At 41.7% G+C, this 54244-nt stretch overlaps 2 protein-coding genes across 9 annotated transcripts; both read right to left on the reverse strand.

Annotated features, from left to right (window-relative positions):
* Positions 1-618: 618 nt before the first annotated feature.
* im:7147486 (uncharacterized) lies at positions 619-12940 on the reverse strand. 2 transcript variants are annotated; one of them, XM_064300133.1, is made up of 2 exons: positions 12810-12940; positions 619-6366 (listed from the first exon to the last, which is right to left on the reverse strand). In XM_064300133.1, the coding sequence occupies exon 2, from the start codon at positions 6246-6248 to the stop codon at positions 3087-3089; it is 3162 nt and encodes a 1053-aa protein (XP_064156203.1). In that variant the 5' UTR covers positions 6249-6366; positions 12810-12940; the 3' UTR covers positions 619-3086. The 2 variants fall into 2 exon arrangements, with proteins under 2 accessions (XP_064156203.1, XP_064156195.1); XM_064300125.1 differs by lacking the exon at positions 12810-12940 and adding an exon at positions 12502-12768.
* Positions 12941-15268: 2328 nt separating this feature from the next.
* Positions 15269-51199, reverse strand: znf1035 (zinc finger protein 1035). 7 transcript variants are annotated; one of them, XR_010324236.1, is made up of 6 exons: positions 50514-51199; positions 39487-39550; positions 36519-36638; positions 17799-20808; positions 16802-17647; positions 15269-16469 (listed from the first exon to the last, which is right to left on the reverse strand). XR_010324236.1 is itself a non-coding variant. In XM_064299999.1 (4 exons), exons 3-4 carry the CDS (start codon positions 36585-36587, stop codon positions 28398-28400), a joined length of 7767 nt encoding a protein of 2588 aa, XP_064156069.1. In that variant the 5' UTR covers positions 36588-36638; positions 39487-39550; positions 50514-50829; the 3' UTR covers positions 27441-28397. The 7 variants fall into 7 exon arrangements, 4 of the variants coding, with proteins under 4 accessions (XP_064156069.1, XP_064156078.1, XP_064156048.1 ...); XR_010324237.1 differs by having other exon boundaries at positions 15269-17647; positions 17799-17877; positions 20755-20808; positions 50514-50902; XR_010324235.1 differs by having other exon boundaries at positions 15269-17647; positions 50514-51196.
* Positions 51200-54244: the final 3045 nt, after the last annotated feature.

The raw sequence follows: 54244 nt of genomic DNA on the forward strand, positions 1-54244 counted from the left end.
ATTTATTAACTCTACTGTGTGCACTGCTAAGTTTAATGTAAGATCACTGAACATTATAGGATTCATTTTAATATTAAGGGTGAAATATGAATCAAGTGTTTATCTAATCTGCAGTATGTACTAGTTTTAACCTTCGAACAAGGCTTTATGGAAGTGGTCTTCAGACTATTCCAACAAAAAGCCATCCATTAACCGTTAGGTGTGTTCTGAAATTTATCCTTGCAGGCTTTGAATGCACAGAAGAATGGAAGTTAACAAGCCTTTACTAGTGCCCATTAAGCATTTACACTCCTCAAATATGCAAGAGTATACATTCCCAGATTGTGTTTTTGCACACTTGGAAACATGACATTGAAGCATACTTTGTCCTCACTCAATTCCTAGCCTTCTCCGCTTACATAAATCAGGAAGTAACTGCACTTAGTGTACTTACAGTTTTTGGAAAGGTGTTTAAATTTATCTACCTGTTCTATGCTACTTTGCCACACTGTGGCACAGTCACCAGTATTGGCACAGTCCCACAGTCACTCAGGTACACAAACTAACCAAATTAATACTAGAGCTTAGTGAAGTGACCCCAAATCAAATCCCAGGAGACACCAATGATGACACCGGAAGTTTGTACAAACAACAATGTTTATTGACCAATATGCACACAGGGAGAACAACCTGAAGGCAGTCAATGAGAACTCTGCAGTATCCATTCCAATACATCCAACATATATAGACCCACATGGGAACCACCCGTAACCATGGCAGAAACCAGAAATTCTTATCCACCATTTGCATTCCTGGACAAAACCTACACCACCCTCCACCCACCCCCCCCCCCCACCCTCCCATCCTAACAAGGGGACAAACCGCAACCAGGTCCCAACCTTCATGGCAAGCTGACTGTAGAGTCCTGAGAGTCCTGGCACAGTCGTTACAGCATCACTCACTCTTGCAATTGCTAAACAAAGCTATATAAGACTGATATGAGAGACCAGGAGACTGAATACATTCTCAGGAACGTTCCGTCCTGACCCTGTCTGGCATCCCTGTCTCAGCCAGTGTGTGAACCCAGAATACAAGAGTTTCATGTGAAATGAAATACATGACTATTTACAATGTGGAATACATAATGTGTAAGAACGCTGGAATGCATAATGTGTATGAGAAAGATGAAATGTCACGTGTGCTGCTAGATGCACTGCGTTGAGCAGGCGATGCATGCCTAATGTGTTTAAATACATTAGTGATGGTACAAGGGAGTGAACAGATGGGCAAATGAAAGGAATTAACCAGACCACTTTACTGTTCATGCATGACTTTTCATGTTCCCGAGAACATGGCATAATCTGTTCATAAAATGTACCGTTTTTTTTTTTTTTTTTAAGCCATCGTGTGCACCTAAGTGAGGAAAATGGGAATTTCTGTACACAGCAAGGGTATATAATGTGCCTACAGCTTAAAAATGATGAATGTCTGGTTTTGAATGGAATAACTCCTTAAAAAATAAACTTTCAGATGACAATATCTATGTTTGAACATTGTCTAGTGTTACATCTGTAGACATACACATTTCAGAAAAGATCTGAAAAAGTACTGCACTATAGGAAAGTACGTTTTTAAAAGGCCTTTTTACATGCACCCATTTAAGGCATACAACAAATCAAAAAATCGATGTAGTAATTCCACAAGTCCCTTATAGTTATCCTGTGTATTTATTTACGAATGTTGCATGATGAATACAGTCATGTTTAACACACTTTACTTACATGTTTACAAGTGTAAAAAAAAAATGCAGAACATATACACTATAGATGACATTTTCTAAAAATGTCCTAGTTCATTGACAAAGGACATATTAAACCTTTAAATTGTAGAACAGCCATGTTCATTATTCAAAAATGAGTACTTCTGCTTCATCTTCCATGCAATGCGTTTGCTCTTGCATCCCCTCAGGTATGTTATCTAAGTTTCTAAATAGCCTACTTCAATACCATTATTTAACTGACTAGGCTATATACTACACATATTGAACTGTTGTAGAAAGCACACACTTCTGAAATTATGGTTAAATTGCAGACAGGGGTTATCACTAGTCTTCATTTGTAGTTCACATTCCCTTCTCATGGAAACAACGTATACGATATTCTGTTATTAAATTGTGCATCTGCAGCAAATTTCACTCAGTTTCAACAGTTTATTGAGATCAAGACAATGTCTGATTCAACTAATTTTACAAAGCTTTATCAAACTGAGGTTTGGGTGAAACTACCCATTTCTAATGGACAGATAAAACCACCACTTTTTGACTTAAAAAAACACATTTCAAACATTAATGTGAATATAAATGCACATCTTGCATTTATTTATCAGGCCCATCAATATAGTTATGAACTCAAACCATATACTTTATATATGATAAAAAATGTGGGAAAGTTTGTGCTCAAGGCGCGAGCTTAAAAATGATGCTTGCAGATAAGCTGAAAGGTGTGACATTTGCACATAAAATATGTTTATTTTATCATAATAAATATGATGCTTTGGCCATCCTGGCCATCATCGTGTAACTTAAAACATCACATTTTTAATAATAAACATGTTCTTACTAGTGCTTTGTATGTTTCACTTTACTAACAAGAACATGAAATACAGATCTAAAATGGAATTCAGTTTAACGTCAGCCTACATTAGTTCAAGTAAATTATTGAAGTCTTTTTAATAACTGTAATACAGGAATACACATCACACTGTTCAGTTCGAAACAATGACCATGGAAAAATGGTGTGGGGGGGGGGGGCTGGGGGAAATCACAAATCAAAACTAGACTGCCAAGTGAAAAAAATTCATTGTCCACTGATGATTTGAACATAGAAATGTCTGAATTGCTGGAATGAACCAGACATTCTCATTTTTTGTTAATGTGTTTGGTAAAGTAGTCCAAAACACTTTCTGCCTAGGATATTCCCTTTTAGTTTTTTTTTTTAACTTTCCAGGTTTTATGGAAGACAGGGATATTCTCCTTTGTGTGTGTGTGTGTGTGTGTGGGGATGGGGGAACAAATCTCATCATTAAATGTCTTTTAGCAAAAAAAGTGCTCATAATACTGGCACCCCTCCCACACTCTCCTGACCTGAACTCTTCTCCTTCACCGTGCGGTGAACCTTCCTTCGGTGGTCTTTCAGTGACGTGAGGCTGGGATAGCTGCGCTGGCACAGCTGACAGTGAAAGGCATTTGGGTGAGTGTGGACCATCAGGTGCTTCTGGAGCCCCTCTACCCCACCAAATGCACGCATGCACACGGGGCATCGAAGGACCTTGTGGGGAGGTTTACAGGCCGGGCTCTGCATGTGAAGCTTGAGGCCGAGTGCGTTGGGCAGCTCCAGCTTGCAGCGCGGACAGCAGTGCTTCTTCTCCGCCGCGGCGTTGCTCCTGCACCTGTTCTTCTTCAGGTGCCTTTGCAGTGACTTGCGATGACTGAAAGTCTGGTTGCACTTTTGGCACGCAGCACGCTGATGTTTGCGAAGGTGGGCCTCGAAGACTGGCCAGGACGTCATGTTCTCACCACAGTCTGGACAGATGTAGGACTCCTGGGCGTGCAACTGCAGGTGCTCAAACAGAAGCCGTGGGCAGGTGAACCCTTCACCACACTCACAAGTTACCTTTCTTGGCAGGACAGACGGCAATGACATAATGCCCCAATCTCCACCAGTGGCTGGTTTTTTGCTGCCTTTTGGTTTTGGAGCTGGTGGCAACACAAACAGCTTCCCCTGGCTGGCTAAATGGTCCTGTTGCAGTGGCATACTGCTCCTCTTTTTTGGGCCAGAGGGGTCTCCGTGCCCATCACCTCTGCCGTTCCTTAGCTGGCAGTTTCTCTGATGCAGAACCAGTGTGTCCCTGTAGCTGAAGCTCTTCCCACACTGGAGACAATCAAAGCTCTGCTTGCCCGGCCAGGCTTTACTGGCTTTCAGTGTCTTCCTCACATTTTGCTGCATCGCCGGCCTTACTCCTAAGGGGCATTTCTTTTGGTGCTGGTGCATGGTGAAGCGCCGAGTATAGCTTTTTCCACAGTGACAGCAGGTGAAACATTTACCGACTCCTTGAAAAGCCTGATTCTGAGAGCTGTTCTGATTTTGTGTAGAATCAATGGATTTCTCAATAATGGATTCCATCACTTCCTCCTCATTATCGTCATCATCATCAGCGCCCTCTGCCTCTATGAGTTGATCAATTTCTGAATCATCTATCGGCACTGTCCACTGTCCCTTTCCCTTCCCTCTCTCTGCACCGCCACTAGCCATTTCGCCTTCTCTCTTGTCCTCTTCCAAATTACCTTGGAGTACAGGTGGAAAAGCTTGCGCAGGAAAATCACAGCTTCCCTCCGTCTGTGATGGCGGAGTTTTTGACAGTGTATGTTCGGCTGAATTGTGAGGAAAGGGCATGAACATCTTGGGTGAGCCTGGGTTGACTCCCAAATGAGGACGTTCAGCCTCCAGGCATTGAGGGGACATCACTCCTGTCACAGACCCCACTTCGAAAGCCTCCAATTTGATACCAAGCGGACCTGCAGGTCCCACCCCAACGCTTTTGTGCGTCAGTGACAAATCATCTCCCGCCACTTCATTCTGCTTCTCAGCTGTTTTCAGCTCGCCATCCACTCTCATCCCCATTGCTGGGGACTGGACCCCATCTTTCTTGTGGGATGCAGCAGCCTTGAGGATGGTAGTCATCCCAAGACACTTGTGCTTTTTTAGACCGTATAAGCGAGTATAGCTCTGATTGCAGAGGAAACAGTGATAATTCTTCTTTGTACTGGGGAGGGGGGTGGTCATCTGCAAGGTATTAGCCACCACACTGCCCGGTTGGCTGGAGTGCGCATGAGTGCCCGAGCGAGAGGAGAGCAGAATTCCCACTGAGAAAATATCTTGGGGAGATAAGCTGGAGGTCTGGGGACACAAGTGGTTTTCTGGAATGGCTAATTTACCAATAAGTAGATGACCACAGCGACGGCAGCCATTAACCCTTTCCTTCCTGTGCACAGCATGATGTAGAATCAGGCTGTCCATGTCCTGAAAAATCTTCCGGCAGCGGCCACATTGGTGTCGCCCCTCCATCCCATCCTTGCCACTGCCCAACAGCTTCTGCCGTGTCACAAGCGCAACCACAGGGAGAAAAGTCCTATTCAAATTGACAATGTCATTAGCCATTTTGGTGTGGGGTTTACTTGAAGTGATAAGATTCAAAATGGCAGACGCTTGAGATAAAGCTTTTTTCTTTGCAGCAGATTTGGCCAGCAGTTTTCGGAGCTGACGTACTGAAGTTCCCGAAGGTGATGCAGGCGATGCTTCCACACCTGCCACAGTGCTCACTGCATTTTTGGAGAAAGCATTCCCCTTGGTATGATTCCAAGACATCCGAGCTGGTGGTAAGCGCTTCACCAGTTCTGAAAACAACATCTTTTTCAAAGTTTTCTTGGGTTGCTGGAGGTCTTGCGGTTGGTGTAGCGGGAGAATGCTGCTGGAGGTGGAAACATTTGATGACAGAAAGGGTCCCATTGCCTTGCCTCCAAAGAGCAAGGGTTGATCCTGTGGTGATGTGAAAGCTGGCAATGCACTGAATAACACAGGCTGGGAGACAGGGGTAGTCATGAGCTGCCCTGGGACCAGGGGGGATTTGGTAAAATGAGACAGACGTGTGGTTGGCACTGAAAAATCCTCCCTTCTTTCATTCTCAGGGGCAGTCGCCATGCCAGTCAGAAGCGGGATGAGCTGGAGTTCAGTAGTGCCTGAATTTGAACCACAAACAGGGCTGAAACCCTGACTAGAGGATGGGTTTGTTTGGTCCAGTGGGCTAGAGACAGTCCCCTTTGTTTCGCATTTGTTTTCCTCTTCTACAGAACAGTCCTGAACCTGGAGATCAGAGCTATGGTGTTGTAAACGTTTATGGTCCAACAGAGCGCCATGGCGTTGGAACTGTTCTCCGCACTCACATATGAAACTGGATGAAGAGGTAGGGAGGGCTCCACAACGATGCTGATTCATGAGCTCCTTATTGGCAAACACGATGCTGCAGTGGGTGCAGGAGATCCCTGGCGGGCTTAAGGGTGGCTGAAGCTTGTCCAGTGGGTTTCCATCATTGGCATGTGAGGCCTGGTGGACCAGTAAAGAGGACAGCCCTGAGAATGTGGCCGCACAAGCCACACAGCGATAGGTCCTGGTCGGCAGGTCGCCGCCAGTTCTGGTGTTCTGAAGTCCCAACATGGTTACAGATCTAAAACAGAGACTGGGATCTTTGATGTCAAAATGTTTCTTCTGTTATCCTGAAGCAAGTGTGATCAGATAAGCTGAATGGCCAAGGAAGGAGGGTGTCCAGTAAACACTGTATAGACAGGGAAAGAAAACAAAGATGTTAAGGTTGATCTTAGCTAGAGTTGCCAACATTGTCTAAGCCCATCACAAAACCAGAGAAACTTAACTTCTGAGGAAAATTAAAAAACATCTATTCAAGTCTCCTACACAAACACCTACAAGTGTCATCTCATTTCATCTTCAATCTCTACACCTCATCCAGATCTCTCCACTCCACAACCTTGGGGTGGCTGTCCCTCCTCACAGTCACACTGCTCATCTGCACTGCCGACCAAAAAAACTTCCCGTGATGGTCAGGACAATTACTGTCCATCTTCAGACTGCATCTCGGTTCCCTTCTCACACCCATTCTCACACACTTGTAACTTTTGTACTAGTTGAGGTTATGGTATTTATTTTAAATGGCTTCAGGTATTTATTTATTTTTGATAAGTTTCTAAATATTATCAAATGGCAACATACTAATACACAACAACCAATTCAAAACCCTGGTGCAGGGGCAAAACAACTGGTGGTGCAGAATGTGCAGCTGCAATAGGGCACCCCCTAACACCAGCCATTGCCTTTGTCGAGTGCTACTGCTGAGTTAAACTACTAAAACCCAATCTTATTACAGAACTGTAAAAACCACAAAACGTAAAGACAGATAATGTTCACATTGGTTTTTCAACAGTTCACAGGAAGCAGGTGGCACACTGACAGACAAAAGGCAGAAAATCAAATCTGTCGGCCTGTATACTAACATCAGCCAGCTCTCCATCAAGGTGAATCAGCACAGATTATCCGGAGTTATTAGTTGAAAATTTGATTTATATCCTTAAGAGATCATAGCGTATACACAGCTAGGTATGAACACAGTTTGCAGACAAGTTCTGCTGAAAGCGTGATACAAGATATGTTATCCCAAATAGGAGAAACAGGTATGTTGGAAATATCACATGCTTTATAAAAGTTATAAATCTTTTAGTCTACTGTCAATACACTGTACAGAGCACCTAACCCTACAGTATGAATAGTCTCTTTGAGAAAATGTTTGAATCTTAAGCAGTGCGCCCAGTGGTGAGTACATGTTATCTGACTAATACTGGGCTGTGTCTGTCGTCACAGCTATGTGCTAATACGCCTTAATGGCTGATGTTAGGGCCGATCAATTGAATTTCCTTTTATGGTTTTTGGGTCACTCCAGCAAAATTCAATCAGGATTTCTGTATTTTATAGGCCTGTTTCCAGCTTTCCTCATACTTCCTTCAGGCAATCTTGGTACATTAAAATAAATAAAACATTTTTTTTAAGGCATGGTATTATGCATATGGGGCATGCCCCACCAAGCCATAACTTGGCAGATAAGTATTGAGATGGCAGGAATGCTAACAGATACAGGGGTCTAAAGATGCTTCAAAATGTCAGCCAGTTTGGAGAGTTTTTGCTTGTTTGTTTTATTTAGAGCCATGTCGGCATCTAAGGCCATTTCAATATATAGAAAGTAGAAATCAATCAATAGAAAACCAGAAAATTAAATAAAACCTATAAAAGGTGTTTCAAATGTACATGTGATAAAAGCTCTAAAATTCTTTCAGGGGACACCTTGTTAAAAACATCTTTCATGGAACTTTCTGAATAAAGCTGTTGTCTTGTGGCATTAAAGGCAGGGCAGTTCAGTAAAATGTGCTTGATAGTCAAGGGAATGCTGCAGGAGTCACATGATGGTGGTTCTTCACCCTTTAATAAAAAGGCATGGGTAAGTCTTGAGTGACCTATCCGACACCTTGTAACAACAATTTGGTCCCATCAGCTTACTGACTTTTTGTTATGTGTCAAATCCAAGTTAATGTTGGGTTTTCTTAGATCCCAGGGGGGAATGGAACAAAAATACATCTGGGTCAAGATGTCCGGATTAATGTCCAAATGTTCTAAATGGGGTTTGATGTGCAGCCCAAAAGGGCGAATATACTTGGGTCTGGCCTTGTACAAGGGTGAATACTGGGGGTGGAAAACTGGAGAGTAAGCTGGGTTGCATTTGTTGGTCTTCAGCTTGACTGCGTACTGAAGAGCGAGTTTCAAGCGCCTGTTGTTGAGTGAAGGTTCATTGGAGTTCGGAGAGTTAACATTGTGATTGTACATAAGGATGTGAATGAAATAAAAATCTGAGTTAACTTACTGTAACTATGCATAGCCAGAAGAACACAAAATTAGTAAAATTTTGTCCAAAATATGAATGTAGCACATATAAACATATAAAATTAGATCAAAAATTTTTCAGAAAGAAAAGTCACACGTGGGCATTATCGTACACTCATGGCACATTCATAAATAAAGCATAGTGATATAATGCTGTTATGTGTGCCAGGTCATCATCCTTATGGATTTCCTTCATGGTTCATCTATTTATTCTTAATCCTGATTACGGTCCATATCTTGATGCAATACACTCTTTGGATGCAGGCAAGAGAGCGACATTTCACAATCTAAAAATGGTGCCTCGGTAAAAGGTGGCCATTTTGGATGACCGTTGATAATTTATTTTGCAATAATTATTTTGTATCTGGAGCTCTAGCTTCAGTTTTAGCCTTTACAGATATGTAAGGAATAAGCAGATTACAAATTAAGGGATTCTGAAGAACAGGCATGACAGCCAAGTCAATTTACAGTGAAATGAATCTTTTGGCAAATACAAACTTTTCACTTAAAACATATTTTGTTATTAATATACCATTTAGGCCTGCGTGATGAAAGAGGAGCGTGTGTGTCATGTGATGGGATGTGATGGGATGGGGGGGGATGGGATGGGGTGGGCCCCCCAAAAAATATTATGCACAAGGGCCCATGACAAATTTGTTACGCCACTGCCTTGGTGCTAGCTCTTCAGGTAGCTATACATCAGTTATGAAAACAGCAACAATAAAAAGCAAAAATATAGCTGCAAGCGACGATTCTGGGGTTCAAGCCAACATGGACCGTTAGAAGGTGAAAGCTGCGAAGTGCAATAAGAACTAGTCAGAGTAATAGTCAAGTCTATTTATACATACAAGGAATTTGACTTGACAAATATGTTCATTCTCAATGAATGAATGAAAAGGTTTAATTGTACAACAAACTAACAGTAGCATAGGACCATCATCCTGATGTCATACAAGAACTATAAGGAAAATAGTCATCATATCATACAAGAACTAAATAAATAAATGACGGTTTGATTGTGTCTGCATGAAAACTATTTAATGATAAATATTGGGTTTGGGAAAAGGGAGCCTTCAACAGACTTATAATTAATGGCTATATTTCTGTTTGTAATTGTTATTTATTTTACTGGTACACTTGAGGTGCCACATACCAATATAGCCTATACTCAAGCTAAATCCAGTTATAATTTACATTCTTGAATGGTCATTTTTAGATTTGAAGCACCGTTTTGACCGGCAATGTCACTAGCTCACTCAGTCAATAACTGAGTCAGTAATTCAGTCAGTTAATTAATGGTTCTTGAGGCAAATTTGTAGAGTGAGGATGTCTGTAGCAAGTTTTGTGTAAATCAGACTCACGGCATAAGAGTTATGACTTTCAACCTTTGCTCGTAGACTGGTGGCGCCCCCTATTGGGAGATTTCAAAATAGTTTTACACACGTGGTTGAATAGTGTTATGAAACATATCCTGTGAGTTTTGTAATGATTGGACAAACAATTTTTGATTTATAGTCTGATTTGTGTTATGCCACGCATATTTTTTGCATTTGTAGCACCCCCTAGTGGTCAATTTGAATGAAACTTTCAGGGTATGTTTCAGGTACTTATGTGGACATATCCTGCAAGTTTTGTGATGATTGGCCCAACGATTCTTGACTTTGGTCTATTTATGTGCTGAGCCACACCCTTTTGAAGTTCATTGGTCAGTATCTTCAAAACGCAGTAAGATATCAACAAGTATGTGGCGACATAGCTCAGGAGGTTAGAGCGATTGTCTGGCAGTCGGAGGTTTGCCGGTTCGATCCCCCGCCCTGGGTGTGCTGAAGTGTCCCTGAGCAAGACACCTAACCCCTAAATGCTCTGGTGAATGAGAGGCATCAATTGTAAAGCACTTTGGATAAAAGCGTTATATAAATGCAGTCCATTTTACCATTTACCATTTAGATAACTTTTGATAAGCTTGGTCCAGTAATGATCCACAGAAAATTTGGTAGCAATCGGACCTACGGTTTAGGAGATGTCAAAAATGTGTTTTTCAAAAAATTAAAAATGGCGGAAAATCTAGTAGACGGACTTTTGTGGTTCTTGAGAGTGAGGATAGATGGATGTCTGTAGAAAGTTTCGTGTAAATCGGACTCACGGCGTGAGTTCAAAATTTTGACCTTTAATTATAGCACCCCCGTCTGGCCGATTGGGGTCATATTTCTTGTGCAACACTTACACACCACTTCCAATTAATGGGCAGAATTTCATGTCTCTATCATTTACCATCTCACGGGAATTTGTGCAAACATTTCTGAAGAAGATTAATAATAAACCAGCACAAAAGCAAAAACAATAGGGCAGTGGTGTCAAACTCGTTGCCATGGAGGGCCGTGTGTATGCAGGTTTTCATTCCAGCCTCAGATCTTGATTATATAATTAGTTAAATTATTTGCTGAATTAGGGATGCAGGTTTGTGCACTATGGTGACCCGCATTGTCTAAATAAAAATTTTCTTATATTCTGTGCTTCAATGCAGTTAAACGCATATGGCTGAATGAGTAATTGGACTCAATTAAGGCAGCATTAATTGGTTGGAATGAAAACCTGCATACACACGGCCCTCCATGGCAACGAGTTTGACACCACTGCAATAGGGTTTCAGACCTTCGGGCTGGAACCCCTAATAAACCAGCACACCAGCACACCCCTAAACATATGGGCTGTGATTGGCCTATATTTCTACTTCAGCCAACGAGAAATGAGTGCTAAATTAAGTTCAGTCAAAAACACTGCTCTCTGGAACATGCCAGCTAGCTGTCAGCACAACTACTACGCTGCAACAGGAACTAGGCTAGAATATTGAGCTTCAATTAAACCAAACGCATGCCCGTTCCCAGTTAAGGGTGGCTAATCATTTGATTGATCAACTTGGTTAGCAAGCCAACGTGCAGTCGTTTGTTTTGAACGGGAGGTATTTAAGCCAAAGGCCACCTAAACATACGGATTTAAACAAACTTCATAGGTACTTAGCTGCTCTAGAGTGAGAGCATCTATTATCGACAATCCGAGGGAGGTCTGTATTAATATAACAATGTTAATATAACATTTAGTTATAGTCGGCTAATACAGCCTTATTTACTATACCAACTTTAAGACAAGCAACACGCTCGGAATTCATCGCGACCCATTAAATGAAATGGCGCAGACATTGCTTCATAATTTCAAACTGCTTTCCTAACTGCTATTTTGCGTCCTGCGACTTCGGTTAAAACAGTGAATATTTACGGATTCCTAGACGTTCTGATAGCGACCGCCCTTTTTAATATTAACCTCAAATAAGCAAGACAGGACATTTACTCAGTATGCTAGCAAATGTATGTCAAGTTCCGTTCATTTATATGGAGTGGTCGACACACGTCCCCTTAGCAACCAAAAGCTAGCGCCGGACCAGCTCTGACTTATTTGCCGGCACAGAAAAAAATCGCGAAAGTACTGACAAAATAACCACTGGAGGAGAACAAAGACATCTTTTCCTACATAACTGGGCACAGGTTGTTACCGATATTTCGCCTATTTCATATATAGGTGCAAATAAGTTTACGTTTTCCTGTCTGTCGAATGAAGGTGGTCGATAATAGGTGCTCTCACTCTAACAATAACCAAACAGAGCTAGGAAACCAGCATGCTAGCTAATGGAAAGGTAGCCAGATGTTAGTAGGATGTGATTTTTTTTAAAAAAAAGGAATGCAAACTTTGTCTTTAAATTCGCAAAAGCTGTTAGTGCTCCCAGCTGGAGTCTGTAGATCTAATGTAGCCTACCAAGGTTTGCTAGCATGTAACATTAACTTGCTACATCTCGTAAGCGTTTACTTATGACTGCCTAAGCGTTTCCCCCGCGATATATCGAGGTAACTATCGACCAATTGAACAAATGTATTTTTCTAGATTATTTTGCAGTGAAAACAAAATCAGTACATACCAAATGTGTCTTGTTGGCAAGCTAACTAGCCAGCTACCTATTTTAGTGTTTTTGTTCCGCTTGTATCTTCTGTTCTGTTGCGATGCATGCCAGTTTTGTTTGAACTGGGTGCCAGATAGAAGAAAAACTGATATCTGGTGTGTCCCAGAATTGTCTAACTAGCGAGTTAGCTAGCTATTATTCTCAAACCATGCTTTGTAAAGATCAGAGAGCGGTTCTGTGGTGACGATTCGGAATAACCAGCGGGCGAATGAACTGCATTTCCGCGCCCAGTTTTTCTTTGCAATACATGATAATAATATACCTACCGCCTAGCGTTCGGAGGACGAGCCTTGCGTCTGAATTTCTGAAATGAATTTCAATTGCCCTCCTGTGGATGGTGTGGGCTGCGGAGCTATCACACAGCCTATCTCGCTTTCACGTCGCAACAGGCACATGCGCATATAGTTGAACATTAATGTTGAGGGGTCTTTGATAATATTCTCAAAAACCATGTCTATGACGATGTGAAAGGTACCAGATATAGATTTTAACAGCCAGCCAATGTTACGGACATCGACGAACACGTACCAAAGCGGAGTAAATATGTTCCATAAAGAGGTAATGCACATGAAAGTCCTTCGTCATCTATCACAAAGGGGGAGCCAAAGAATTGGCAAGTAGCCTAAACTAGATGGACGATGACCTACACAAATCATGTCCAAAAACAGTTAACACCATTAAGCACAGTAAGACCAGTAATTTTGTTTCAGACATCTTGAACAGTTGAAAATGCCGAACAACCAATGAACCCACAAAAGAAAAGACACAAGACACACTGAATTCCCCTGGGGCCGAACACTCCTTTTTATCCTATCTTGTTAGCTCCTCCTGCTGTGGAGCTTAACCTTGGTACTTCCCACATGCTTACATCATTTTACTTGACTCTTTCCAATACACCATTGTTTCTCATTTTCTACCCAGATTTTACACCATTATTTCCAAGCCCTCTTCCTTTCTTATATAAAAATAAATGTTCACCTCTCCTTTCTTACATGAGACAGGTATTCACCTCATCCAGCCCCTGCCGGTTCTATCACTCATAACATGGTCTGTTCGAAAGGCCAAGTTTACATTATAGGAGACTGTGCTTACATTATGTGAAGGTTTCTGCTGGTTGTTTATACTTTGACTATGGGCTGACCACTCTTAACTCTACAAGTAATAAGTAATGTTAATCATATGATCCATCATAGTGGTGATGGCTGTAAGCTTACGTGCACTTCCTTTCCACACTAGCTTGCATTAATTTAGAAATCTGGCATTTACAAGGTAGCTACAGAAGCCTAGTTAAAATAGTTAACAGTAGAAATGTTACAGCTGTCAATTTTACCATTCTCAATTTAAGAAAATCGATAAACCAGTCATGTAAAAATCCATAGCCTTTGGCTTCCCCTTCCTGACTTTTCCAAAACATATGTATTGAACGTGATTTAATTTGAATATCAATATTCTTACACTTACTTAAATGGCCACCGATGGTGAAATTGACCGTCATTTATTTAGCCTGTATGCTTTTGATGATTTAGATTGCTGCGTGTATAACATTGTTGCCGCAGCCCCACAGAACAAGCACCTGGCTGGGCGAATCCTGCAATCGTAGGTTTTAGGGCCTAACTTCTAGTCAAGTAGCTGTCTGAGTCACGAATAGGGTTTTGTACCTAAACCTGGCAGCAGACCCTGGTTCCCATATGACCAGTACGGTTACCCCTCAGAACAAATCACAATGCAGATTTCAGTACCATCTGTATTGACATTACACTCTGTACTGTGTTGACTCATTAATGTTAAACTCTAAAATTCTAAATGCAAAACTGTCTAAAGTGTGGCTGTATTTTTCCCAGTAGGATTCAAACAAAGGGATGTGCCTTTGCCATAAGATATACATTCTTTAATGTCACTGTTTGCTTGTTCTTTTAAAGAAGATAGACTACCAGTTCAGATTTGAAAAGTAGGCTATTATTTTAGCAGGGGTATTGTCAAATTAAATGTGAATGGAACCCATCCCAAGTCATGCAACAATATTATGTGGGGTTTGCATGTGAAATTATAGAGTGTGACTAATTATGCATACAGTTCTACAGGATCATATATTTAAAGATAAGAAAAAAATCCATAAAAGAGTCCTTAAAAATAAATGGTACATGTGAAATCAATCCAGTTGGCAATGACCATTCTGAGAGGATAAATAATTGCATATTCCTCTTGGAAAAAAGGAAAAGTAAGTAAGAAAGATCTTGAAAAACAAATAGAGAAATTAGAAGCTGAACTTAAATTAACAATTAACTTTTAAATAACTAGACTTAAGGAGAAGCACTGGAGTTAGATAAATTGCTAACATAAGAGATTGCGAAATCAATGATAATTACAAAACAAAGATATTATGAGGGTGGACCAAGGGCTTGAGACAGGCTTAAGAAAATTAAGAAATCTTATATAATTAAATTAAAAGATCAAACTTCTACAATACTAATGGACAGATATGATAGGAGATATTATGACGATGGATAATATGACCTAGGGGTTGCATATACAAAGAGAACAATACTGGTCCAAGACTTGTGCCCTGAGGTACACCACATGTGATCACTGAAGTTAATGAAAAAAAGTCACCAATTGACACAGTGTTGCCTGTTTGACAATTAAGCCGCTTTTCCACCGCAGGAACTTTACCCCGGAACTAGGAACCTTTTGAGGAACTCAGTGCGGTCTAAATTTAGTTCCGGGGGGTAGTACTTTCCAAAAGTACCGGAACCTTTGGGGTGGGGCGCAAGCGCTGAAAATTTCTGATTGGTCGACTACTTGCAGTGTTATTTGCTTTATTTCAACCGCCATGTTTAAAAATCTGCAGCCGCAAACCGATTTATTTTCATAATAACTTCAAATAAGACTTGTATGTTATGCGGCACAGTAGCCTAGTTTTGGTTATAGCCTGCCAACGTCTTGGAATTATAACGTGTGCTCTTCTGTTCTTTTCTTGCTTTAGTATTCGTTTTATAAAATGCTAAGCATTCGTGCTGGGACAGCATATTACGTACCAAAACATTCAAACGGATTAATTCGGTTGCTGAATATTTTCTTCCGGATTTTCTTTGTTAGCCCGTTGTAATTGACTCAAAACGTTTGATACAGTTATGTGAGGTATGCGGTAGTTCTGCGTAATTAACATTGGTGATACAGTAAAAGCAAACTGGAAATCACCTTCCGCACTTTTTGTCAGGGTAAAATAACAGGTTAATTCTAGTAATTGTCCCTTTAGCTTTTTCAGACTGCCGTAATTTTACTCTGCCATTCTTCGATTCCACAAAAAGACCAGGAAGACTATGGACTAATTTATGGTGCATGGTTCGCATCTGGAGGGCACACTTTGCTGCTCGGCTAGCAGTAACTTCGAAGGAAAGTAAACGGTGGCTGTACCACTGCTAAATTAAATTATCACGCAAGTCCGTGTTTTCGTTCTATTCTTGTCATTTTGCGATTAGCCTATATGGAATTGACGATGAGAAAGTAATCAAACAGCAAATTGTTTACAACGTGTGCATGTTTTCTGCTGTTGTTGCCAGTTATATTGGAAATGCGAATGCATTCTGTCGCTTCGGATGTCAAGACATGAAAGTGAATGTTCGCATAAAAACATAATGAATGTGTTTGAGAGGATATATAAAACAGTTACAATCTGACTATTGGCCTGTTATATCCTATTTGTTGCATAACAACGGTCCAAGTTCAACTACCAACGACAGTTTTGCTTGACAACGGTAAAATATGCCCAAACGGCTGCAGAAGAATATTTTAATTCCAGGTGATTAAATCGATAAAAATCAATAAATACAAAAGTAACCATATATAGTCATTGTTGGTAACCCGTTGTATATAAGTGGAATAAACCCCTCCGGGCTGTCCCGCTTATTAGAAAATAATGTAGGCTACTTCGGTGGTAGTATGGGGTTACAGAAGAAATCATAGGACAGATGGACCGACGACAACGTCGCTTTTTCATACGTCAGTGGGCTAATTTGCCTAATCTTCGCGGGACTTTAGACCGCGGTGGAAACGCAGACAACAATGGGCTGAAGGAACCTTTTAGTTCCTTGAAAAGTAGTTACTGGGACTAAAAGTTCTGGGTACTTTTGGTGGAAACGCGGCTTTAGGAAGAGAACCAGTTTAGCGCAGTCCCAGAGATACCAACCCACTGTCTTAGTCCCTTGATTTGAATAGCATGATCAGTGGTGTCAAAGGTCACACTAAGGTCAAGCAGCACCAGAACGGAAATATCTCCTGCATCAGCAGCTATCAATAAATTGTTAGTAACCCTAAAATGGACCGCTTCAGTGCTGTACATCTGGTGAAAACTAGACTGAATCTTTTTGAAGATATTGTTGCTATTTAGTACCTCTAAATGTTAGTACCTCTAAAACAACCTTTTCTGAATTTTATAATTAAAAGATAACTTAGAAATAGGTCTAACATTTCCTAAAACAGACAGACGAAGGCCAACTCTTTTCGACAGATGCCATTTTCAAATAATCTGGGACACATCCAGAAGAGGGCGGCATGGTGGTGCAGTAGTTAGCACTGCCTCCTCACAGCAAGAAGGTCTTGGATTCAAATCTGGCCTGGGCCTTTCTGTGTGGAGTGCGCATGTTCTCCCCATGTCCACGTGGGTTTCCTCCAGGTACGGTTTTCTCCCACAGTCCAAAGACATGCAAGTAGGCTAATTGGATCATTAATTTTTGTACCAATGCTTACTTACTAATAAGTAACCTAAGTCTTGCAGCTTGATTATTCATTAGTATTTGTACCAACTAATGTCTCAATTGGTTTGACATATTTACTTGTAAGACAAAATGGCTATTTATTGAAGTAACATTAAAATGATAATGGTAGTATTACAACCCGGTCCTGACAGATCGCAGCATAAAGCTCAAAAAACCAAATGTTTGTAAAGGTGATTAATTTATGAAGGAAAATAAATAGTTATATTAAACAAAAAGGACACAAAACAGAGACATGGGCAGCGTGGAACCTAGGTGGTTGCCACAGAGCGAACTCCCACTTAGGCATCACAGGGCTTCCTATAAAGGGTTTCCGTCAGTTGCTGCCGATCCTACAGTTAAAGAAAAGAACACATACAGAAAAGCGAAACATCAACCACATGCTGCTAGGGACACCAGTAAGAGAGCTGGGGATGTAACACCCCCACCCTAAAATGGTGACATTGTCACCAAACAATGACAAAAACATGAACAGGGACTAACCTGAAAATCCTGGACTGGACTCATTAACCCACAACTCCCTCCACTGTCTCCAAAAATCCTGGTGCCTAGGGAATTGAAGCTGGAGGGACATAAGATGAGGCAGAGAGACACCAGCAGGCTAACAGCCACTGCCGTTAGGCAACAGGAGGCACCGCAACCTAACATAAACACATTGGCAACTAAATGAGTGCTAATAAAATCACATAAAAATGCATATGGCAACAAGAGGGGACTGCTTATGCACAGTGAAAGTAGTATATGTCCTTCAAGACAGCCTCAATGAGCAACAGCAAGACCAGCGCCAGGGTCAGACGTACGCAGACTCCGGAAGAGTTGCCTGCAAAGGTTCCAGGGGAGTCATCCGGAAATGCTCCAGGGGAGTGGCCCACAAAGGTTCCTGGGGAGTTGCCTGCAAAGGCTCCTGGGTAGGGGCTGTAGACGGGAATCAAACTGGGACCCAGAAAAGGCTGGCATTTGAACGAGCCTGGGGGCTGGGACTCATCCTGTACTTCAAAGGACCCGAGAGCCTTGTGATAAAACAATAGGTTACTCGGACTTCCTCTGGATGAGCAGGCCATTGGCTCTCTGGAATGTTATCCTCTGGACAAGACTGAGATAAGGGGAACAGGACTAATTGTCTATGGTTGTGTGAGCAGGCCGTTGGCTCTCTGGAATGTTGCCATCTGGACAAGACTAAGATAAGGGGAGCTAGTCTCTTTGTCTATGGTTGTGGGTGTGTGTGTGTTGGGGCCATTATGGGTGAAAAGATCATCACGCCTCTGGCAAAATGGTGGGCCAACTGCTCTTGACAGTACCACAGTGCCCTTATGTGGGACCCTCTGTCATTACACTTTTTATTTCTTTTCTGGATCTGGACTCTAAACCATCTGTTTATCATATTCACAAACCCCGTAAAACCTTACAAACCATGCACATGTTTTCATTATATTACTGTATTATGCCTTATGTAGTAATAACATGGATTGCATGTAAAATGGTTCAACAAAAGGGTATTTTCATGACAACTGCACCATAATATTACATCCCCTTGACATGTTTGGTATGGACGTATTCAGGTAAATTCAAGAAATTGAATGAAATATGTTTCATTCCAAATAGAATTTGATAAAACATAGTTTCAGAAACTCAGGAAAAAACTATCCCAATGGAATGTCCTCTCTGGTAATCATCTCCTTTTTCCAATTTCCCCACTAATTGTTTTGACAACAGCCTCCAAACGGTGGGGGCCTAAATTCCAGATTTTATCATTCGTCCAGGTTAATTTATGGCAATGCCGCCTAGATCAAACGCGGGATTTGGCTTAAAAGGAAGGGAGACAAAGCAATCTGGGAAGATCGTAATCGACTTCCCACACTGCACATACTCTGTGTTCTGTGCGTAGCTGAACAGGGAAGATTGTAATCGACTTCCCACACTGCGCATACTCTGTGTTTCGTGTGTAGCTGAACAGGCTGGGTAAGAACTTTTTACTCTGTATTTATGTTTTAAACCCTTCCGTATTTTAAAATTGACTGTGAATTTTAAGCTAATGACCTACCTGCCTGTTAATAAATTCTTCTTATTTTTAACTTCCGTGGTCTTCATGACTCTAATCCATTTTATATTCTTTTCAGCCGAAATTCCGATTAAATACTCAGGGGGACAATTCTGACTAGGACCTACTGATCAGGGGTCTAGTATAGCGAAAGTCTTTAGTGAGGTCCTCAAGTTAGATAGGCAACCACGATCTGCCCGCTAACGGGATTGGTGTTGTATTGGTTCTGGAGTTTTAGCTTAAGAGGACCCATGGGCGTTATACTCCGGTTCTTGTCAAATTCGCCTTAAGGAGCCCGATAAATGCACACTGTCCTGGGCTCATAACTGTCTATGCAAAAAGGAAAGCATGTATTATGGTGGTCAGCCTTCTACCCTCTGTAGGCTTCACCGAACTGAGATTTAGCAATAGTGCTAATCCCAGGAGCATATATTGAGGAATGATGGCACAAGATAGAGTCGAGTGTAACCACTCCAAGCTCCACGTATAGTTAAAACCAAATTTTAAATTATAATTTCATTTGGAGTCAGATCAGTACAAGAGTAAACCATAGTAACTGTTACGCTTACTTGCTGTGGTCATGGATATATTTGATGTGTTGTTCTGCTCATTTGTGAGTATTCTGATGCTCCCATTGGAATATTGACAGTCCGGCGACAGATCAGATATATCTCTCATATCCCTGTTTGCGAACGGAGAGTAACAAGAATGTTACTGGTCCGTTTCAGGCCCGTCTTAAGCGGGATATGAAGCAGCGCATTCATATCTGACCCGTGGCGACGGAACCAGTGCATTCTTAAGTATAATTGTGCCCTGTTCTTACGAACAGAGGAAAAATAAATAACATCTCCGGTTTTGAATCACACCAGCCAATGGAAAAACACGCGGTGCCTTCCCCTCCAGCTACAAACCCTCATTGGTCTAGCTGTGAGGTGTTTACAGGGCACACAAAGGTTCCATGGGAATTGCCTATAAAGACTCCAGGGGAGTCACTCACAAAGGCTCCTGGGGAGTCACCTGCAGAGGCTCCTGGGGAGTCACCTGCAAAGGCTTCTGGGTCGGGGCACATAAAGGCTCCGGGGGAGTCACTCAGAAAGGCTCCTAGGTAGGGGCACACAAAGTCTCTGAAGGAGTTGCCCAGAAAGGGTCCGGGGGAGTGACTTGCAAAGGCTCCAGGGGAGTTGCCCACAAAGTCTCCAGGGGAGTTGCCCGCAAAAGTTTTGGGGGGAGTCTTACAAAAAAGGCTCCTGGAGTTTGGGCTGGAATACAGAGCCTGACGGCACACATTTCATTCTCATGTTCAGGTACACAGGTGTGTGCAAAGAATGTCTCTGGACTGCCAGATAGGAGGCAGGGAGTTGATCAGGTAAAAACAAAGCCAACTGATCCTAAATTACATACCTGCACATCAGCAATGTCACAGCTAAATGGGTGAGGATTGCTCCGATGTGGCATCTGTGCAAATTGGTTAAAACAGACATTGAGCTATATTACAACAATGACAGTCAATGAGTCAAGTCCCTCTATGTCAGCTATTGGAATGAAGTAAGTTTTAATAAATTTAATGACTTGCATACCCATTACATTTGATGACAGTATCGGACCTGCGACTCACGGACATCACTAGGTTCACGATGTGATCCTTTAACATGCTCTGCCATGCTTTGACCGCTGCCTCTTTCGGTTGCTGTGTGTTTACTGGGGTTTCAGTATCCTTTTGAGAGTAAAAAGTATGTTAAATACGGTTTAAATCTGGTTACTGACTGGGCCACCTCAAACACTTTCCCATTTTTCCCCCAAAAGCTCCTTTGTGTGCTGTATGTTTTCGTTGTCTTGCTTCATGATGAACTTCTGTCCAATGAGTTTGGTGGCATTTCTCTGTACGTATCAGCTGCCATTCTTCTGCCGCCATCACAGGTTACATCATCAATGAAGACCACTGAACCAGTTCCAGGTGCAGCCATACATGCTCAAGCCATCACACTGCCTCTATTGTGCTTGACAGATGAAGTAGTATGCTGAGGGTCCAGAGCAGTCTCTCTCATTCTCCATGCTTTCTCCTTTCAGTCACTCTGGTAAAGGGCAAACTTTGTCTCCTCTGTCCTGAAGACTTGTTTTTCAAAATCATTTGTATTGTTTTTGCAAATTCCAATCTTGCCTTCATGTTCTTGGTGCTGGTGAGAGGTTTACATCTGGAAGTGTAGTCCCTGTAATTTGCCCCTCTCAGTCTTCTGCACACAGTGTCTGTGATACTTTCACCCTAGTGTATGGGGATCATTACCCATTGCTGACAATTAAGAATTTTTTTCACAGCTCTTATAATCATCCTACCATCACATTCTGATGTCTTTCGCAGATGGCCTGATTGCTTGTGTTTCCTAAGTCCTCCAATAGTTAGTTCCTTCTTTAGGACCTTCCATACTGTTAGTTTTGGAAAATGCCAACATTCTGCAATAGCTCTAATTGAAAGTCTCTTTTTCATCTCAAGAACACAGCAAGCTTGCATCTAATTTTTCCCTGCCCTGACTGCAAGAAACTTGTCCATGCTCATATTTCCTCCAAAATTGATTACTACAATGAAATACTTGGTGGGCTTCGTGCAAAGTCGACCCAGAGGTTGCAGGTTGTCCAGAACAGCACAGCCAGAGTTATCACCACAACATCTCTCCTCTTCCCTAAACCCCCTCCCATAACTATTAAAAAAAAAAAAAAAAAAAAAATTTTTGGTTCACACTATCTTGTTTCTCCTTAATGTATGCTATCATAGTAAAGGCTTTTTATCTGCATTTTGTTCAATGGACTTAAGTGGACTTGATCCTGAGTTTGGTTACACTGTTGTAAGTCGCTCTGGATAAGAGCGTCAGCTAAATGCCTATAATGTAATGTAATGTAACCAGGAAGTCTGATCCCATCACTTCTGCTCTGACTGCACACCAATGGCTACCAGTCAGTTTCAGGATTGAGCTAGAGATACTGTTGCTGGTTTTTAAAACATTGCATGATAAAGGCACCTCCTACCTCTCTGACCTTCTGACTCCCCTGGAATCCCCCCATTCACTGTGGTCCAATAGCCATAGCCTCTTGGCAATGAACTCAGCTCTATACTGTGGGTGATCAAGGTTTCTTCTCCATTGTACTGCACCTGTGGAGCAGTCCACCCAATCTCCTATGTCTGGTTCAGTCAGTCTTGGCTTTCAAAACCAGGCTGAAAACCTATTTCCATCAGTGTGACTACCAACCGTAATTATATGGATTACTGTTGTCCCATAACTTTTATTTTAACACTATTTTGTACTGTTTAATTGTCACCTTTTGTAATGCACTTTGAGATCACCTCTGTATGATGAAAAGCACCTCTGTATGATGAAAAGCACTATCTAAATAAAATTTATTATTGAGCATGTATGGCTGCCACTGAAACTGGCTCACTTGTCTATTGATAATGTGAATGTTGATGGCAGCAGCAGTATGAATTGTGAAGTGTACAGAATAATCTTATCTGGTCAGATCCAATCAAATGTCTCAGGGAATGAAAAACTCAGTTGCTTAGAGGAATGTTCTGGACTGGTTAAGTCAATCACCCAACCTGATATCTGGTCAGATCCACTCAAATGTCCCAGGGCATGAAAAACTCAGTTGCTTAGAGGAATGTTCTAGACTGGTCAATCACCCAACCTGAATCAAAATGAACATGCTTTTCACTTGCTGAAGACAATGCAGAAGGCAAAAAGTCCCCAAAACAAACAGGCACTGAAGATGGCTGCAGCACAAGCCTGCAGAACATCACCAGGGAAGGTGGCCAGTCTCTGGTGACATCCATGGGTTGCAGAAATCAGGTCATCATCGAATGCATTTGCAACCAAGTACTACATATAACTATTTAAAACCCTCACACAGGGCACCAATTATGTTGGGGAAATAACTATAGCCTTGCACAGGGCACCACTTATGTAGGGTATATGCCTCTATATTCTCACACTGGGCACCACTTATGTAGGGATAGCAGTATAACCACACATTTTCAAATCAGTTTAATAAAAAATAACTAATCTAAAATATCTGACCATAAATTTGGAACTTCAATTCATAATTAATATTACAAATATTAATGATCAAATATAATTTAAAGATTTAATCTCTCTTGGAAAGAACATTTTGACTCAGGGTCTCATGTTTATGTAACATCAAAAAGACAGGGGTTTAATAAAATAATTAATAAAATAATTTATTAAACAAACATACAAAACACAAAGCAGGCAGACTAATCTAACGGGGGTGAACTATGCTAACTATGGGAAGGGAGGGTTTCTGTGTGCTCATGTGCGCACGTATCCCTTTGTCTATTGACAAAATGGGCAAATGGCGTGTTGGTCGCATTTGTGTAGTGTATATAAGTATAGTGGAAACAGCACAGCTGAATAACATATTTTAGTTAAGGTAAGCTTAGCTTCAGCTAATAAGCAATACATGCAAGTAAGCTGGTTATATATGCTATGAGTGTGGAATCATTTGTTACAAAGTTAGTCAGGAGAAAAGTGATTACTGATTTGAATGATCAGTAATAAAGGACCAATAGATATGCAGATTCACAATAATCAGAGTAAAGACTAAAGCCACGTTTCCACCGCAGGAACTTTACCCCGGAACTAGGAACCTTTTGAGGAACTCAAAGGAACTAGGGTCTAAATTTAGTTCCTGGGGCTTTATTTTACCCCCCAAAAAGTTCCTGCTCGGGGGGTAGTACTTTCCGAAAGTACAGGAACCTTTTGGGTGGAGCTTGCAGCGCTGAACATTTCTGATTGGTCGAGTACTCGCAGCATTTTTTTGTATTTATTTTCTGCCATTAACCGCCATGTTTGAAAATATGCAGCCGCAAACCAATTTATTTTCATAATAACTTCAAATCAAACTTGTATGTTATGCGGCGCAGTAGCCTACTTTTGGTTATAGCCTGCCAACGTCTTGGAATTATAACATGTGTGCTCTTCTGTTCTTTTCTTGCTTTAGTATTCGTTTTATAAAATGCTAAGCATTCGTGCTGGGACAGCATATTACGTACCAAAACATTCAAACGGATTAATTTGGTTGCTGAATATTTTCTTCCGGATTTTCTTTGTTAGCCCGTTGTAATTGACTCAAAACGTTTGATACAGTTATGTGAGGTATGCGGTAGTTCTGCGTAATTAACATTGGTGATACAGTAAAAGCAAACTGGAAATCACCTTCCACACTTTTTGTCAGGGTAAAATAACAGGTTAATTCTAGTAATCGTCCCTTTAGCTTTTTCAGACTGCCGTAATTTTACTCTGCCATTCTTCAATTCCACGAAAAGACCAGGAAGACTATGGACTAATTTATGGTGCATGGTTCGCATCTGGAGGGCACACTTCGCTGCTCAGCTAGCAGTAACTTCGAAGGAAAGCAAACGGTGGCTGTACCACTACTAATTTAAATGTTCACGCAAGTCCGAGTTTTCGTTCTATTCTTGTCATTTTGCGATTAGCCTATATGGAATTGACGATGAGAAAGTAATCAAACAGCAAATTGTTTACAACGTGTGCATGTTTTCTGCTGTTGTTGCCAGTTATATTGGAAATGTGAATGCATTCTGTCGCTTCGGATGTCAAGACATGAAAGCGAATGTTCGCATAAAAACATAATGAATGTGTTTGTAACTGTTTTATATATCCTCTCAATCTGACTATTGGCCTGTTATATATTATTTGTTGCATAACAACGGTCCAAGTTCAACTACCAACGACATTTTTGCTTGACAATGGTAAAATATGCCCAAACGGCTGCAGAAGAATATTTCAATTCCAGGTGATTAAATCGATAAAAATCAATAAATACAAAAGTAACCATATACAGTCATTGTTGGTAACCCTTTGTATATAAGTGGAATAAACCCCTCCTGGCTGTCTAGGTTATTAGAAAATAATGTAGGCTACTTCGGTGGTAGTATGGGGTTACAGAATAAATCATAGGACAGATGGACGGACGACAACGTCGCTTTTTCATACGTCAGTGGGCTTTGCTTAATCTTCGCGGTGGAAACGCAGACAACCATGGGCTGAAGGAACCTTTTAGTTCCTTGAAAAGTAGTTCCTGGGACTAAAAGTTCTGGGTAATTTTGGTGGAAACGCGGCTTAAGCTAAACTTCCAGGGATGTTTAGTCAGTCTTACTGAGATCCTTCCACACGCATGATTGTCTACAGTGGTCGAGGTTGGGTCCTCTAGAGAAGACACTCGGCAGGTATACGTGCAAGCTGTGGTCAATTTACCCATATGCAGCAGTGATGTTGTCCCATCCAGCCAGTCCTCAACAAGGTTCTTTTTGCTGCAACTTCTTGCGTGTCAGCTAATGCAACACTGGGCAAACGCTAGTGTCCACTTGGGATGACTTAGACCCAGTTAATGCAGGTGAGCTAGGTCGGCTGCATCTAGATACTGTGTAGAGTGACTTCATCTGTACATTTAGACAAGTTGGTGATCGATCAATGGAGACATCTTAGGGGTCCTGCGTTTCTGAATTCAGGAGAGCTTGACAGAGTCGTGGGGACTCTGGGCACAGGGAAACACCACAGCATGAGGGAACTCTGGGGACAATGTCTGAGTGTCTAGGGTGAGAGGCACAAAGACAGGAAGACAAAGGAGCAAAGGGAGAAGGAGCGACTGTTGCCGCGTACTTTTATTCACCTGGTGGGGGAACGGAACCTTCACACCTGTGCTGTGTGACAAGGATTAAGAATGCGGGCACACACAGATGATGTTATCAGATGTGCTTCATGTTCATAAAGAGACCGTCAGTTTGTATAAAGATTGGAAGCTGGCTGTTGGTCCCTACAGTATGAACAGACACAAAAAAGACACAAAAAACAAGTTACAAATATTTTTTAGGTTGTCTTTGTTTTTTTTTTTAGCTTCACCTCTACACTAGACTAACCAATGCTGTGGTGTAGATGTGATTAGTCATCATTTACCAGCTCTTCATAATTACAAAAAAAGATTTCTACAAACTATGCCTACAATATTGATGGGAAATTATGAATTTCTACATTCATAAAATTTAGCATAAATTAAGTGTAATGATATTTATCCATCCATTCTCTCTCTCTAACTGCTTAGTCCAGGTCAGGGTCGCGCAAAGAGGCAAGCAGAGCAGCCCAGACATCCCTTTCCCCAGCGACTTCCGCTAACTCATCCTCGTGGATTCCCAGGCAATCCCAGGCTAGCCTTTGGATATAACCCCTCCAGTGTGTCCTAGGTCTACCTCTGGGTCTCCTCCCTGGTGGCCGAGCCCAGAACACCTCCAGAGGAAGGCGCCCAGGAGGCATACTTATCAGATGCCCAAACCACCTCAACTGACTCCTTTCAATGTGGGGGTTCTACTTTGAGGTCCTCCCAGATAACTGAGCTCCTCACCCTATCAAGGAAAGTAAGCCCTGCCACTCTACAGAGAAACCCCATTTTGGCCGCTTGTATTCGCGATCTCACTCTTTCAGTCACTACCCACAGCTTGTGACCATAGGTGAGAGTAGGGATGAAGTTCGACTGGTAAATCAAGAGCTTTGCCTTTCGGCTCAGTTCCTCCTTCACCACCACCGCCCAATACAATGCCTGCATTACTGCCGTCGCTCCACCTAGACGACCATCAAGTGATATTTATGTTGTATGTATTGGACAAAAACAATGAGGAATGTTTTTGCTTGTTTTTTTTACATTAAAAACACTGAGATTTTTAAATATTCTTTAAAAATAAACCCTTCATTATAGCTTAGTATTGGGTCATTTTTAAATCGCAAAAACTTGGAATACATTCATTGTTGACAAAACTATATTAATGTACGTAAAGAGACGAAGGCAGAGAAAAAGACCAAAATTTAGTTTAGCCAACTTCGAGTCAGAGTAAAATAGAAATTTTAAATGCAGCTCTGGTTGTAACAACTGTAGACTAACAAACTCATATTGCTGAAATTGGCATTTGAATTGTACATTGTATACAATGACCTTTAAATGATCCCTATACAATATTCTGCACCTTTATAAATGACATGCAATGCTTTATCAAAATAAACAACTCAAAATCAACTGGAAACCCAAATACCTGTTTTATTTTTCAAATAGGAAATATGTATTCCTCTCATAATCATACATTCAATATAAAAAGATGAGTGCATACAGAAACAGGAATAAAACTTGGTATAACCTACTTAATCCCCATTCCAACTACTGCACAATATTTATCAAACTACCTGTTTTCCCATATGAATCATGTCACAAACTGTAATCAGCACAGGTCATTGTAAAAAGCATGTTTAACAGGGTCAGCAACAATGGGGGGACATGTCCAGGACTAACCTTGTGGCAGATGCATAAAGGAATTTAACAACTATTTACAATATAGGTAATACACCTTGGTGTTTAGAAAGGATACATTTCAATTTGTTACTGAACAACAAAATGTTAACATCATACATGTAATATTTTACACAGCTAAAAAAAAAAAAAACCTCCAGCTCCACTGATATAATACTGGTAAGTACACTTGAAGATTGTGGGGTAATAAACATACTTGATTCATTTTTGTTTTAGGCAATAAAAACATTAAATGTACCAACTGAATAAAGACAACAAAATCATCAATAATATTCCAATGAAGCAGGAATCAGTCAGAGGTGATGAACCCTTAACAGCTGGACAATAGTAAAGTAAAAGTATTGCATGTGTTGTCCAGAAAAATAAATTATTTATTTAAATGTGCACGTTCCAATAGTATGAATAAACATAGTGGATATCAATATCTATGTGAAATATGTTTAATATACATATATACAAATTGACTACACCAAAAATGAGACTATTTATAATATTCAAAGTTGGAATTTTTAAACTGCAGTATTTGCAGGACTATATTTTCACCAGTAGTAGGAATTCATATACACAGCAGCATATGTACACCATGACTAGAACATGCAATTTATGAAATTTGATAATGTGAAATGAATTGGGAAATTACACAATCCCAATCTGGGGCCCAAACATCACATATTTTCTCTAACTACATAGTCCATAACTGGTGGCATTGGAAAAGAGGTATTGGTACCTTGCAATTTTTGTGGGGAAGGCTGTTCAGAGACTGGGTTGGAAAAAGCATGGGGAGGGGGAGTAGATGGCAGAGGTGAGGACGAGGAAGCATGACTGTTCTGATGTTCCTCCAGGAGATGGAAGAAAGCAAATGCCTTGTCACATTCTGTGCACTCATACACAACCTGCCCGACGTGAGTTTCCTGGTGCCGCCTCAGAGATGACAATTGGCCGAAAGATTTGTAGCACATGTCACAACGATAGTCACCCCCAGATTCCTCCATAGCACCTTTAACAGGTTTTGTGCTGTGCGGAAAACTATCTTGGGTGGTGACTGATGAATTCGGACTCTTTTGGTTGTGCAGATCTTGGTGAATCTGATACGCTTTTAAATTTCCAAAAGATTGAGGACACATGTCACAACGGTAGGTCCGCTGATGGATGGCCTGGTGCCTCTTGAGGTATCTCTTTTGAGCAAAGCACTTCCCACACACCAGGCACTTGAAGGGGCGGTAAGCAGTATGCTGCCTTTGATGTTCCTTGAGACTCAGTTTAGAAGAAAATCGTTTGGTACAGACAGGACAGTTATAGAAGTCTTCCCCCACATCAACTTCCTCTTCCTCTTCAATACTTTGTGCCACTGCAGTTCCTGCAGGAGATGGCAGCCTTTTTTGCAAACTAGAGGAAGATGTTTGGGCATGACCTCTGGCAATGTGCTTCCTGCGGGCACACTGGTGCAGACGGAATGCATCACTTCCCAGAAAGCTATCACCACACTCTGTGCATTCATACTGAGTAGAGGCAGTTATATGACATTGCTCATGTTGTGTGAGGTTGCTTTTGCTTGCAAAAGTCTCACCGCAAACTCTGCATTTATAAGTGCTCTCAGCATGTATGGAAAGGTGTTCAGCTAATTCCAGGGCATGGCTAAAACTGTGTGGGCAGATTGGACATTTATATATGTTCTCTGTGTTGTTCCCACTTACATTTGAAATAGTCTTTATGCTCAGATTTTCTGTTGCATCTCCAGCCTCTTCAATCCCATGCTTCTTCAAGTGATTGAGGAACTGATGACGGTAGGTGAAACGTATGTGGCAACGATTGCAGTGGTAGAGGTACGATCGTGAGAACTGGTGGCTGAGCTGGTGTTTCTTCAGGTGAGCTCCACACAGGAAGTGCTGGTTACAGTCGGTGCAAGAATACGGACGTTCTCTGGCTGCAAAACAACCATGCTCCGAGAGCTGCTCTGGATCTTGAAATCGTTCACAGCAAATACCACATCGATATTTTAGCTGATCAGCACTAAGAGGAAGAGAGGATGACGGTGAACCCTGTGGTGGAAGCAAGGGGGGGAGGCTCTCCTCTAGTTCAGTGTGGTTCTTGCGGTGCTCAGCTCGGCTGAGCTTACAGGTGAAGGTGCGGTCACACAGGTCACAGGGGAAGTTTTCATCACGGTGAGTGGATATGTGTTCTGCAAGCTGTGTGGGTCCTGTAAAACTGAGCTGGCATTTTGAGCAACGGTGGGGGCGGTTCTTCCCATGACTATGCTTGTGCTTGCGTAAAGCAAATAATGATACAAACCCACGACCACATGTTTGGCATTGGAACTCGGACTTGTGGCTGCGCTGGTGCTGCTGAAGGTTGCCCAGCTGGAAAAAGCACTTGCCACATTCTGCACATTCATGAGGCTTCTCGCCAAGGTGACAGCGCTGATGATCTTCTAAGCTTTCTGATGTAGTGAATGTTTTGCCACAGACATGACAAGGAAAGTAAGGAGCAGAGTCAGAGTCGTCATCATCTTCATTTTCATCAGTCCCTTCATGGTTCATTTCTTCAGCATTCACTGCTAGATCAAAGTCTGGCTTGGAGGAGACTCGTTCGATTGTCTGGCCATTCAAAAGTTCCTTCCTCCACTGTTTGTGATGCTTCATCCTGAAATGTTTTTGGTATGATGATTTTAATGTGTAGGACTTACTACAGAACTGACAGGCAAAACCATTTGTGGGCTTTATTTGACGGTGTATTGCAGAGGTATGTATTCTTAAGGATGTTTTAGTCCAAAACCTCAGGAGGCACAAGCTGCAGACAAATGGTCGATTGGGGTCATGGCAATGCCTGTGAACATCCAGATCTGAAGGATGGCGGAAGGTCTTTGGGCATTCAGGGCATGCATAAGGGGTCTTAATGCTTTTATGCATCTTTAAGTGTCGTGACAGCACTCCTGGCTGATTAAAAACTTTGCCACACTGATTGCATCGGTAACCTTGTTTTCGTTCTTGCTCCTCACGACCATGGTCCTCTAAATGGCTAATAAGCAGAAGCCCATCTGTGAAGCTTTGATCACATTCTGAACATTGATACTTGTGGATAATTTTAGAAGATGATCTGGGAGAGGTCAGCTTCTCATGGACCTCAACTGAATCTAGCCTCTCTCTGTAACCCTCCTTGCAAGAGAACTTAGTCTGCAGCACCCCTGTCCCTGTAGTTTTGGATCCACTGTTGAATACCAAGACTGTATTCTGAACTGGAGGATTCATGTCTGTGAGAGCTGGGGTCTCTGCATTTGGCTCTTCCTTTGTTACAACTGGCAGGGAACAACATGTTCTATAGTGCTTCCGAAGTATGTTCTTGTTCCAGAAGCCCCTCTTGCACCTCTTGCAGAAGACATTAAAATTGCCTACATGGGTGCGCAGATGCATCCCAAGCCCACTGTTATTAAAGAAACGCAAGTTACAATATGGGCATAGAAAAGGCTTACTCATATCACTTTCAGTCCTCATGTTGCCATCCGTTAGCTCGTTCATTTCATAACCTTCATCAATTGGTTCTTCCTTGACACTTCCAATACTGGATAACTGCTGCCGAAGTGGTGGTGGCGACTGTTGAGGCTGCTGGTAAGTGTCCGCTCTATGTGTAGTAAGGAAATGTTGCTGGAGTTGAGAGAATAATATAAATTGGGCATCACAGTTAGCACAGGAGAAGCCCCTTTTCTTTGGAGATCCACTGTGATTCACAGGGCTCCTGGGGTTGCGGTCAGGTGTTCTCCGTTTGACAACACAGCTCTTCTGGTGGCTCTGCAGTTCGTCTGCATTAAATAAATCACCACACTGCTCGCATAGCACACTCTCTTCACTTTCATTTCCAAACTTGCACTTGATCAGGTGCCTCATCAAATAATCACGGCGAATGAAGCGCTCACCACAGTTGGCACAGCCAAAAGGTTTCTCTCCTGTGTGTAAACGGGTGTGCACTATCATTTGCTCTTGATTTCTGAAGCGGCGGGGACAGTAAGCACATACATATTTCCGTTTGTCAGAGTAGTGTCTTTGAATCCTAATCAGAAGTTTGGATGTCTCCCTGCACGGCTTACCAGTACCACTTTCCCTTGGAGAATGAGTTTTGATTTCTTGTTGAGAACTCCAAAGTTGAGAGGAAGAAATCGTCCTACCATTGCACTTCAGATTATGCTTTTTTAATGTACTTTCCTGGGAGAAAGAAGTGCTACAGTACTTGCAAGAGAAGGGTTTCACGGTAGTATGACACAGGGCTACATGGCGTGCTAAATTAATCTTACTTGAAAAACATTTGTCACAGGACATGCATTCAGCCATTTCCCCCTCTTTTGCTTTTATACCATCTGGATTATTTTGCCAGTCCTTCCTCAAATCCTCCAGATTAAGCTTTAAGATGCGCACTTCCAAGCGTTGCCGCTTACCTTTGCAACGGTTCTGGTGCAGTTTCAGATGATCATATCGGCGGAAGCAGCTTTCACACGTCTTGCAGCGGTACGGCTTGACTTCTGTGTGCGTCAGGATGTGACGCCTTAGATTTCTGGCCTTCATGAAGCTCTTCGTGCAGAATCTGCATTTGTACTCCCCCTCACCCTCTCCTTTAGTTATCTGTCCACTTTTTAATTTTGTTGTCATGGATACTGGCAGTGGTTGATCTTTTACATCCACCTTACTTGATCGACTGTCCCTATAAACACCTTCACAGAAGCTTTTATGTTTAAGGTAAAGTGTTCGGTCAGTATATTTACGGCCACAGCGTGAACATTCGAGCGGTTCATCTCGTGTATGCACTACAAGGTGTCTCAGGAGGTAACATCGATACCTAAAGGCTTTTGGACAATGGGGACATCTGTGCTTGAGTTTGTCCATGCTTCTGGTCTGATTTGTGGTTCCATTATTGACTGTATTTGCTGGCAAAACAGAGGTGGATCCTTTGCACTTTTTCTCATGGATAATTCGGTTGTACTGCCGAATGAATTTCTGGCCACACGTTCTGCATGCAGAACCCTGAAGAGGGGGGGCTTCAAAGTCCTTTGTGATGAGGTGGTCACAATATTTCTCATGTGACAGCAACCTCAGTTTTTTGAAGCACTTGCCACATTTGGAACAGGGAAAGAGAGTCTTCAACATGTGATTTTTATGGTGTTTCGACAAGCTGCATGGCCAGACGAATGTTTGTGGACAGTATTTACAATTATACATTTTCTTAATTTCACATACCTCACTTACATTCTGACTATCTACACTACTTTTAAGTACTGGCTCAATGCATGTTTTGGAACACTTCTCTTGGTGTACTTTCTGTGCCTCACTCCGTGTAAAGCGTTTTCCACAGTTCTGACAGTGATATGGTTTTTCTCCGGTATGCAAGCGCATGTGGCGGATTAACGCGTTGCGACTGCAGAAGTGCCGCTTGCAGAAGGGACACTGATTAACAGAACGCTTCGGCATGTGCGTTAAACAGTGATTGCTCAGCTCCTTGCTACTTTCAAAGACACCAAGGCAGAGAGAGCACTGAAATAACTCTACCTTGTCTTGTTGCAGCTTCTCTTTTATTTGTGGAGGATCCTGTAATTGTTGAACCTTCTGCTGTGCGTGTTTGTGTGTACTCAAGTGCCGGAGCAAGTAAACAGGAAATTTGAACTGCAGTGGACAGTCTGGGCACTGCAGCATCCCCTTTTTATTGTGAGTCTGTCTGTGTTTTATTAGCTCACTAATGGTGGGAAGTATCTTCTTGCAGACAGTACATTGTATCCTTCGCTTGTGAACATTTTTGTGAGCATCAAGGTGGGAACGCCGGAAAAACCTCTTGCTACATTGCTGACACTGATAAGGCCGGTCACCACTATGCAGCCGCATGTGCTTCTTAAGGGCGTATAATTCAAGAAAAAACTTTCCACAAAATCGACAAGAGAAAGGGGGGGAACTGGCATTTCCTTTGATGTTGGATACCGTATCAGTATCCTCTATCTTTTGATCAAGAGGTGGAAGGGAAGCCTGGTAAATGAATGGTTTCCCTGTCTTTTCCTGCATTTTATGCTTCCGCATGTGTTTGTACTTCCCAGATGCATGAGCAAAAGTGGCCGGACAGAAACTGCACTTGTGGCGTAGACTTTTTTTTTGTTGAGGTTGCAATATCAGCTGTGGCTTTTGCTGCTGCTGTGGCTTTTGCGGTTCCTTCGTGAAGGAAATTTTCCTCCGCTCCTGATAGTCTCTCTTTATCTTCAAACTCTCTCTGCGAACATACTCCTTCAGGCAACCTCTCTTTATGTGTCTGCTGCGATTGGATCCATTAGCAAAGGTGCTTTTGCACAGTGCACACTTGTACATGTTACCCACCTTACCCTTTCCTTGTCTTGAATATTCTTTCAGACACACCTCTCTTAAGTGCCGGAAACGGTTGTGGGAATATTTGAAAGCGCTTCGACAAATGGGACACTTGTATTCCCCCGCCAAGGATTTTATTGGATTTGTAAATGTTGCAGGACTCCTGGTCCTTGAGCAATGCTGTTTTTTGTGCCTGTAGAGATTGCAAGGATGTTTGAAGGCCTTGAGGCAGTTGTGACATTTAAAGGGCCTCTCATCTGTATGTGATCGGCGGTGAGCAGCAAGTTGTGCCCTGAGGCGAAAGCACTTCCCACATGTTTCACAACAATTCTGCTTGGGTGATTGTTTTTCCTTGCGATAGTCCACAAGCTTAACATAGCAGTCAATTAGTTTGACATGTGGAACAGCAGATGGTACCTCATCCAACTTAACATTTTGGTCCTTTGGACTGTTGGAGGTCAGTTTCTGGATCATCTTGTTTTCAGAAGCATCTTTCAATCTTTGACGCTTGCATCTGTTTAAACGCGTATGTCGATTCAAACTAGAAGACTGTGAGTAGTACAAGCCACATTTTCCACACTTGAAAGGTGTAACACCAGTATGTTTCCGCATATGCTGGTCAAATTCATACATTCTCTGGAAGGTCTGATCACAGTGTTGGCATTTGCGTTGGTTGCATCCACTCTCCTTCTCCTGCTGATGTGATTTTTGTGGGCACATAGAGCTTGTAAGGGGCAAAGATGTCTTCTGAATAAATATGCCTGCAGTGTCAACTTCCTGGTCACACTTATGTTGTGTGGCAAGGTTATAGTCAGTAAAGTAGCATCCACAGGTATTGCATAAATGTAAATTGTGTTGCAAGTGAACACAATGGTGGTGTTCAAAAAAGCCGGATAGATTTTGAGCTGTCACTGGACACTCTGCACAGTGGTACCCTTTCCCCCTAGTAGAATCTTTGAGAAGCACAACAGGATGGAGGGACTGCTTCAAACGCCTTGTAGACATTAACTGAACTGAATTTGTTTTTCTGATCCCTATATCCTTTTCGTTTTTGTCCAATGTTGACATATTGCCATCTTCCAAGTTAGTTACAGCTCCACTGAGGAAGACACTGAGCACGGGAGGCCCTTTGTCACGACTTGCTGAGTATGATCCTTGAACCTCGTCCCTGAAGGAAGTTTCCAGATCCACTGGCACCAGGGTCGGTGGTCCAGACTGAGGCATCCAGTTTTCATGATCAGTCCGGTCTAACACTTTACCATCAGAAGACACAGCTCCCTCCTTGCCAGTTAGCCTTGTAATATCCTTTCCACCGCTGGACTTTTTCCGGCTACCCGTAGAAAAATCTCTGAGGCCTAAGCAGCGCTCCAGGAAATCAAAGCTGCTACGTTCCTCTTCAATATTGTGAGGACTATGGCAGTCACTCTCGCTGTCCTCATGGGTACCACCTTTAGCAATAAATTGGCTTTTATCATTCATTTCTAAATGTAGCCTTTGGGATAACCTAGTGGTTGATTGATCATTGCTCCCTTTCAGAGAACCGTTGGAAACACTTTCCTTCTTCGACACGCCGCATCCGACTGTGTCCTTACAGTCACCATCTGGAGTGTTAGTAACTTTTTCTACAGAATTTGTTTCAAAGGCACTGGTCCAGCTATGATGTTCAACAGCCACATCTTGACAGTCTGAGGTGCTGAGCTGCTGTGAACCATCAGAACCCACTGCTGTTGAATGGTCCTTAATTTCCTCATGCCCTCTTAAAGGAGACTGCTCCCTTACACCCTCAAGTGGACTGCTAATATTTGAGTATTGATCCTCTTGACTTACAAAAGTATCTTTTTCTTGCAGATTATCTTCAAGGCGTTTGGTCAAATCCCTAGCTCTGTCCCAGACTGTTGAAAGAGGAGACCCTTCATGGCAACAAGTGAGGTTCTCTGAGGTGCTACTGCCACATGCATCCTGTTTGTAGTCAATGCTTCCCTTAATGTCCTTAATTGGGCAATCATCTTTCAGTGAATTATTGGAATTAGCCATTGCCTGGGGAGAAGAAAAGGACAATTCCTTTGAGCCTAATTCCAAGGTATTCTCTTTTTCCTGGGTTTGACTGCAGTCAAGATTTAACTCCACACAAGGAGACACAGTTCTGTCAATATCAAACTCAGAGCAGCTGCTTACATCTGAATATTGCTCTAGAGCAGATGAGCTCAAAAAGGCTGAGTCTGTTTTTGTATTATGAGAGTTTGAGTCTGCTACAACATCTTGGACCCTGTAACGTTTGCCTCCCAGCAGGCTCTCTTGAATATCTAACAGCAAACTTGGAGCAGCCTCATTGTTCCACTGCAGACTATCATAATTCTGTTGTTGCACAGAGTTTGAATTACAGACAGAAGATGTTTCTTGTGAGACCAGTGTACTGGAAAGGTTGTTATTCTTAATAAGGTTATCAACATGGTTTCCTACATTCTCTTCTGGATTTGAGAGAATTCCTGATATCGGCGAATGACAGAGTGTGTTCCATCCATGTGCCATACTGTTCCTGGGGAAGGTGATGTAGTCAAAATATCTCCTTGTTCCAGGACTCTATAACAAAAATAAGGGCAAAAAGACATGCAGATCAGATGTTTACACAATTTCTGAACAGTACACTAATTTACCACATATACTGTAACTTCTGTAACAGACTATGATTGATTCCTTACTCACTCATTTGCAACATTCTAAAACTGACCTGTCCAAAGGCAAGTGATGAGATGAGACGTTGCTTATGGTTACTACAGCTACAAATTCTACACACTTCCTTGTTTACAGTTGCTTCCTTGTCCGTTGCAATACTCATCTTGCAAATATCTAGGTCAATAGAGCTGAAATGGTCAAAAGTGGTAGGGACACTGAGGTGCTTGCTGTTGCAGCAGTACTGATAATAACAGCAAGGCTTCATAAGAGTCTAACATCCAGTCCCTGGAGACAGTGATGGATGCTTTAGCTCCCTGTGCACAGAGCATATGTAATGAATGAGTTGGAGATTGGCCAGAGTCCAAGGTGGGATTTGAACCCTGGGCCTCTCACTCGTCCATACTTTTCATAGGCAGACGCGTTACCAGCCAACTAAAGCGAAATCACCCCTAGCCAAGGGCAACGTCGCTATTTTTTTATTTGAGGGTGGTGTCACCAGGTAACCTGCTATGAGACCTTTGCTTTACTGCACATTTTACTGTGCTTCACTAGCAAGCTAGCTGAGCTACACCTGCTACACGATAGGCCTAGGCACAGTTGTGCAAGGACCTAGAATTACCATCATTTCTCAATTTCATCGACCTTTTCCCTGAACAGTATGCTCACCAAAGAGCTGGTGTCACGACTGATTCGGGTGGAGGCTACTTGTATATCACACATTCTTTAATGAATTACCACCATGAATTAAAAAAAATGTATGTTGTTACAAGTGCAAATACCAACACCCCCGTGCCAACAAACCCCCCCCGCCCCCCCCCAACCCCACCGGGTCATATCTGGCCGACAGACGATTGCCTAACCCTAGAACGCCATTTTTGCCAAGATAACTGCATTTGCGGCACTTTATTTCTACCTAATTTTCAATGTAATCAAAGTTAGTATTTAAATGGTGCCTTTCAGTGTCTTGCTTCATTTAATCCATGTTCCTAGCCTTAAATAGAACATCCTCTAAATGATCAGATATGCAGGAAAAAATACAATTCAAATTAAAGCCGCAAGCGGCGTTGGGAGGGGTCCAAGCATTAGTACTATTGCGCCCCCTATGGAGCGATTTAAAAATGGTTTTGTCCTCATGATCATATACCTTCACCCAACATATCTACTGAACATCATGATGATTGTATAAAATATTGATGACTTATGGCCAATTTTGTGACGCTGTGGGATTACTTAGTTGCGTTGCCATGGATGTGTCCTAGCTGCTTACCGTAAAGGCCTTTACTATGTTGTAACACTTAGATGGCATGTCATAACATTTAGATGGCCTGGCGTGTATGTAGAGCTGCAGTGCTTCCGTGCTGCAACTAAAAAAGGCGTCAGACTAGTGTTGTCACGATACCAAAATTTTCACATTGATACCGAGACCAGGTTTAGTATCACGACACTCGACACTGAAACGATACTTGAAACTTAAATGATACTGATTCGATACTTGGTACCTAACAATACTGAAATTACTTTAATAGATCAGAAACAAAATGTCCACAACGGTTGACCTCATTTTTGAATTCACGGTTTATTAACAACCTGGTTTATTAACAACCTTTAAGTTGAAGCCTGCTCTGTTTTCACTGCCGTATTGGCATATCTTAGGACTATTGTCTGGTTTATCTTGTTGCTATGACGGAATATGATATTTGAGTGGTGAAAATATTCTTATGAATGCCCAGATAGATAACATTGTCCATTATGAAGTTCAGACCCTGCCCTCACTGATAAAAACTAGACCCGACGGTGTCGGATTACTTAGTTGCATCGCCATGGATGTCTTCTAGCCGCTTGCCGTAAAGGAGTTTACTAGATGTCGTAACACTTTAAATGTGGAGCTACAGCTCTTCCGCACTGCAACTAATAAAAAAGTCCAAATGGCGGGCAAACAATATGGCGGACATAGGTGGTCCCAATAGTAAAGTTGTAGAGCACGTTCCGATGCATAGGTCCATGAAGTTGTGTGTTGACCTGACATATGGTGTGGGAGTTATGGCCTTTTACACGACCCTTTGTTATAACGCCACCATCTGGCCGACATAGGTGATTTGTAGTGCCTGAGTAGTGGGGGGGCTATAGGAACCCACCTACCAAATTTGGTTGCTCTAGGACTTATGGTTGCTGAGCCTCAGACACTTTTAGCGGAGAAAAATAATAATAATAATAATAATAATAATCCTAACAGATATAATAGGGTTCCACCAGCTTCGCTGCTTGGACCCCTAATGAAACATGCCATATACTGTGGGAAGGCTTGTACTGCCCTCTACTTATCAATAAAATCAGAACGAACTGAAAGGAGTAACATGCAAGTGGGTTTTTTCATGTGGTCATTGTAAATACCTACCCCTGCACGTTCATTTCTCAAACAGGCTGTTCAAGACAATAAATGACCACGTAATCTTGAAAGGGACATGTAAAATCAATGGTAAGATTGTTCATTTAGTCGCAGACATTGATAGCAGAATGGCATCTGGTTTAATGGTTTAATTCCAAAAAAATGAGGCAAAATGACTGCTCTAGTGGGGACTGGACTCATTATGACAATGACTCATTTTGACAATGATTGTTGATAAAGTTGACATGATTCATTGTCATCTGTTGAATCACATCAATGCCAACAGTACAAATTGCATACTGGATACTGATGAACTGACAACAGGTTATCTTAAAATGTAAACATTTACCAAGGAGATCTTGTTCTCACCTCACACCAGATTTGCTCCTCTAGAAGCAGAACAAAACCGTAAAAACAGCATTGGTGCAGGGTGCTGAAAAGGAAATTGTTGCATTAGTTAGCATTTCATTTTTTAAATTTACATTAAATTATTTACATTTCTATGGTTACATCTAGTCAATGCAGGAAATGTTCCCAACACAAATGCCATTGTAAGGTTTAAATTTGACTGTTTTAGCCAAATTCCATTGATGTACACAATTGGGGCCTCAAATTTCCATAAGTTGTAAACAGCAGCTAGGAAGACAAATTTCCACGAGACAAGGACCTGAAGACATCTCTTGCTCTGTTCGTGTGTCCACTATGAGGAAAACTCCACGGAAGAAACCACTACTCTCAAGTTTGCAAAAGACTTCCTGGATGATCCACAACACTTTTGGGACAATGTTCTATGGATAGATGAGACAAAAGTCGAACCTTTTGGCAGAAATTCACAACGCTATGTTTGGAGGGAAAAAAGCACTGCTCAACAACACCAAAACCTCACACCAACTGTGCATGGAGAAGGGAGCATCATGGTCTGGGGCTGCTTTGCTGCCTCAGAACCTGAACAGCTTGCAGTCATTGAGGGAACAAAGAATTCTAAATTGCAAAAATAAATTTCACAGGACAATGTCAGGGTAGTGGTTCGTCACCTGAGGCTTAATAGAAGTTGGGTTATGCCACAAGGCAATGACCCAAAACACATGAGTAAATCAAAATAAATACCAGTGAAGTGAAGCAGTTTTGTAAGAAGGAATGGCATAAAATTACCTTTTTACTTGTATTGTGCAAGTCTGATCTGCCCATGGGTGCTAATCAGTCCTCCCACACTTTTGGGAGTGTCAAGGGCCAGGTCCAATTCCTGCCAGGACTGAATGCGGTTGAACACCTCTGGAGATGTTGTCCGTGTTCCTGCGCCCTACAGTCACCCAACACTCTCTCCCTGCCCTCTCGGGAGTCTCCCCCCTTCCAAGCTGTGACATGCACACCAGTTCTTTAAAGGACATGTTCCTACTTAGTTCCTGGAACTCTACCAATTGTGAACTGTGGAGGCCAGCAAGCAGGCCCTCGCAATCAAGGATCTTGCTCTCAAGGTGCTCAACGAGCCGGCAATGGTAGCACACAAACATTGGAAATCACTTTACAGAAGTGCGATCATCCTGCAATCCTCCCACAGCTTTTGTGACATTTCAACCCCCTCACTATGTCCCTATCTCTCCCCAAGGTTACATAAATTAAGTTACTGCTGAGACAGTATGATAGAAAATTGTGATTTAATGGTGTTAATAATGGAAAAACAAAATTCTAGTAATAAGGTTATACGCATTATGTACTGTGTATGTTCTAAACTGTGCCCCTGTGTATGTGACTGTCTGCTTGTATTTTTAATCTATGTGTTACAACCACTCTTTTCTGTCCCCGCCGGTTCCTCTTAAGGAGAGGTGGCAGTACATCCTGCTCCTCTTTTATCACCAAGGCCAAACTTCATGCCAGCAGACTAAAGTCTGTGTGACCTACAAAGTCTAGGCTAACGTGTGAGTGGAAAAGTACTGGTGTGAAGGAACAAAGGAGTGTGTGTGCCCCTTAGAAAGTGTATAAATCAAACACCGACAGAAACTTTTTTGAGATTCACTTCCCAAGCTCCTACAAGAGCTCTTGAACTGTCTCCTATCTGCAGATATAATAAAAATGCTTGAAGTTTGAAGCAGTGTCTCAATCTCTCTTCTTTAGATTAATAAACTATGTTAATAAACCATTGTCCACAACAACGGATACATCAAGACCCCAACTAAAACATACGAGGTGGCACCAAACAGATAGCAGCAGAAACCGGAGAAGAGAAATAAGGCACTTTTAACTATCTAATGTTAAGTGTTTAATTAAGACGAAAGAGAATGACCAGATGAGGAATCAATCAGGTTATAGGCTAATCATTTAACGTAACTTAGCCAGCTTTTACTACATGGCAATAAGTCAAATAACCCTTGTACAAGGTGAAGTTTTATTTACCTTGTAGGACAAAACAACCAAAATTTATCTAGAATCAGTTTATAATGAACTACAGTTATACATTAGCAATTTAACAACAAAGGCAAACAAACGACAGTTAAGAGTCGCTCCTGAGAGGGTGAAACAAAAAAAAAAGTTGATTCAAAAAACCCAAACTAATATCAAATATACACTTGAAAGCATGATACAATCGACTAACAAACACTTCCATACAGCAACAAAACTCCCAACACCCTCACTCTCTCGCCGCTGCCAAACAAAAAGAAGTGTGTATCTGGCATGAGCAATCAAACAAGAGCGATCAGCAGATGAGCAAAGAGCCAGCAAATATGATTTATTAGCCTATCATACTAGTCTGCTGATGGTCCACCATGTCTTGTTAAGCTGTATAGCTACTGTTTCTAATCCCAAATATAAATAAAATATAGCCTACTGCAGTATAATTATTTCTATAATTCAAGTGCATAGTACCGAACAAAGCATTGTAAAACCGCATCCAAGAGCGATTTTTGGTTTTGGGTCTAGTTAGGGTTCCAATTTTTCAGAACCAGTCGGGCTTGGTTGGGTTGGGTCTCAAGGTCCTGGGTATGAGTAGGGGCTTAAATGTCATGCCTGCGCAGACCTCCAGACCACAAACTCCCAAATGCCCTAATACCAGCTAAAGTCAGCAAGTAGCGGAAAAGATTAGAAGCAGAACCTCCATGGTAGTATTTTCTGGTATTCTACTGGTACCATGAAACCAAGCGTGGGAAAGAGGGGTACAGGTTTATGGGGTACTGGGACTCCTTTTGGGAGTGGGGTGACCTGTCTGAACCAATTGAAAAATGTACACTAAAACTGAAAAAAATGTAACTGCAGAGTGAACTATCCCTTTCATAAATTCAATTAATTGTATTTTTATAGAACTTTTCACAAAGGTACAATGTATCAAAGCCCTTTACAGCCATTTTGGGCCCAGGGCCCAGAACCTAATAATGGCTAGCATTCCTTTGTACAGTGGCCCTGTCAGACCAGTGGGGGCAGGTCCCCTTGAAACCGACTTTGGACCAGGGGTGGATCCCTCGTGGAACTAACATCAGATCAGGGAGTCACTGACGCACTAATTAATTTCCTCCATCAATCAAAACTGGAAAATGTAATGTCCGGTTGGGACCACAAACTGGACCTGAACAAATAATTCGAAAACTGGACATTTATCAAATACAGAGGAATGATGGAGGAACAGTGGCTGGAAACAACTGTGTTATCTTTATTTTCTTCACTTTAGCTGACTGTTGTTTCATCCCACTACTGTCGTACTACTTTCATGGACACAATGTAACAACGGACAAGGTATTGTAGGGGTGGCTATTGTGTGTGTGTTTAACAGTATAGTGGTTGATATTTCTTGGCTACTTAGCTGGCTAGGTTGTACCATTATTCATTTAAGGACATTACAATCTGTTAAATGGTCCTTAAAGGAGCTAGGAGGCTCCCAGAGGAGACTTCAGGGAGAATACACAAATGTAGTCTTCGTGGAATTTTTTTTGTAATGTGTGACATATAAGTGATCCATCTGCGGATCTATCTCAACACTTCTGCCATGTCTGCAATCGTCATCGCTTCACACTGACACTTGACTGTGAAAGGACATTCCATTTGCCTAATGCACGTTGCCCCGATTCCACTGTCCTCGTATCGAATCCTTGCATTTCTTCCTTATGTCCTCTGTAGGGTGGAGCCAAGGAGCAAGGAAAGAACATGAGGAAGAGACGCAAGGAGTGAAAAGAAGCAATGGGAATGAACTCAAATCAAGTCGCAAGTCTCTAAACCTACCACAAACCACCACAGAGGAGCATTTCAGCCAAGGAGGACAAAGGGGCAGCGGCTCGAACCACTGAGGTGCCCCCTCCGCACATCCCTGTTCAGACAGCAAGCTATGGGTGCCCAAATAGCTAGCAGGAGTTGCTCAAGCAATAAACAATGCTATTCCTACGAACTCTATCCCTCCCATATGCCTGAGTAACAGAAAGCCAATTATGTGCTGCCCCGTGGGGCTGCTGACCACAGTCGGCATTGGCATGGGTAGGATTTGTCGCAAGCAGCGCTTTTACTGAGTGAGCTACCCATGCAATATTTCTTGAGGACAGGTCAACAAATCTTTGAATAGAGTTTGACTATGTTAGAGAAATCCACCCTATGTCTGTACGGCAGTTCACAGAAGGTTGTCTCTTATCGGACCCTCAAAGTAAGGTCGGATTCACAGCAGATCAGGCAATGCGGCACCTTGCCGCAGGGTTGTGTGGTGGTGTGGGTGTGTCACTACATGGCTCATTTGTGTGACGTCATGTTGTGAACCAAGTTACACCCACTTCTGTCCGCTAAAAAAAATGGACACAAACGCAAACCGAAGGAAGCTTCTTGCTATCGTTATTTTGCAGCGTAGACTGCCAGTTAGACGCAGACGTCGAAGCTGGGTACACAAAATAAACCAAGGGAGGACACAACTGGGAGAGTATCATCGTTTGGTCCATGAACTCCATAGTGCTAGGTACAATAAACTAACATGCAAAAACTGCTAAATAGCGAATCTTTTAACAGCTTAATTCCGACGTTCGGAATTGATATTTAGCTAGTAATTATTGTTTCGGTACTCGTCCCATTACCCGGTACTGTCAAATCACGATGACGATTACAAAATTAAATCTTAGGAAAAGAATCGTGTCAGTAATTCATCTGACAGTTGCTCGGTAAACAGCGGAATGCTACATGGTAATTTAAACAACTTACGTGATTGGCCACTGCAGCGTGATGTCGGGGTGCGTTCCGGCAAAAGTTGATTCTGGTTCAACTTTCTTGCCACAGGCCGCTGAGTTTTTTTTCGGCACCCCATGCGGTCCCCCACTGCCGCAGCCTAAACGCACTACCCCCATTCAAATGAATGGGAAGACTGCCGTTTTTGCCGCACAACCCTGCGGCAAGCTGATCTGGTGTGAATCAGGCCTAAAACATACCGTGTACTGTGCTGACAGGGAGTCAGTAATTGTGATGAAGAGACAGTGCTCGTTTGCAAAATATCCAATTGGATCACAATTATGTGAACTTTAGGTATACATCAATACAATGCAGTCATATTTTGTATTGTTGGAAAACTGATGTCATAGGGAACAAGTTAGTGTCTTTTGGTGGTGAGGTTGCAGACTAAAGATCTTGATGCCTATGGGTCAGCACCCAGCCAGATACAAAGGTAAACCCTGTGTGTCTTTATTTTAGGACTTGGTGTTTTGCTTTGATCAACTCCGCTTTAAACAACGAAAACATAAGTTAGCCTTAAGCAGCAAACAACAGTACGCTGGTTGTCACTATCAGGAGTAGTGAACGATATACATTACATTACATTACAGGCATTTGGCAGACGCTCTTATCCAGAGCGACGTACAACAAAGTGTATAACCATAACCAGGAACAAGTATGACGAAACCCCTAGACTCTAGGGCCTAGAGAGAAGTACCGGTCCAAGTGTAGGGAACAACCGCATAGTTCAACTTGGACCCTGAAGGTTAAACTGATTAACACTAAACAACGAGAACGGCAACAACGCAGTCTATGGAAAAAATACAAGCAGTAGTTAAGACGTAGTAGATATACACACAAACTGGTCAGCGCTGGTTTTAGAATTAGATGAGGACGCAAGAGCAAAGAGAAATGCCCTCACAGAAGAACTCCTAAAGCAAATTATAACCTAGTTTCAGTGCCACAACACACTTCCTGTTTGAAATGTCCTGCTTTTCAAAAAATGCAGTATTCCACTGGCTAGCGCAACCACCGTTTAAATATAAATATTTAATTTCGCTTTTTGTCTATGCAGAAATTTACCATCACCTAACTTGCAGCCAGGTTTTACTTTGGGTAATGTGCATGGATGCTCAAGACTTTACAGAACAGGAGCGGAGTAAAGTCATGCTTGAGTGGTGATGGTCTATCAGACAGACAAAGGAGCGGTATGAAACAGGTAGGACTTGTCTGCAGGTAACTCACGACAAAATCTTTGCTTCACATGCCTGTGACTGATATCATATCCCAGGGTGTACATTTAACATACACTTTTCATGGATCTATCTGTTCTAATCACATCTGTAGGGATTTGAAGTCTCTGAAGAGGCTGGGGTAGTTATCGAACAGATGCTTTGCTAGGATGTGATGCCTCCCTTACGAGAGACATTAAAGCATTTCTTTGCAAACAGGCACTGCAATAAGGTCCACCTTTTACTACTGGCTTTGTAGAACTGTCTTTAACTTTGAACACCCTGTTTTTGAACAAATTTGGGATGGTCGGTGTGATCTACTGCTGCCATTTTATCTAGCAACTTCTCTTCCTCAGTGGGGACACTGAGATACGCAGCCAGTCTTCTCCCACTCCCAGTAACACCGACAAACATACACGCTCACAGGATACTAGGCACGCCAACTACATCAACATTCCCTTCAATTCATAAAGGCACAGTATTTTTTTTTTCCTCTAATGGATGGTGATCATTTCACTGCAATGGACACCAATGTTGCATGCTTTCATAAAGTATGGAGTAATGTGAAAGGTCTGTATTGTACCTAGGGATGGGAATTGATACGATTTTATTGATACCGATTCTGCTTATTGATCTGATTCTTTATCAATTTCTTTATCGATGCCCGATACATTTTCTGGGTGTAAAAAGAGTAGGCCTACGCCTACATACAAGTTTTCAGCGTCAACTTTATTTTCCAGCCTGAAAGGTGATCATATTAGTAGCCTAAATGGCTACACGACATGTAACGTGCAAGTAGTTGGCTGTCTCTCTGGATATGAATTTAATGTTTTTAACAGAAAACAAAATAATGAATGTGATTTTATTCACAAAAATAGCTATACAAAAAGGCTAAATAAATGTGGTCACGATCGCCATCGTAGAAAACTTCAGTTAAATGAATTCGCAAATTTCACATAATAAAATTAACCAAACACGGGCTTACATTTTCTGAACCTCGGTGATATAGTGGTGTAAGTAGACTATTTAACAATTAGCTAGATAGGTTCTAGCGCTAGCCAGCGGTACGCTTCTATCAACACAACGCACACAGTACTCGTCATACGCTGATATGCACTTATAGCAAGCCACCCCTACAGCATTTTCAGTAATATGGGAGCATGCAGCTGCAATCCTCTATGGAAAGCATCCTCCCAGCGATCTTATCTACAATCAGTAGACAGTGTTGTGCATATCCCGCTCTTACGGTGCATGCAGTGGGCGCTGGTGGGTGTGTTGAAAATGTGTTCCCGTTCATGCAATGTGTATAAATATAGGACCATCACAATATACTTTGTCTAATAAGCTTGCAAGGGAGTGGAATAACCAGAATAAAATTAACATTACTCTCCAAGTATAACTGACTTAATTTGTTTAACTTAATTTATTTTGGGTTAGGGCTAGCGGAGTTAGTGCCAAGTTAACAAGCTAGCTATCTATCGTATATCAAACAGGATAATTCGCCGCCGATTTTAAAGAACATCACAATATATCTCAAACCCGCTATGGACCGCCACAAGAAGCTAGTAATAGCTGCTCTCTACCTCGTATAACACCGGGAATGCAGCTACAGAAATGATCAGTTTCTCCTCCATTCTCAAAATGCGCTGAACCTTTTTTAACAAACAAGATTTTGGCTAGCCAGCTGAAGAAACAGCAGCACAGCCTTCACCTGATTGGCTCAATGGAACACGCTCGATGGATTCATTTGCATAAAGTTGAGCTCTGCTCTATTTATCGTCCTATTTTCAACCGGTTGAGAAAGTTGTCAACTTGGTGCGTCACAAACACAGTAACCACTCCCCTTTCCACGCCCCGTAAACCCATGGATAACTCGAGACCCATAGTTTGCGCCGCTGGCTCATGGGCAAGACAACGCAAATATTTGACTAACGTTAGGTTCACTTAAATTAGAGTGCCTTTTAAGGACTATTAGATTATTTCTGGTTATATTCATTTAGCTAGCTAGCTAGCTAACGTTAGCTAGCTAGTTTGCTTTCATAAGGCAATGTTATCGATAACGTTAGCTAGCTAGTTTGCTTTTATGAGAACGTTATAGTTGTGCTTTTATCTTAACTTGGCTAGCTAGATAGCAAACATTATAACTGGATATAAGTCAACGTCCTTACCTTAGCTATCTATCGATACTTGATATACTACTAAGCTAGCTAGCTTGTGAAAAGTCTCCCAAAAAGAGCGCTTATCATGGGGGTAGCTACGGTAACGGGGCACGGTCTGTCAATCATAGCTAACTGACAGTTCTCATTACCACACCCAGACGGTTCGGGTTAACTTTTATAGTGGGAAATTTAGGCTTAGAAAAATACGTTTTAAAGTACATTGAAATGACTGAATAATAAAAAAAGTATGCACATTTGTTTTGTTGTTGCCTAAAGACAACTGGGAAGTGTCACGTTCAACCACCATGTTACTCCTTTAAGGCTGTCAATAAAAAACCACTGCTAGCTAGCTAATTCACTGCTAGCTAGGCTAGCATGGTTGTCACTCTGGAACAGATCCAGATGTCTAGGTAATTTGCATTATTGTTTCAAATTATTATTGAGGCAACCGATTGCTCCAGTACACTTATCTAGTGCGATGCAAACATTATCCTACATTAGTCTAAGGCTGAATCAAGAAAGTGCAAGCAATTGGAAATATAGTAATAATTTTTTTTTTTTTTTTTTTTAAGAAACCATTTATTTGATTATTATTAGTTATCGCTGCACCTGCATGCAGCCATGCTTAAACATTTTGTTAGGTGTAAGTCTTGTTGGGTAACTGTGGAAAAGAAGTGCACTTAAGTTCACAGCCATCACCACTATGATGGATTATATTATTAACAGAAGCATAACATGTAGAAGTAACAATGGCTAGATCCTGGTCAAAGTATTAACAACCTGTAGAAATCTTCACATAGTGTAAGCAGTTTCCTGTCTACAAACTAGGCCTTTTATACAGACCATATTGTGAATGATAAAAACCAGCAGGAGATGGATAAGGTGAATACTTGTCTTGTGCCAAAAAAGGGGAGGAGAAATCAGATAGGAGAAATGAATGCTTATTTTTTTTATTAAAGAAAGGAAGGGAGCTTGGAAATAATGGTGTCAAATTTTGGCAGTGGGTGAGAAATAATGGTGTAAAGGAAAGAACCCAGAAGACAGAGGTAAGCAGGTGGGAAGTACCAAGTTTAAGCTCCACAACAGGAGGGGCTAACAAAATTGGATAAAAGGAAGTGTTTTGCCCCAGGGGATTTCAGAGTGTAACTTGGGGAATGATTGGGGGTCCTGTCATTGCGTTGTGAGCAACTGTAATCTTTGATTCACCTGCAATAACTCCAGTTGCAGACTCTGTGGATTGTGTATAATTTTTGAAGAAGTGCTCAACAGTGAGAGGAGAGCAGCCCCAGGGCTTCTGGCCCAGGCTGGGGCCTGTTTCTTCCCACGTTAACTTTGCGTTTCATTTCAGGTCCCCCTTGCAAAAGAGATTTCAATCTCAACGGGGTTTTCCTGGTTAAATAACGGTTTAAAAAAATAAAAATAAAAAAATAAATAAATATGTTGCTCCTCATTTGTAATTTTTAAATGAAAATTGGGTGGAATTTAAGGGGCATGTAATTTTTTTTGTCCTATGGTTCAGATGGGTATAGGGAATGGAAATATATTGCAAAGATGCAAATGTTAATGAGAATCATGTCAATAAGTTCCCTGGCATCGCAGACAGTAATAGATGAGGATAAACATTTAAGCCAATGGCTCTGTATTTAATGTGACATTACTTGCTGCCTACATGATGTAGTTTCACCTCACTGATAATAGAATCCCTTGTTTACATAGTTTGAGGCGGCCAGTGCGAATACCATGGTCCCACAATCCCTTCGTAATTTATCTGAACATAATTAAAGTTTTTTTTTGTATCATACAGTCTTATTTTACACAGAGGCATTGTGATAAATACCATTAAAACAAAAATTATCCTAGCTATTTTATGGACGTAGATCTAGATGATGTGTACATCACAAATAGTAATCATGAAATACACTACCAAATAGTTTTACACCTTCAATGCATGTTGCCACGTGCTACCAAAAAACATTTTCTGTTTTTTTCTGTTTATGGGCGAATGACATCCAAATAAGTTGTAGTATGAACACTATGTGCCATTAATCAGCCCGCCCTCAACAGCCGTTGTTATTTTCAATTAGGAAAAAGTACCACTGTTCATAAATACAGCAGAGGATCTGTATTCCCCACGGAGAACATTCGTTGTTCACTAATAGAATTCTAATTAATTTATAGTTAATAATAGTTAACAATAAGGCTCCTTAAACACAATAAACTAAACTAACTAAGGAAGTGCCTTGTCAATTTTGTCAGGTTCCTACTCTACAAACCTACATGTTAATCTGCGAACACATGAAATTGTAAATATTTAACGTAGCTAAATAGCATCACGTGCATTCGTTACTCCTCGGTGTATACTAAACATTGTAAGCGAATTCATTAATCGATAGGGAGTAACGTTAGGTAGCATCGGTAAATTTCAAATGCCAACATTTTGCGTAAATGGAAAAGCGTTATGAAAGCTGTACAAAGTATGCAGACAGCAAAAATGCAAGGTTTCAAGAAAGAAAGAACAAGGGAAATTGAGGGGAGGGTCTGGTAGCTAGCTTGTTAGCAACGGACTAAATGAAATGCACCTCCGCCATTTAGATTATCTTAACAAAATGGAATGTTAAGCTAACTGTACATTGCAGCCTCCTATGCGCGACCATGCAACCCATAACCTCATTGGCATGTAAGAGAAAGGGTATATACTGTGGAATCCATGGCACTGCCACTGCGGAAGCGTATATAGAATTCGCTAGTTTTCTTTAGTCGTTCTCCATTTTGGTTTCCTTAGGTAGCTAGTTGGAAATGGCTTCTCCGCAAAAACTCGGTGCAGTTCTGTTTCTTCACTCACCGTTAGCCGTCCGTACGTCCGTTTCGCCCCCCTTCTGATGTCTTCCAGTGCCCGCAACGCAGCCAGAACCTAACGTAGAACTAGCTACATCTGCATCTAGCTCATTTCGCTTTTCACTTTTGTCAATTGCCACTTCAAGATACTGTAACACTCGTTCACTGTTTTTCCCCTTTCTCCCTGTTCGGCGCATTTACCAGACAATGTGCCCAAACCCGGGGCACTTTTATGACACCACTTGTAAGGAACCAATAGAAAATATCATGTACGAAGTTAGAGCCCACCCCCATTGGTACGGGGATTCAATTTACACGATCCGTTTCTGCGCACTGATATTTCTGCGCATGTACGCAGCGCACAAGGGCGCTATAGGACAGTAATGGCGCAGGTACAGGCTTTAGGCAAGCTAGCACAACAACAACTGGTTGCAACACAGTCACCACAATGATGGAGAGATAAGGTTCCATGGTGCCTATACCAAGTATTTGCATTAACATTTTTTTCTCTTAATGCATATCTTAACCAATGAAACCTGAAAACTGCTACACCGAAAGAATGAAATACTAGATACAATCTCATTTGTAGTTTTTAGTGGGAAAAACCTTGGTTTACCACCCTTGTTACGCAACACAGCCTGGAAACAAAGAGTACCCTGATGTTAGGGCAACAGCAACCAAATCAGATGATGATCAAGAGCTCGGGTTCTGTTCAAAGATGTAAAACCACTATTGTCTGTGTGGTTAATTACCTTGCATATTCATGTTATGCAAGAATAGAGATAAGGACCCCAGTACCTACCTTGCTCATCCTCCCCAAATTTTTGGCTTACATAATTAGCAAACAAAAACTACTGAAACCGGGAAGAAACTTCTCCAACACAAAACCTGTGAATGTGAAAGGCAACTTTTGTTTAAGGATTCTCTGTCCAGGGATGTTGATCACATGTGTCCCTGTAGAAGAAATAATTTCTTTCCAAACATGCAGAATCCAGGATTTGAAAGGAAACCACCTTATATTCTGAAGTCACCTTCTGGTCTGAACCATAGTCTAATGTTGACATATGTCACAAAAGTCAGACTAGGGAGTAATCCCATGTCCCATTCTATGTACACGTGAACCCACCCCTACAGCCTGGCGGAAGTGCAGTATAATGTGTAAGGAGTCCGTCTTGTAACCTAAAGGTCATAGGTTCCATTCCCTGCTAGGGTACTGCTATTGTACCCTTGAGCAAGGTATTTAACCTGCATTGCTTCAGTATATATCCAGCTGTATAATTGGATACAATGTAAATGCTATGTAAAATGTTGTGTAAGTCGCTCTGGATAAGCGACTTACGTCTGCTAAATGCCTGTAATGTAATGTACAACCCAAAGGATGAAAAACACACTATGAAGGTAGAAGAAAATGAGTGTAGCTAGCAAGAGACATAATCATTCAGGGTCATAAATGTAACTCTGCGAGCAATCAAGACTACTGAATCCTAGTCAAATTGTTTTGGGATCCCTTTCTATATCAATTCCAAATGTAATTTTAGGTCAATTTGGGTATTGGGGCGATAGCTCAGGAGGTAAGAGCGGTTGTCTGGCAGATGGAGGGTTACCGGTTCGATCACCCATCCTGGGCACGTTGAAGTATGCCTGAGCAAGATACCTAATCCCTAACTGCTCCCAACGAGTTGATTGGTACCTTGCATGGCAGTCCTTCACCGTTGGTATGTGTGTGTGTGTGTGTGTGAATGGGTGAATGAGAGGCATCAATTGTAAAGTGCTATATAAATGCAGTCCATTTACCATTTACCAGGTAAACCAACCAATGAATTGAATTTTCAGATCGATGGACCAACAGTATCAGGAGTCCTGGCAAAGGAAACTGGGCAATGCAATCAAAAATCTTTAGTAAAATATTTGCAATATTGCTTGGTTCCTAACTGGATCTCTTGACTATAGTCCTATAATGGCTGCAGGAAGGCACCCTGGACATTGGTATGGTAGTTGGAGTCTAGTAAATATTTTGTAAATCATCTAAAATCAAATTTCTGAACACTTTCCCAGAATCATAAAAGCTGGTCTAGGTAGTGTGATTAACTGCACTATGGAATAATAAGTAAAACAAGGTCACAGAATATGTCAATTGACTATAGGCCATAAAAAAGGGTGACATCGCCCATTGACTTTCCATAAGCTGGAGAAAAGCATTTTGAAATCTGAGAAGTGCAGTCTATGTGCCATCATGTTGTACAAATTGAAGACAGAGAAGGGAAAAGGGGGGAACCTTATATGGTCATGAAGTCCATGTTGGGTCTGTGTGATTGACAGTCTGGGGCCATTACAAAGCACAAGATATTTTTCCCCGACTGACGGAAGTATAACGGTCCCTGAATGGTCCACAAAATGTTGTCCAAATGATACAATTATGTAAATCGAATCGGCACATGGGGCGACATTAGACAAAGAAAAAGCACTTATTTTGACTACATGTTCTTGTGGAAAAAAATGATTTACTTTGTGTTTTGAATGCATGAATTCCATTGACATAATGAATCAGGAGGCTGAAAGACTTACATTTTACCCAACTGGGTGATAGTGGAGCGACATCTCTCACCAAGACTAAGAAGTGACCTTCAAAAAGAAGGCCTAGTCTTGGCCCCTTGCAGCTGAATTGCTTGTTTAAATTTAGAATATCCTAACCTAGAATGCTCAATGGACAACACAAGAAAATACTTTTAAATGTGGATTGAAAAATTATGTATAGTCCTGTATAGTTGAAGATCAGGAATGTGTTACATGCACCAGATATACCTTACAAAAACTCCGGTTTAATCATAAGTGCAGAGAAAAAATGATGAAAAAAATGGGTAAACTGATCAAAATCCTACATTTTACAGTAAGAATTATAAAGGAAGATTCCATATTTGAAGAGCGTGGGTTGGAGGTATCCCATCGAAAAGGTACTTATCATCCCAACTTCATCCTGTTTTGGTAGTATGTTGCATTCAACAGCTATGCACATGTTCTCTCATATGTCCGGCAAAAACCTTTCACCTGAAGTCTATCAGAAAGCTCTGAAGATGCCAATTTAGCATGTATTTCATCAGGTTGGGTACATCAGAAGTGACAATAGATCATAGCAGAAATATTTCAGTGGAGGTCTACCAAGAAGCCCTGAAGATGCCAATTTAGTATGCATTTGATCTGGTTGGATGACCCTGAAGTGAGCATTGATCATAATGATCCTTATATACATAATGCAGATAAACATTAGACATGGCATGGATGATCATTTATTTATTTTTATTTGATACGTCCAATATTTGAATTTCCAATTTAGTTATCTGTTCATGTAGCTCCTCCCACTGCCAATTGAGGAGAGTGTAGACATCCAGTGTTCTCTGAAACACGTGGTGTTGCTAGACAGATTCTTTTCACACCACAGCCCATAGCCAAGCATCTGATAAACCAGCTGGGGTTGCTAGAGAGCGAGGAAGCATGGACACCTAATTGACTGAACCCTCCCATCTCTATGTGATGCAGTCACCAAATGCGCTTTGCCCCACTGGGCTACCAACCGTAGTCAGAACTGGCATGGTCTGGATTCAATCTTACACCACCTCCATGCATGAGAACGTTGCCTTAAATGGATGAGCCACTCAGCAGCCTACAGGTATATCATTTGTTTTAAACAGGCAGTTCACCCAAATTAAATTACGACGTTTATATTTACTATCTATCCATCTG

Source organism: Anguilla rostrata, chromosome 1 (assembly GCF_018555375.3).
Source record: "Anguilla rostrata isolate EN2019 chromosome 1, ASM1855537v3, whole genome shotgun sequence".
Taxonomy (NCBI): domain Eukaryota; kingdom Metazoa; phylum Chordata; class Actinopteri; order Anguilliformes; family Anguillidae; genus Anguilla; species Anguilla rostrata.

What these genes read in the sequence shown, in the direction of transcription:
- znf1035 (XM_064299989.1), bottom strand. Translation starts at nt 36,587, where the DNA reads ATGGCACATGGATGGAACACACTCTGTCATTCGCCGATATCAGGAATT.
- im:7147486 (XM_064300133.1), bottom strand. Translation starts at nt 6,248, where the DNA reads ATGTTGGGACTTCAGAACACCAGAACTGGCGGCGACCTGCCGACCAGG.